We start from the raw sequence: 72,089 nt of genomic DNA on the forward strand, positions 1-72,089 counted from the left end.
ATTCCTGCCACAGCCTGCCTCTCTCTCTCTCTCTCTCTCTCTCTCTCCCTCTCTCGCTCTCTCTCTCTCTCTCTCTCTCTCTCTCTTTGCACCAAGGCACTGAACCAGAGGAATAATCCATGAGTCAGCTTGTCACCATCACCTGTCATTTTTTTTCCTCTTTTGTATCTTGCACAGGTTTGCCTCTAGATTAACTGTTTGCTTAATTGTTTTCATGTCTCCTCCCTGTCTTTTTAAAACAAATTTCTACATGTGATGTATGTCATTCTCTGACATAGGGAGACCAATAAAATTCCAGACCTTCTGTTTCTTGCTCTTTGTATTTGGGATATTTATTTGCAAGACAAAATGAACATACTGTAAATTTGTCCTCACATGTAACACATCACCAAATAAAGAAAATAACATCCTTCATAGTCTTCTTGTCTTCTCTTTTCTGTATCCGAACAAAGATTTCTTACCATATGGAAGTACATACATATATGCAATTGAGATATCATACGATGCTTTTGGTATTTTACTATGGCAGGTACAGTGTGTGGATTTGGCCTCCTGTATGAATATTTTGAGACTAATTTGTTTGTAAACCTCATGTAAATGATCATTCAGACTGTCTGTTGTATAAATACTCACCAAAGCATGCCTGTAACTGTTGTAACTGTCAATAGGTGTGACTGACATGTAATTTATCACTGTGTCATTGATTGTCACTTGTGTAAATGAAGACTGATTATATGGCCTCAGGGAAAGGCTCTTATTCAGAGACAACATGATGCAGTCAGACACAACAAGACACAAGGTGAAACACCTTGGTTCTGAGGTCCAAAGAATCTGTTAGGTAACACCCTGAGGAACCATTACGGGAATATTGGTTGTCATGTTTGAAAGTTTTCAGAAGGGGGCACCGTTGAGGTATTTTTCCCTCTCTTTCTTTTGCTTACTCTGAGTCATTACTGGGCTGCAATGCTTCTCTTAATCGTACACATCCCAATATATTAAATCCTTAAGGATATATGAAGGACTGCTGGTTCCAGTGTCATTGTGTCATTGAGCAAGGCACCTAACCTCAGGTTGTTCCAGGGGTGCTGTGAAATGGTAACCATGTCTGTGTTTTTCCTCTTGTTTCTGACATCTCTTGTCTCTCAGACGACAGGGTTTGCATTTCTCCCCGGCTTTCTCTCCTCTGATTAAAGTATCTAATGTCTGTCTGCTCTGCTGTGAGATATGTGGGTTGAACCTCATCACAGATGTCGCTAGCACTCTCCATGATTATTAAGGACTGTTACATTAACATCAACACTTGAAATGGCTATTAATGCTCCACTGTGGCCGACGAAGCCTTTGATGAAAGCTCATGGTGGTCTTATAAACCGGTGTGCTCATAGACCCAACCATCAAAATTCATAGAACTCCTAATGCTGATTAGTTAACAAGTTGAGGTGCGAGGCTACAGAAAACGTGCAGTTTTCCAGGACTAGAGACACTGATAGAGAAGAATGAGTAGAATTCACATGAGGCTCTACATGGTAACACAGGAGATGTGCCCCATTAAAAGCTTGATTATTGAATTATGCAGTAATTATATTCATCTGAAAGACTGCGACCTAGTTGCGTTGCCTTGAAAAAGCGTTGAACAGTGCTTGATTCTTGATTTGAATAGACAGATGCTTAGATGGGGCTTTTGTGGTCAGGTCCCTTGTTTACAGACCCAGATAATTTTATGTATGAAATGAGGTCATTTCAATAATAGATGTGGACATTTTTTAAGTCTGAGTTTTGTTGGGTTTGTTGGGTTTATGGGTTTCGTGGTGACATTGATGGAAGACTGTCTAAAGTATGTGGTGCGGTATTGAAAAGTCTGAGGTCTTTAGCAGCTGTTCCAGATGTTTGTCTGGCTAGATACCAGAATTCTATGGTATGTGAGAATGATGCTGTAACTCTCCCATGTCCACTAAGATGTCTCTCAACTCCGTCTCCTCTCATTTTATAATGACACTTGTTTGTCTAAAAACACACTGCTCTGCTAGCAGCTCTGCCCTTAGAAACTATACCACGGTCAGTTATTTTCGGTCATTTTCTGAACTAAAGCACTGTGAAATATATGGTCAAACTAAAGGAAGGTCAGTTGGTAGAGGCTGGGATATTGTATATCGGTCCCTGGTTGGGTTAAAGGGTTGAACAGCTGGAGTGGCCTATTATAGCTTAATCCCTCTGTCTGCTGATGCATACTGGAAGGCTCAAAGGCATCCTTCCACCTGTTGTCAGGGATTACGTCATATCTCTCAAGATTTTACACACGCGCAAACACAGGCTTTCATTCTCTCAACTACCATGTAGCATTCATACTACTGCTCAGGATGGTCTTTTCCCAAACTCCTCTGTCTGTTCCCAACCTCTGCCGTGCTTTTCTTTTTTTTTTACATTCCCCTATTTCCTTCATAGTTTTTCTCTTCACAAAAACAAGTAATATTTGCTCATTATTGGTCAGCGTATGTATTTGTTTACGATACAGTCTAGCGAATGCCTGGAGCTGTTATATGCACTGAATGCTTAAATGGATCTGGCCCTGAGTAATGATTCATCTCTGGGTGTAAAAATAATTCAAACCGCCAAGCGGTTGCATTTCCTGCTGCATTGACACTGTGTTGTGCTGTCAGTCCATCTGCCAGATGCTTCCTCTGCAGCCTACTGTACTCTGTCAAACATGGATGAATAAGTGCCAGTTCATATGAATAACCTGGGGGTTTCTAAAGCTGATTTTCCTGTTCCCCTTAAATTACACTGCTGTGTAAAGTAAAGACACATAGGATCTGGACGTGAGGACTGACTAAGTGAAGCTGTCTTCAGTGTGGTTGTGAATAAATGCTGGATTGGAGATACCCAGTCAGTTAAAGTCAGGAAATACCCAGGCATCCCAGGGTATGGACCCAGGTGTGGAGAGATGCAGAGCCAATGGGGGATCATCAACAATGCTCTCATTAAAGCCTACAGCTGAAAACAAATGCCCTGAGTTCAATTCAGTTAGCATTCTAAATGCCAGCCTTCATTCTGGCCATCTGCAGTCCATGCAAGACGACATGTGAGTATACATTCCGGTTTGACCCTCCAGGAGAAAGGTCTATGGTGCATTATAAGACATGTCGGTGACTGGCGTCCTGTTAATAAACTGTCACTGACAAGCAGCAAGAAACAGATAGTGTGTTTATGCCCATCTGTATTGTGATTTGTTTGGATGCATACTTTGCTGTAGTGTTCTCCATCAAAGACATAAGGCTCATATGCCATATTCACTTCAGGCCGCTGGTGTCACACCTATAGCCAAAGACTCTTTTGCACTGTTTCTATTTTCTGCTGATAGCATCCTAACCATATTGGCAGTCTGTCAAGTCTCAAATGGTTTGAACAGTCTACATTTCTAAGCTGTGCAATGGTTTCCTAACACCGCAAACATATGATCATTTCTGAGAGGGCATTGTGGCAGAACCTCTGGTTGTGGTCAAAAAGGAAGTTTCACAAAGGGGTTTCGACCAGTTACTCTGTCAATCCTCTGATCATTTTCCTGCTGACAGCAGCAGAGGGAGGGTGTACATGTGAATGGATGAGACTGAAAAGCCCTGCAGACAATTGTCTCCTCCACTCTCCAGCAGTGAAGCTCGGCTCATTGTGTAAAGTGCGCAAACACACACACACACACACACACACAGAAACCCTCCCTCTGTCTCTTGTTACTGAAGGATGAAAGACGGAAGGGACACAAACCTGTGATGTAGCTTCACTTGCTTTGAAACACATCTACATTTGAATGACCTTGTTATATTATGAGTTGCACAGTGCTCAAACATAGCTGTGCAATGTGGATTGCCAGTCTTTAAGAAACATTTAAAAACTGCATACTTTTTTTTTGGCGGTAGATGGTCTAAGGTTTTCTGTAAAATACCCCCATAAAACAGAATAGCCAATGAGATCAGTTTAAGAACAGACGGACGTGATGACCAGTGGGGCTGCTATACTGTAAGCCTAAGCTAGGGGTCATGTAGAGCCGTGTTTCAGTCAACACTGTGCTGAAGGGGATGTACTATGGGTTTCCCTCTTCTTCTTTTTCCATGTCTGTATTAGGTGCATCCTGCTTATTTTTTTTTTTTTTTTGCCTGTCACAGTTGCTAAGCAACCCGTTTCTGTATGTATCTTGGGATACCAAGGATTTCTTGCTTGTGTGTGTGAAAGTGGGTTGCAGTCTTGTCCCTAACATAGATGACAAGAAAGCATCTTTGCTGCTAGTGACAGTGAGACATGCAGGGCTCTCACCTCGGGGGAACACCCCAGTCTCTGAGTGTCTACATGCTTTTCAAAAAAGAAGGAAGAGGAGGGAAGGCACAGCCGAGAAGAAAAAACTGGCTGGGGGTCATTGTAAAGGATAAAAGAGAAGGAGGGATAAGGAGAGGCATCTCTATTATTATATAACCTCTCTTTCCCTCCTCCCTCCCCTCTCCCCTGTCCTGACACATCTCTCCCACTACCCCACCCATCAGCAGCAGCAGCAGCAGCAGCGGCGGCAGCCTGAACTAGCATCTCTGCGTACAGAATCAGAACAGATGTTTCCATCTTATCTCGCTCGTGTTTTTGCATCGGGGATATACTGTAGATGCACGAGAGCTTGTTGTCGTTCATGTGTTGAGATGATGACAGGCACATGACATGAGTAACTGAGTTACCTAACAATGCCTCCTCTTCACATCTTCACATGCTGTTTACTTTTCAATATGGGGGGTGTCTTTCCATCCCCAGTGAGCTACCACTACCACCACTGTGTTGGAAAAAAAAAGCAAAAAGAATGCCTTTAACGAAACATAAAAGAGGTAATGCGCAGTGTTGGCAGTGGCCACAGAGCGCTGGCTCAGCACAGTCTTTATCCCCTGTGGAATCGCCAGTACATAAAAGAATTGCTGCAACCAGGCTCTCATTCAGCACAGGGATTAAAGGGGCATTACCATCCCTCTCCCCTCTTGTCTAACAGAAATACACACAGGACAGTGCTAGCTAACCTCCAGGCTGTCGTCACATCGAAAACTGCTCTGGTGTGTCTTCTGATAACTGGAAACTCCCGTCTCTATTCACAGCCCTTTTTTGCATGCTCAGATAAAGTGCACCGTTTAAGGTCTAACAAACCACGGTTTCTCATTTTTGTCAGAACCGTTAATATTTGTTTAGAAGCTGAATGGAAGCAACACTTGATACTTAACAGTTTCTAACCAAGCTCATGATGGAGCAGTTGTGGTGTTCTGTTAATAGAATTGCCAAGCAACTGAAGGGTTGTTGCTTCAAACCACAATCATAGCAACTCACTGCTGATGTACCACTGAGCAAGGTGCTTAACCCCAAGCCTGCTCTAAAGGTGTGTGATCTCTGACATAGATAGTGATGGCTGTAAATTGCTTTGGACAAGTGTTGGCTAATGATTTTTGTGGTGTCTGGTCTTTGTCAGATAAACTAGACTGATGCAATCATACTTTGGTGGGGAAATTTAGGTTTAGTTTGAGTCTTGACCTAGGCTTTAGTAATGTTATCAAGCAAAAACTTTGACTCTACTTTAATTTTTAAATTTTGGATATTACTATAGGAGCTAAATTACAAAGAGAGAAAATGAAGTGTGAAGACACCTTACCTTAATTTAGGGGAAAAAGACTTGACGGGGACTAGCAGTTTTCTTAAAATGTATTTTTTTTCTCTAGTGTTTTCATAAGGCCCATTATGCCCAGCTATGTTGTTTGGAGTGGACAGGTACAGCGAGTGAGGGCTCATTTCTGTTCATTTCCTCTTTGGACAGAGTCTTCTTGGCCCCTAAAGAACTGAAACATTACACAGGATGGTGTATTCTTTGTGTAGGAGGGAAACTTACTGTTCCTCTCTGTCACATTTCATCTGTCTCTCCTCTGTATTCCCCAGTTTGAGTGGGTGCCATGTAGGAGAGACAGAGAAAGGAGAAAGTGACAAAAAGGGAGAAAGAGTTAGAGAGCCAAGACATGCCTGGCACGGTTTGTGTTGTAGGAGCCAGACACCATCTGTGGGTTGCAGTAATGCACAAAAGCAGTTAGTACTGGTGAGAAGCTGTGAATCTGGAGGTGTCACTTCACTAGCTTCTGTATGATAAGCAATTAGGATGTGGTCTCTACATGTTTCATGTTGGGTTTCAGTATCACTTTATGCTGTGAGAACTGAGGAGGTGATAGCACAGCTTTTTGTCAATAGCTAATCCAACATTTTCATGTTCCTCTATATTAATTTGTCATTCTTTCACCAGGCTGCTTTTTGATGATTTCTCTATGCAGTGAACTTAGTAAAGTCAATAAACGTACTGAAAACACATTACTGGTTCTGTTAAGTAGTAATATGATCCTACATAAATGGTTTCTTTGTGCACGCAGTATTTTTTCAGCAGCGTTGTCTTTTGGGTGTTTTTGTAAGATTAATGTGTTTTGCCCTATACCACAGGTAACATGATACTGTTCAACTACCAGGGACCAACATATTTCATAACTTTGCGTCCACTGTCATTACTGCGCTCAGTGACAGGCTCTCAGGTATATGGCCCCCATGCTGAGTGAAACAAATATGGTCACATTGCTTCCTTTTATCTCACATTCATTTTTCGTTTCCAATCATTTGTCTGGAAGGAAAACTGTAACCACCTCTCTCTCTATCCCTCTTTTTTGCCGTTGCATCATTTTTACTTTTTACAAATGCAAAACAAGAGAAAAGTTGTTGAGTCATGCTGGGCACTGGCATAAGCACATTTCTGCCCCTTCTAATCTCCCTCCAACATGTCTCAGGCAAGCACTTATTAATTATTCATGTGTGTCCATTCACTGTCAGCCTTGAGCGTATGTTAAACAAACTGAATGTATTTTTTTTTATTATGAATAAGCTGTACGCCTACTGAAGTGGTCCCTACTCAGAAAAACAGCACTGTAACAGTGAATACTGAGACAATGAGACAAGGAGGGGATGAGAGAAGCACACTGTGTGTGTGGGCAGGGAAGTAAACTCTTTGGATTGTGATGATCAGTGCACTGGAATAGGACTCCTCACCATCTGAATCCTGCAAGCATCTGCACTACTCCAGTATCCTCTGACTAAAGAGCAGGTAGAGGAGCTGTTTAGTGCAGACTGGGACGCAGAGGGAGAAATAAGAGATCAAAGCAGGAAAGATAAAAGGTGTACCAAAAGACACAGAAAAATAGACAAGTTAACATAAAGTCAATTTTGGTTCAATACTGACAGAACTATCCTGAAAATAAAAGGTTTCGCCTCGTAATTACTGACAATGAATCTAAGGCTCAAACATAATCCAGTGTCTCAAATCAGGCAACGTCTCCCTACCGATTATTTATCAGGAGCCATTTTGTTGTTCCCACCATCCTGCAGTTGCTAAGATAAGCGTTATTGGTATCTCAGTATCAGATGAAAATGATGAGTCATTTGTTAACATTTGGCACCATCTCTGCCCAGTAGTCTGAGACTGACTCGGCAAGTATCTGTCAGTAGGTTTAACTTAGAGGAGGTGACATCACTGACAGACAGTAAGGTTCAGATGCAAACAAACTGCAATGGCCCCTACTGCGCAATCAAAACGTAATTCAAGTGAATTACCAATCTGTAAAAAATATAAATATTCTGATTTCTAGGTAAGATGATATTGTCTGAGGGAAAATGGTGGCTTTGTGCAGTGGCAATGTACCACGTACTTCATTATCAGTTCTTCATCAGTTCGACTGTGTCTGACTCTGAGACTTGTGATTCCCACTTCAGAGGAGCCAATGTGTTCAGAAAAGAATTTGAAATTACGACAATGGCTGTGTCAGATCACCCTGGACCTAAATCAGCTGATGAGGCAATTTCTTTAGCCCTGGATTAGCCAGGCCTCACTGCCTCCTCACTGTGTCAGGAGGGGTTCGGGTCACTGTTGCTGTAGCCAGAACAATGGGAATCCAGAGAGATGGTCAGATCATTAAGGCACCATGAACCTCATGATATGTTAAGGCTATACTAAGTTAAAGTGTGTGTATGCTATGATGAGGCCATGGGAGGAGAATCCCTAAAACCTCATGAGGAAGGATGTCTCTGTGGTCACTTAAACACAGCGATGACACTGACCCAGGGGGTTTTATTTTACTGTCAGTTAGGTCTCGTGAGAAACCAAGACAAAAGAAGGTGCTATGGGCTAAATTAACTGTTCCAGTAGCTGGACCTAGTCATGGATGAAAGGCATTTCACCGTAACATCTTAAAGCTTCAAATTCATTCACACCTGTGTGTTAGTGAATGGATGCTTACATACATGTTTAATAGGTCATGCTAACTTGTTTATTAGCTCATGCGAGGTCAACTAATCAATCATTATTGTATAATTAACTTCAGATGTACTGAACTGGCCCCATAAACACTGGATCTGCACAGTCTATCTATACTACATAAATAATGCATGACGAAAGGAGTGAAGCATAAAAGCAGTTTTCTTTAATGCTGATAAAATGCCCCTGAATGGTTACGCCAGACTGAATGCCTCTTTCATGTCGGTGCAAGCAGCTATTTTCAGCCTTGCCTTCACAGGTGAAATCAAACACAGGGTTTCTCATTACTGTTTTTCAGAGAGACACTCAGTGCGTCTAGCTATCAAAACCACTAAGCAATCAAAGTACGACGCCAAAGTGTTATCTATGGGAGAAGCAAATCCTAGCTTCATATTTTTTGTGCTGTATGAGTCATGACTCACCTTTAAAAAAAAAAAAAAGATTTTTGATTGATTGAAAGCTGTATTAATGTAATAATGGAAATGATGGGCCTGGTTATATATCAGCATTGAAAAAGGGCATAGAATAAGTCTTAGTTTAGTTGGTTTCATCTGTGGCTCTGGCACATGGCCATGAGAGGGGCCAGCCCAGCCACTGATATTACACCTGATGGGCACACAGCCATGTGTGTAGCGTTTACTGTGTTACATCCGTTTGTTATGACAGTCTCTGCAAAAGGAAGAAATTGGGTATTAGGAAGAGAGGGCTTTGATATCGCATTCACAATCATTGTGATCACAGATCAAATTTGATGTGACACTTTCTCGAAGCCTAAGTGAGTATGAAAGAGAATGTCTCTCATATTGGTGAAACAGACCATTTAGCAATATTTAAGGAGAATACATTCCTGACCATCACTGAAAAGAGCCTCTTGGAGTATAAAGACATGTTCTGTGTCAACTTGTTTTAGTTAGGCTGCGTTTTCACCACAGAGAAGTTTCAATATCTGGAAACCTTACCTGCTCATGCACAAGAGCGAGGGAAAAAGAGAGATGACAGCTAGGCAAGAGAGAGAGAGAGAGAGAGAGAGAGAGAGAGAGAGAGAGAGAGAGAAGATGACAGAGAGTTCAAGCATTTATGAATAAGTGAACATGTCAGAAGGAGGGTTGGGTCTGTTAAAGGGGGTTTATATAATGTGCTGTATACACAATATAATGCTTTTTATACGTTATCAGAATGACACATATGTCATACACCCCCAGCCAAAAGGCAGTGACGTTAAGTAGTAAAACTAGTCTGGGATGGTATCACTGTTGTCTTGATAAACCGAGGGTGGTTTCAGGTTGCAGTGTGGTGGAGACACGTTCACAGCTCCCTCAGAGACATGTATATCTATCTCTGGGAGTAAACACTGACGAGAGGAGAAGAGGGTGAATGCAAAAAAGAGCAATCGTCTCGTGACTTTAGCATCTGCTTTCCAAAGCTGACAAACTAACCTGCCAGCTTGTTAGTCTCTCTCTCTCTCTCTCTCTCTCTCTCTTTCTCCCTCTCCTGAGTAGGCCAGACAGGTTGCCATGGGGATTTTGCAGTGCCTGTCCGCCTGCCAGCCAGTCCTCCAGATGTTTCTGAGATTATCCTATATTGTTTTTGTGTGTGTGTGTGTTTTGTTTTATTTATTTTTTTGTAGGGGATGGATTAGGGGTTTGGAGTCCCAGCTTCTTCTCCAAATATGATTCCTTACCTGCACTACATTTTTTCCACATCAATTTTTAACCATTCTGTTCCTAGAAATGCTTTTACCAGTAATTTCCTAAAAGATTTTACTGGGCATCCTTTGCAAGCAATTAAGGGAGGAAATTAAAAGTTTCTCCTGTGCCTTGTGCTCCTCTGCAGACTATTCTTCTCTCTCCTTGTCTCTCTCCTTACCTGCTCATACACACTCAGAACACCAAGATGTCATGACCTGTCGATGCTGTCACAGCAGTCCTTCACCCAAAGAGAGACATGAGCACTGTATCAGATGAATTACCATACCCTACCTGTCAGCCTTTGCTGAAATTACTCTTATTAAACACAGGAGCCAAAGCATCTTTAATATAATGTACAAGAATTCTCTCTCTCTCTCTCCCCCTCTCTCCCCCTCTCTCTCTCTCTCTCTCTCTCTCTCTCTCTCTCTCTGCACTCTTAAGGTGATCATGTAACACCAAATTGGACCATAACAATTGCCTTTGTTTTTGAACTTGTCCCTTAATATTACACTTAAAGAATTCCTGCAGTGTTTTTTTTTTTTAATCGGACAAGTCACATCTGTGCCTGTTGTGGCTATCTCACAGCAGAGCTAGAGGGCTTTCTTGGCTATTTTATTATAACTTGGCTCCTGTCATGGTATAACCCAGTGCTGACCTCATCTTCGTTAGAGCCGCTTAGCGGTATTGTGCAAAAGCTGAAAGTGCCCTAAAGCTGAAGTTGCTGAAATTGTGGAAAAATCCACGAGGCATTGCTTGAGATGTACTCTGTTTAAAACAAAAATAATTCTGTGCGGGTGATCACACAACAGCTGCTAAGAAAAAATGCAGCGAATCCGGTTCTTCCCCCGAAGTTGGATCATTGCTTCAGATGTGATTCCTTATGCCACGCAGTAAATTCTCAAAATCTGGTACATGGCACTAAATCCTAGCTCCACTGAATAATCCTACAGTAATTTATACATTCTCTAGTGACACTCTCTCTCTGTTTTCTAAGCCTTTTGGATAATTCTGGTTGTATTTTTGAATCCTGTGATTTGCTTGTCTATTGAGCATTGTTTGTATTTAATAAACAGCAGTAAGCCAGTAAGCCTTAGGTAAAGCTGTCCTTAGAAGTCTGAGTTTGAACTGAACAGTGGATTCCTGTTCCTACTGAGGGGTTAAACGAAAAACCATTTGTGTGAGAGCAAGACATTAATATTTAAATGGTGTGGACATCTATATGTCATCTCCTCTTACAGTCAGCAGGAAGCAGGCTAGTCAGGGCTGAAGGTTCAGCAGTAGATGATAGTGGCAAGAGAACAATGAGGGGAGGGTGGGTCTGGAGCCGGGCACACTCTCTACTGGCTCCACAGTACATCTCATCAGCTAAGGGTTGAAAAATGTATCTAAGTGCATCTCTTTGTTCCTGCGGTGACTGGCACTGAGTGTCTGTGGTCAAATACTCTCAGTCACAATGCTTCATATTATGGCATGAGTTCACGTACAACTGAAAATGCGCTCTCCTGATCGAAAGGTCAAACAAGGAGGTTTTACTTTCCCTCCTCGGTACACTAAGATTTATTTTGACCCATAGAGATTGATTTGATAAATGTCTCTCTGCCCATGTCAGAAATGTCCTCCCATGTAGAATCAGTGACTTTTTTTTAGACTTCTGTTGTATTTTCAGTTCTTTTGTATTATGTGTTTCTAATATTTTGCTGAGAACGGTGAAGCGCTGTCTGCACTTTGAATACAGGTGATTAAATCATTCTTCATTACTCGTGCACTGACATGACTCTCATGTGCTATTCATCAGCTAAGGGTCACATTTATGGGCAAATATGAAACCTCCATCTTAAATTCATGTAAAGTCTCTGACTCGCATCCTTATAGAGACTTGAACTCTGACCTTGTTTACACATGAGTACCTAATTGAAGGTCACATCACATCACTTTCAAATTAGCCAGAGATGACCTATACAGGAATTCAATGTCTGATAAGCTCTAAGTATATTCTATGCAGGCAAATCCAAACACAAACCCATAGTTAATTCAGAGATCTAAGCATAACATTACAATTTTGTAGAGCTTGTCAGTAAAGAATAAATCACTACTGACACAATTCTGACCTCAAGCCTTCAGGAACTTTCTGTTACATGAAGTGAACTAATATTGGTTTCACTTGAGAACCAGACCTGAGAAATTCAAATTAAGGGACGTATTTTAACTTGTGTCTTATTTTTGTTATTCTGCTGCACAACTTAGTAAACAGCACACTGGAGCTGTGCACACACTGTATCTGTGTTTGGCTTCTTTTAGCCTGCAGTTAGGGAAAGCTACAAATTATATAGTTAGTAGAAGAAATGATGTAGCAGATTTAGCTGAGAATGGAAGTTATGATAAATTTGTGGTTCATCAATTAATTAACACAGAATGCAGAAATCCTATGCAGAGGAACTCTGTTGTTTCATGAGGGTGTTCCTGAAGAATACAATCTGAAGCCTTTAGCCAAAAATTTCAGAGATGATGCATTTCAGCGGAGTCCTGAGTCTATCTCCTCCCTTCTTTTATGGCTCACCACTCTTCACTGATTCTGTGCTATTGTTTTGTGAGCAGGCAACAATAGGTAAATCCTTTGGGAGAGGACAAAGGTCATGGTAAAGCGAGAGGTCAGGTCAGAGGTCACTACTCTTTGCTGAATCATCTTTAGTCACAGGAAAACTGAGAGTAAACCAAGTTGATATGAAATTGGAAAATAACTGTTTATCTTTATTTTATTTTTTGTGCATGTGTGTGTGTGGGCATGCTTATTTTGTAGTGTGCTGATGTTGTATTAATGGGACTTTTGCTTTTTTAGGTGATTGATATTCTCTATATTTTATTTCTCTGTGGTGTGAAGTGTGGTTTGTTAAATTATGCAAAATCATCGAGGAGCTTTCATTTTCAAGATGAATGGGTTTGCTCTAACAGTGATTGTTTATGACGGTATAATGGTATAATGATGGTATGTCCTCTGGAGCATATTTGGGTTGGTGTCACCGCACTGACAACAAAGCAGCACTATTTACCCTCTTCAAATCTGATAGCCAGTGTGAATTACTTTGTATCAGTTAAGGATACAGTGTTGTCTGAACCAGTAGGTACATCTAAATATTTTAAAATTAATGAAGCATTCATGTGCATGGAGCGAAAGCACAAACGCGCTCCTCAGCGACCACTCCCTTGGTCCCTTTAACAGGGCAAATAATGATGCGCCCACAGTCCAACTAGTTCTCAGAGAAACTAACTTCAACTCGGACTGAATGAATAACTAACAATGAATCACTTCAACTCTCTCTCTAAATTCCCACACTCAACAGTAGAGGCAGGCTGATTTTGAGTCCGAGTCTGGTCTATTGTGAGTCAAATGTAATTCAGAATGATTCATAAGGCATCCATGGAGAGTGATGCTTCTGAATTTGCCTGAAGAGCAAATAAAAATTCAGATACATGGAAAGGCATAGAATGCCTGCATGAGCCCATCTGCCTGGCATTAGTATCTCGTTTATTCTAATGCTACAAGGTGCTTAAACATGTCACTGTGGCTTTGAATGTTGCTCTAGAGCAAAAACATGTAACATAGCTGTCAGCTGTGTTACGTTAAAATGAAAATTTTAAAGAGGAGATGTTTATTTTTCTGTAGGTTTCTTTGATTAATTCTGTATAAGTATGAAATTATTAAATTATCATTTATTAATTAGTATTATTTTCCACTTATTTACTGAAAATTAAGTTTTTATTTACTAAACTTTGAAGCCAGAATGCTCCGTCATCAAGGTGTGGAACCCTGCCTGGTAGTTGGCCAAAGCAACAGTACTGTAAAATATTAGCTCATTTAGAAGAGAAATAGTAGGGACTTCACAAAACTGACAGAATGTGAGATCATTTTACTGATATGCTGCCCACTAAAAACATGAACTTTCTGAGGCTACCTTCCACCATCACACAACAGACGGAGTCACTATATTTATCTCAGACGATGATAGGTCTGTTTCTATTTATGTAAACTACAAACACTGTGTGTTGAAAGATGCTGTTTACTAAGCTTTGTACTGAATATAAAAAAGCAGTCACTGAAGTCACATTGTCATATTCCAAAATATTATTTATGTGAGTAAAAAAACTGGGAAAATACTAAATATAAAATATCTAAATTATTTTCTCTTCTGATAAGCTCCCTAGAGTAATACTTCTGTCCTCAAGGCTGTTTCCTCAGTTATTAAACATATAAACTATTTATAGAAGGAGAGCATTGTTTGCTCAATATCTACTGGACATTAGGACAGATAAAGTTATCATTAACCCTTTTTGTTTGTTTATTTACTGTTCAAGTGCCAAAAAAAATCCCATCAGTCATGTAGTGAGTGCACAGTGGACTCTGAGACTACGTTATACTGTCAGCAGTATAATTATAGCTGTATATGAGGCCACAAGGCACAACCCAACATCACTGCATATCAGCATAAAAACCAGGCTAACGATAAAAGCAAATACAATGATGGGAGATAAATCCACAGTACTGAAACTGCACCACAATCACTTCATCCAAATATGAGGGTAAACTGGATATTACTAAATAAATTAAAGGCACATTCACTTCCTGAAAAATACTGAATCTACAATGAATTTTAACTAAAAGACTAAACTTATTGAGCTCTCTTTGCTTCGCAACGTACAGAAACACCGGGGACAGATAAATAAAATTAATAGCCAAAACTTCATGCTTGAGGAAACAAAACTTTCACTTAAATCAGGAAAGAAATCTTTAGTATATCCACTATCTGGACATTTCTCTGAACCAGTTTGAGTATAGGTCTTGTGAGGTCACCTGCGCTAGAATACCTCCACTGGATGATGCATGATTCATAATACTCACATACTTCATACCTAAACAAGTTTAAAGTCCACATTACGCGTACCATTATATTTAGTACCGTCTTATCACAACAGCAAGTGAGCTCTAAATGACGTATTTTTCATTATACCCCACGGGCTCTTCAGTTATACAGGTTAACACAGATAATCCGACTTCAAAATGTAAACTGTCCAGCCTTTCTCAAACTCGTTACACCCTGCTGGTATTTGGTAAAATACAAGTAATAATAATAATCTTATTTCTCAAAATGTGAGTGAACACTCCCTCCCAAATAATTTAGGGACCCCTCCTATAGGCTCTGCGTTGTCGTGGTGACTGCTGGGTTACGTGATGACGCCAGATGTATATGAGCGCAAGCGGCGGGATTTCTCTCTCTTTTACCGCCATCAGAGCGGAGTCTTTTTCTCTGGGACCGCTTCACTGCGCACCACCTAATCAAGACGCCAGCTAAAGGTAGGCGCAGACTTAAAATATAATGCCCCGCTTTAAACATTAGTGAGGGATATCGTTATGGGCATTTTCATTGTGAGGCGTTCTGAATGCTTAAAAACAGCTGGATCGAAGATTATAATTTCTTCTGATCACTATAGGAAAGAATACAGCCTAGCATGCAAGCTAACGTATCAAGTCAGACGGCAGCAGCCATTGAGACTGAAGCTCCACCATGATGTGTTACATACACTAAGATGAAAGATGAAATGGCTGGAACGTTAATTATGTGTCCTACATTTATTTCTAGAGGCGAAGCAGAGTGGTCCTCATCGTTTTATGCGTATAACAGTTTGAAAGGATCTTGGTTTGTGACTACATTAGCCAGTATTTAGACCTGACCTTATTTCTGGAGTATCCTAACATTGGGTGGGTGAAGTATTTGGGTGGGAGAGAGGTGGCAGGGAAGTTTTTTTTTGTTTTTTGGTCATGTCGTCTACAAAGAATGGAAATGGTTTGTAACTTGTGACGATGATGTGTCCATTCTACCCGTCCAACTGGACTGCGCATTTACAATTTAGTTCATATAGGAAATGTGCAGCTGGCGCAGATTGGACTTGTCTTTCCTCACACCGATTGTTACCATGCAAGTTGCTGGGCCGAATGTTCCTGTAGATTTGACTTGCTTTGACAACAGCTGAATCCAAGTTGCTAGCCACATCGTATTGCTTGTATCTGATTAGCTGACTGTGTTAGCTTACCGAGCTGATCAGAGAGTTAATCCATCCCTGACATACCACTAGCTATCTCTGGCTAGCTAAATTTTCTGAACAGTTGCGTATTTAATAGTTAGCCTTGGTTTAGAGATAGATAAACCCTTTATGCAGGTTTGTTTTTAGCCGTTGCACTGCTTTCACTCTTATGCACACTTGCTCGCCCTTTTCACCTATATGGTGTTAGTTAGCTAACTTAGCTGGCCAGTCAATTGAAGCAACACGTGGTGATGGGGCAGCGGATATGGCCAGGCAGAAAAATGTGCGTTGTACATTGTGTCGTGACGTAGACACGAAATCAGCTCCTCAGTGACTACTATTAGACTTGTAAACCGTTCAATCAGAACTTTTACTGATGCGTGTGATGCAGTTCTCACTGGGTTATTGACGTGAAATTATCGGCTGTAGAACCCCAACCATTTTAAAGTCTGGTATGCAATGACCGTGACACACTCACGATAGCATCTGAAATATTCTAGTCTTGAATAGTGACTGGCGTCTACATCAGTCATACAAGGCCCCTCTTTGGTGGAGCCATACAAATCCTCTCAGATGATGCATTAGATTTTTCAGACTGACGCGACGATTTGGCTCCTTGTCAAATGCTCTTACCTGTTAAGTTTGCATTATTTTTTTTTAAATTTGGTTCTGTCTTTGAGTGTCACACCTTTTGTTTTGTCTCGTGAAAATCTTGAAATAGAATGCAAATGGAGTTGTAGGCGTTCTCATGCTTTAGCACACTGAAAGGTGGCTGTGTAGTCTTTGAAAAATGGTGAGTGTGACCATAAATAATTTGTTTTGCAGCAGAGCACTGGTAGGAAGTAGTGAATTTAGTTCCTTTAGTCTGCCCCCATGTGACATGGCAGCTGAACTCACCTGAAGCTTGACAGGTAGGCTACATTATCTACCATGAAGAAGGTCCTTTAGAGGAGTCTCATCTTTAAACATTAAAGTGAATAATTAAGACTACAGTCTGTGAACTTCTTAGGGTCCTAAAGATTCCAATACTCTGTTCCCTTCCTTTCTGGCATGGTTGTGAGAGCAGAAGTGCTCTCTGCTATTGAAATATGTATCTTGGAGCACTGGTTAGTATAGGTAAGACGCAGCAGTTTGGCCTGTGTAGCTCCCAGCTGAAGGAGTGTGAACAGAGGAGTGAAGTATGTGTGAAGATGTTGGAGACTTCTACCTATGAGACAGGCATGCCAGTCAGCTCATATATGTTGAGTTAGATATATTTTACCAATGAATGAATGAATGCAGTTGAACCAGAATGTACCATTCTGAATGTAACTCTTATTTCATTTATTTTCACTTATTTTTATTCTGGACAATATGGATTCAGTTCAGTATTGGACCAGTGACACTCCAAAAGCTGCCATTCAGACCAGGGTTCCAACACACCAGCAGAGCAACGTGAACTGTAACCCAACTTTTACTGACCTTTTACTGTAGAGAGATTTCCCTTTGTGAGATATTGGATTTTATGTACCTAGGTTACTTTTCCCGTCTAAAATCGCAGATGTTGGAACAACCTTTACTGATGTTGTAGACAACAGAAAAAAACATTTAAGTTATAATTCAATTTAATGTGATGCTGAAAAAAATAATCACAGAAAGGTTAGACGGGCAGATGCGCAGAGATAAGCACACAAGTCTATTGGATCCCATGCATTACATAGAGACTTTGTCTTGCTATGGTGCCTTCCTGGAGTAGGAGGATGAACCCGTCTGCCTCCCGACCTTCCACCACGGTAACGTCTGCCCTGCTGAGTCTCTGCAGGGTTATCGGATATGGTCATGGTGTTAAAAGCAGCTGAAACCTCAGACAGGGCTGTGCTACTCGGGCTAGATTCTTCTCGACTTCAGTAGAGGTCTGAGAGATTTGTGTTCAGGTTCACGGTTCTGTATCTTACCGTGCCTTCGTGGTACCGCTTCGGATTTGCTCACTGTCTACATCTGCTGACGTGCTTCTCTCCTCTCTGAGTCACGATACAGTAGTGTCCATACAGTGTCACCATCGCCAAAGCTCATGCACTGAGATCATCAACAACGAAAGTGATTACAGTCCTTTATTTGTCTCTTTTTTTTTTTCCCTGTAGAATCAACAAAGTCCGGCAACATGGCAGATATCGACAAGTGAGTAGATCTTTTCTTCATAAATGCCTTTTAGCTAAATGTTCCCACACAAACTGGATCTGTTTACCACTCTGCAGGATGCATACCTTTTTTTTTTTTTTTTTTAACCTCACTTTAAATATCTGAATATCTGTCCTTAATCGGTTGAATATTTGATCTCACAGGGATGATGTAGCTCCTGCTATATGACTAACTGTGACTGACGTTGACTCTGTGACTGTTGACTCTCTCCCTCAGGCTGGTCAGTGTGCTGCCATATATAGTCATATCACAGTCAACAACAGTATAATGGAAGATTCCAGTGGCAATTATATGGAACAAATAAACAACTTATGGGAATATATGTCTTTGAAAATGAGCATTGCCAGGGGGCAGAGCCAATAATGAAGCCCTCATTTTATACACAACATAATTGTGTATGGAGCGGTAGAACCTTTCCACAGTGAAGAGTATAGTGGCACATACTGTAATGTTTCAGGTGTAAACCACAGTATATTGGCTGCACAAAATACTATGTGTGTTTAAAAAAAAACATTTTAAACATCATATTAAAAAGATAGGATTTTTGAAACGTTAAGTGACAGGCTACTGAGGAAAACGGGGCTTTGTCTTATGAAGTGATTGGAAAGATCAAAATTGTGCCATGATATCTTTTACCTAATTGCTCATTAAATTGTCAAGACACTCTTGTTTTTTGTTATGTCGTGTGCCTCTGGGAACTACTGATGGCAGCACATATTGGCGTAAGTTCACAGCTGTGAAACTGCTTAATAAATTAAGTATACTCAACGCAAAACAGCTATGTCAGTCACTTCAGATACTGCTCAGTTGTGAAACTAAGGCACAGAGAATGCAAGAAAATCTGTCATGTTAGCCCGGCTTGTGTGTTGTCTGACTGTAATGCTGAAAGGGAGTGGATGGACAGAACTGATGGCTCTTTGAATCCTGAAACTCATCAGCTGATTGGGTAGGAGAGGAGGGCGAGGTGAAGTTGAGGGAAAAGAGAAGGGAGAGTGCATGGTTTTGATAAGTGATGTTTCTTTCTTGCTCAAGTCTCTCTCTCATCAGTAGACAGAGGCAGTTGTTAATATCATGTTTTTAATTGTTGGTTTTCGCTGTCAGGGCTGAGAGCTTAGAAATGACGGTCTGATTTTAGGGAATAAAGAATTCTGAATTTCAAGTTTAAATGTGTGTTTTTCAGTTTGCGCAGAAAATGACGTGTTGCCTATTTCTGATCTCAGTCCAAGTCTTGCATGACATTTGTCCACAAGAGAATGCTCACAGAGCTGCTCTTTGTAGGATCTGTTTCTGCCTTTAATCAGTTTTAAAAAAAGAAATCCAGTTGCACTCATGAAAACAATTTCATGTACAGGCCCAGACAAAGCATAGCAATTAATGAATAAACTCTGCAGATTGCTTTAATTTGCAACTTCCAGTTAATTGCATGAGCAAGCTAAAACACCAGCAAAATACAGTCTTCTGTCTCCAAAGTCTGTGGTGGTTTCATTTTATGAGATGAAGGATGGGGCTTAGAGCATCTTGTTCTGTTGTAATTATGATATTTTGCTAGCACTTAAACATTTGAATCCTATTCTTATGACTATATCTCTAGGAATGTGAATAAAAATGTTAATGAAACTGGTAAGGGGATCATATTACTATGAGTAAATATTTTGTGCTTGATAAAGTCCATGGTCATTGTGTAATGTCTGCATGAATGCTCTAAAGCAAATTGGAATATAAACTACAACGGACAAGTAGGATTTTGTAGCCACTCAATTTCAGCAATAGGCTACCTCTGCCTATTGTACACAATTTTGATTTGCAAATATTATCCTTACATTTTGTGGCCCTCTCTGTGTCTCTCTTGCACACGTTCTAAGACACGTGTAGTGCCCATGTTCATTTTTTTTTATATCTGTCGTGGACAGGTGTATGCTCACCTCTGTACATCATAAGCGTTAAATGCTAACCAGTCAGTGTTTAGAAGCTGCTCTATTTATTAAGCAGACCATGCGCTTCATAATGGATTTTGTGGTATCTAGGCAGTTACACTAAGACCTTGGGGCCCTATTGGAGCACTTTGAAGGTAAATGCGTTTTGCCTTATGCACTGGTTAGGAGAAGGTCCACATCCCTAGACCCCTTGTTGTCTTGAATAAACTCTTTCCAAGGAGCCTGATGTGTGAAGAAGCACCAGCTGTGTGATTGAGTGCCCAGGGCTGTTCCTCTCACTCATCTTGGCTGTGGAGCTTTGTGCTGTGGGAGCTGGTGGAGATGCTGAGAATGGGGTTTGAGTTTCTGTGTGTGTGTGTGTGTGTGCTAGGCCTCCTGCCTGTCCTCCAGGTTGTCCCTGTGCTGACTGGCCCAAACGCCTCATCTCTCCATCTCTGACTGTCTGGCTTTGGTGACACTCCTCACCCTGTGTCATCCTTGACCTGCCAGGCACCACAAAACGTGCCAGCCTCCAGCTGTCAGACAGCCAAGTATACTGCCTCTGCCTTGTGTGGGGTTTCCTGCACTGGATAACAGAGAGGGGCTTTTTAAAAAGATGGTCTTAAAATTCTCCTATGTTATTGTGCCCTACTGTCATCTTGTACGTTAAGGTCTCTAATCGTTACACTGTGTGCGTGTGCATTAACGACGTAAGGGGGATTGACGATAGTATGTTCTCTGTTTCCAGCAAAGACCAGGCTGAGCTGGACCCAGCTGATATGGAGGACGTGGAAGAGGTGGAAGAGGAAGAGACTGGAGAGGATGTGAACAGTAAAGGTGGGGCAGCAGGAACACTTCACACCTCCCCTTTATTTCTTTATTTGGCTTGTTTGTTTTTTATCCTCTCCTTATGAAATCTCTGTTTCTTCTTTTCTTACCCTTCTGGGGGTCACCGCTGTATTATTTGTGGTAGAATACATATCGACCAATAGTTGCGCAGAGTGATGTTGCCTGCACCTGCGGTGTTTAAGTACCTTTAATCTGTTTGGGCAGCTTGAATCATTTTGGTAATCAACAGAGACTATGTGTCTTTTTATTTCTGCCCTAAATCAATTCCTCTTAATAGGTAACAAATCCTGCTTGACTTTCTCATCCTCTTGGAGTCCAAACCAGTATTTGAACGTCCTCGAACATTCTCAGTCTTTGTCAGAGATGGGGTATTTGTTCAGACTCTTGTGCACGACTCTCTGACGGTATTAAGCAGTATTTGGACAGTGTATTTCCTTGTCATGGGGTTTTTTTTGGCTCTCGTTTGTAGTCAGAATTAGACGGCTCTTTGCCCTGTGATATTTATAGTCGGTGGGAGAGGCAACTGGTGAGATTAGACTAATGCTGGTGTCACTGTGCAGTGCTTATCTCGTCTCTGCCATCCACGCACCGTCACACTCATCAGTGTGTGGGAGAGTTGTCTTATGCCGTGGGTCCGATTTAATTAGCAGAGATCATTTGTGTGAGTGTATGTGAGAGGCAGCCTCTTTGCATTTTATGGTCAGTTATTAGGTTAGTTATGAGCTGTCGTATGACTTGTTTGCTATTATAAACCAGTGACCTCGGACCTCCACTGGTTTTTGTTTATTATTCGATCTTTCGGGATACTGGTAAGCCTCATGTGAATTATTCAAAGTTCCCTGCGTGAACACTAACTGTGGAGACAGTGACTTGTCCTCTCTGAAGATGGTCTCCTAGCATCTTTCCCAGCGTAGGGGTGAGCCTGGTTTTCGGTCAGAGTGGTGCCACGTGGTAACGGGTGATTCATGTACACTTTGAATTGGGCTGTCAGGCCATATGTTGTTGGTTCACCGGAGACTGAGCAGGGAGAGCGAGCTCTGTCCCGAATTCTCTCTCCCCCACGCTGCGGTGTGTCCTAGATGGACATTTCTGGATGTGATTTGTGATGCCTGACTCAGTTGCTCTGCCCTCAGCCCGTCAGCTCACTGTCCAGATGATGCAGAACCCACAGATCCTGGCTGCACTGCAGGAGAGACTGGACGGCCTGGTTGGCTCACCGTCTGGCTACATGGAGAGGTATGAACACACACACACACACACACACACACGACGCAGGGGAATCCTCTGTATGAGAACTAGTTTCATTAGCACAGAGTTCTATTATGATTGACCTGTCTCGATGGCAGTGTACTTATCCTCCTGTCATTCCTGACTCAACCAGGTGTTTTGTTGGCTTTATCCAGGGTATCATGTCCGAGATTAAAATCCACGAAACACACAATCCTCTTTCTCACAATTCATTGAAGCAAATCCCCATAAAAAATGTGTCTAGCAGCAGTGCCTATTTCTTTGTTGTTAAGCGCCGGTATCAGGAGAGCCTGTTTGAGGTATGGCGAGTGACATTTCATCACCTCTGGGTGTTGTCATGAACATGTGGTGTCCACTGGAATCGCTTAATCTAAGCCATTGCTCTGCCTAGCCCACGCCTCTGATAATACTTAGAGGATTATAGTGCTCTGCTGTGCTGTAAAGGCTTCAGTCAGTCTCGGCTGGTTCTCAGTAGCCTTAGCAACTGATTCCTGACAATTTCATTGGCTTGTCACAATGGTCATGACTAAGTATGTTTGGCAGGTTGATCCAGAATTGGCCTGTAAACTTTAGCAGCTCTCACAGTTTGAAATGTCTGTTAAATAGTTATTCTCACTCATAAAACAGTGAAAACATTTGTGCCCAAAATGTGACACACCACTTGAGCTACAGAGAGGAGTTGGAGATCCAGCGTAGCGTCCGCATCTGTACGCTTTCTTCGTGGTGAGGAGATGTGTCTCTGTGTGACCTGACCTCAGAACGCGGCACAGTGCAGTTGTGCAGGTGTCAGGGGCCACTGGATATGTGTATGACGTATTAACACATGAACTCCACCTGCTGTAGGGCACAAGCCAAAGGAAATCCCTCTTGTATGTGGGCACACACACACACACACACCTGACACCGACCTCAGGGACTCATCTGTCGAGCTTTTGTGTGCCCTTGCTCTCATTTCAGAGGCATTTCCACCCAGATGTTCAGTCATTGGTGTAGTTTGATGACGCCCCCTCAGCCCAGTGTGTAAGGGCCATGTTTGAGGACATACCAAGTCACTCAACTGAGTCTTCTGATGCATTCCGCATTCACAGAACTCTTTTAGTCGGTCAGCAGGCATAGAGCAGACTGGTTTTGGCTTGATTCTGACGGTCAATCAATGTGATGTTTTCTTTGCAGCTTACCAAAGATAGTGAAGAGACGTGTCAATGCCCTCAAGAATCTCCAAGTGAAGTGCGCCCACATTGAGGCCAAGTTCTACGAAGAGGTCCACGAACTGGAACGGAAGTATGCCGCTCTCTATCAGCCTCTGTTTGACAAGGTGAGAAAAGGTGAAGCTGGTGAAGCTTTGGGTATCAGTGCTTATAGTTCTGACAGTAATTCTGAAGATTTGTAGCCACATAGTGCACACATACTGGGAGAAAACAGTTGGGCTAGGTCACTGTAGAAATTGCAGCCAAGCTGTTGTGCTGATGAAATAAAACTTTAGTTTGGCAGCCAGTGTGCCGCTGCAGTATATATTGTCTCACAGTCTGGGGACTTGCCCAGGGCAAGTCCTGCCCAAGCTTCCTGTATTTATTTAATCTGCAGTTCGAAAGCTGTCGCTCAAAAGACAAAAACTCAGTCACAGATACAAACTGAACCTCATTTGTTATGTTTTAATGGGCAGCTGCTGATTTTTGACTTTGGCATGTCTGCCCAGATTTGACATACAGGATACTTAACACTCTTATATGGTTCCTGGCAACTAGCCTAAAGTATCTGAAGGTGCTGGCTGGGTGAACTTATATGACGTCCACTGTTCCATTGTCTTTAGCGAAGTGACATTGTGAAAGCAGCGTACGAACCCACTGATGAAGAATGTGAATGGAAGGCAGATGAGGAGGAAGAGCTGACAGTAAGTAAGCAGGTACAGGTGATTCCATACCTGCATGCATATCCTGTCTGTACCGCTCTCTCTCTTCTCTCCACTCTTTCTCTCCCCTGCTACAGTGTCTGGGTGCTACTCATATGCTGTCTGTACTGCTCTCTCTCTTCTCTTCACTCTTTGTCTTCACTCTTTCTCTCCCCTGCTACCATGGCTGGGTGCTACTCATATGCTGTCTGTACTGCTCTCTCTCTTCTCTTCACTCTTTGTCTTCACTCTTTCTCTCCCCTGCTACAGTGTCTGGGTGCTACTCATATGCTGTCTGTACTGCTCTCTCTCTTCTCTTCACTCTTTCTCTTCACTCTTTCTCTCCCCTGCTACAGTGTCTTGGTGCTACTCATATCCTGTCTGTACTGCTCTCTTCTCTTCACTCTTTCTCTCCCCTGCTACAGTGTCTGGGTGCTACTCAGTAACTTGTTTATATATGATTATTTTGCTGCCCTTTGCCTGTTGGAATGGTGCTAGAGCAGCCATGTCACGCTACACCATTTTCCTTATTTTTGCTCTCAGGAGGAAATGAAGGAAAAAGCTAAAGTGGAGGATGAGAAGAAGGACGAGGAGAAGGAGGACCCCAAAGGAATCCCCGAATTCTGGCTCACCGTTTTCAAAAATGTCGACCTGCTCAGCGACATGTTGCAGGTGGAGTGAAACATAAAGACATGATGAAGGGGCAGAGAGAATAGCTGTTTTGGAAAGTAGGTCATGCAGCAGGGGTATTTACAGGAAAGAAGTGCTCCCAAATGCATTATTGCTGCCACCTGCTGGCCAAGAAATTGAACAGTTTAGATGTTTGTTTCATTTTCACGCCTCGCTTTTGCTCCACTGTGATTTGAATCTGTCTGCTGTTTTTTAGGAACATGATGAACCAATCCTTAAGCACTTACAGGATATCAAAGTCAAGTTCTCAGATGCAGGCCAGCCAATGGTAAGCTCTCTGTCCCCCTTTGCCCCACTTTCCATATCTGTGCTTCTTTCTGCTGCCTGCCTGCGCCTTTACACTGCTTCTCTTTCTCTCCTCAGAGTTTCACATTAGAGTTCCATTTTGAGCCCAACGACTACTTCACAAATCAAGTGTTGACAAAGACCTACAAGATGAGGTCTGAGCCAGATGAGTCAGATCCCTTTTCCTTTGACGGGCCAGAAATCATGTCCTGCACAGGGTAGGCTCATCTCCCTTCTTTCTTTCTTTCTTTTTCTCTCTCTCTCTCTCTCAGTCCCTTTGCATGGTCTTCACTCTGAGAATGTTGTTGTTGAACATCCTGGCTCTGGTCTGCAGGTGTCAGATTGACTGGGTTAAAGGCAAGAACGTCACATTGAAAACAATCAAGAAGAAGCAGAAACACAAAGGCCGTGGCACAGTTCGCACGGTCACCAAAACAGTCCCCAACGATTCCTTCTTCAACTTCTTTTCCCCTCCTGAAGGTGCAGTCAACTTACTCTCGTTTTTCACCTTTGCTTAGCTTGTTTGTATGAAGACATCCGCTCACTAGAGTACGGATTGCCTGAAGTTGACTTTACGGCTAATCTTCTCATTTTCTCTTTTAGTTCCAGAAAATGGAGAACTGGTAAGTAACCATTGTATATGTATTTGCCTTCCACCCTAAACATTGACAGGCAAACTCAGTTCATTATTAAAAAGAAAAAAAAAAACAACTTTCCTCCCTCTATGCTCTTTCTCCACTCCTCGTGCGTGTGTGTGCGTGTGTGCGTGTGTGCGTGTGTGCGTGTGTGCGTGTGTGCGTGTGTGTGTGTGTGTGTGTACGTGTTCTGTCTGAATCACATGGGGATGTTTAATGCCAGTCTTGATTGGTCTCTCTTTGGCACTGTTGCAGGATGAGGACTCGGAGGCGGTGCTGGCAGCTGACTTTGAGATCGGTCATTTCATCCGCGAGCGCATCGTGCCCCGAGCAGTTCTGTACTTTACAGGAGAGGCCATCGAAGATGACGACGATGACGTGAGTTTCAGTTTAGAGCGGCGGTGTAACAGTACGTGCCTTCACACCACACTGTGTGGTGTGGGACAAACGATTCTGTACATGTTGCAACCCAAGTCGCTTTCCACAACTATTCAATGATGTTTCCACATGGGGAAATGGCTGATGAAACACAGTTTGTTATTCCAGTCCCTGAATGCCTGTAACACAGGTGTCTGTGCATGCTCACTGAACAAACTGAAGAAGCACACGTGGGAGTTTTTCAAAATTGACTATAAATAACTGTTTTTCTTGGAGACTGAACCATTGGCGAGCGGCTGTGTTTCTGGTTATGCCTTACTCTGTCGGTATGGCACGTGAGCCGTTCTTGGTGAACTTTACGTTTGAAATTTACATTTTACATTTTTTTTTTCTGCCGTACCAAATTGTGACCCCAAAAAGTGAGGTATGTACTGAATCGTTAGTTCTGTGTACTGTTGCACCCTCTCGGTTGAAAGAGTGTATACTGGTGTAGGTCTGAACAGGGGTTTTAGAAATGCACTAACTGTGTGTCACATCTGAGCCTTGTATGGACCTGAGCTGACTGACCCTAACGGTAAAGGTTTAGGGAAAGACTGCTTTTGAAATAACTGTGCTTTTGACTGAGCTCTGTTTGGTCTTTTCAGTATGACGAAGAGGGAGAAGAGGCTGACGATGAGGTGAATCTCCTGCATTCTTTTGACCTGTTTCTTTCTATCTGTGTTCCACTGATGCATGTATTCTTTAGACCTCTGTTTCTGTGTATCGCTGTTCCGTTGATGTACGTTTTCTTATTTTCACATCTGAACGACTAGAAGTCTTGAACGTGTTTTCTCTGTCTGTGTAGGAGGGAGAGGAGGAGGCAGATGAAGAAAATGACCCAGACTATGATCCTAAGGTAGGTGACCCTTCACACTGTCTTTCCTCAGGGTTTGGATCATGTAAAATCTATTCAGTTTGGAGTTTGAGATTTCAACATACAGAACACATACTGCCCAGTGCATCTCATGGCAAAACCTGCTTTTATTATTTTTACACTTGAGGGTCTTTCTAAATGAAATGCCGAGTTACGACTGGTCATCTTTGAACCAGCATCAAATGTAACCAAGTTAAGAACCAAAGCTGAAAATACAAACATAGATGAAAAGCGCTCTTCCTTTAAAGATGGCACTAAAAACTGGCATTGTCTCAACATTAACATGTTGGCTTTACCTGGCTATGGGTACTGCGAAAATGGATTCATATCAATCCTCTAGTGGCTTTCTTTAGTATAACTCTCATTTCACAATGGAAATGCTACCAGAGCATGCTTTTCTGTTATTTTAATTTCATTCTGTTGCTTTTCATCTTTGCTCTATTTCTTTAACTGCATGTGAATAATACACTGGACACTAAAGTGATAGAGATCAGAAATGACTTTATTAATGGATTTGTTTGACTTGCTGGATTTCACTTTGGTCTTTCGGGCAAACGCTTACGCAGAGCATTCTTGCTCTTAGAAGACTTTAATCTACTGTCTTTAATTTCACGTATTGGATTCATTAATGTTCTCATCTCCGATCATTTGGGCACCTTGTCAGCTCCTTTCTAAATTTCTCCTCACTAGGTGTAAGTGATGTCTGTAGAAATAACCCTCTGTCCTGGTAGGTACAGTTCGTGAAATGTTGGCTTTAATGCATCCTCCTCCTCCTCCTCCTCCTCCTCCTCTTCCTCTCCTCCAGCCTACACCGCTCATTTAATTTTGATTCCCATCTTCATCCACCTAACCCCCAAATCCCCACCATCCATCCCCTCAGACCTGCACTTACAACTAACATAGTGGGTTGTTTTTGTAATGAATTTTTTTTTTTTTTTTTGCTTAAATTTATTCCCCTTTAACCGTAGTGAGCTTTGCATTAGTATTTGTATATCTTCTGTATGTTGAAGCCCAGCAAACATATCTACTGATTTGATCACGTTTCTCCAATATTTTTACTTGTATCTTTACGTATATGTATAATTTTATCTATATATACACATACATAGAAATTGTAAAAATCTTTTGAGAAAACCAGCCCGCTATTGGTTGGGAGAAAAAGTGGACGTGACGTCATATTCGTGATGGGTCCAGTGTCTGTCATTTTACATGTCACCGTTTCATTTGTCTGTGAAATTAACACAGGAGACTTTACACTGTCAACAAATATCAAACTGACACTGAAGAAAGCAATTATTATAATGTATAATATGTAATATTAAGATGAAAAGGAGAAAATGTTGCTATACCTTCACAAGACTTGTTACTTGACAAAGCTCACAAGTATGACACTCTTGTCACCTTGCAGTGGAGAGATTAGCATCCACAGTTAACAGAATTAAATTATGTAAGAATCTGATCCTTGATGTTCTATCATCTGATATTCCCAACAGTGTTCTTGTTTCCAATACTGAAGTAGAATCCCATATATATGTCTAAAAAATTGAACAAGGACTGCCATGATTTTCAAAGTGATTTGTCCTTAAGTTTCCTGTGTGTGAAATGTGAAAAAGTAACTGCACAAAAATCTCTCTCTCTTTCTGAAAATGTTACCTCTGCCAAGAGCCAGTCTCAGTGCAGAATGTAGGAGACAGTTTCACTGTTGATGAAACTTGTTGGCTGTTTTTGCATAATCTGAGGGAGAGATCGCTGGGCAGCGGGTTTGTGGTGTGTGTGTGTGTGTGTGTTTGTGAAGTATAGTATAATCATTAGCTGTCATGACCCTTTCTCTCTCTCCCTCTCTCTCTTTTTTTCCTGTGCTCTGCAGAAGGACGCCAATCCCCCAGCAGAGTGCAAACAGCAGTGATACCTGTACTGGTGACCTTGAGGATCAACTGCACTGTAACAGCTTCTCAAACGAAACCTAGTTACTTACCGCCTTATAATGTTTTGTATTTTTCTTGGTAGAAATAATTGAAAAAAGGGGTTTTAAGATTTTTGTTACAAAAAAACAGACTATATAATGGGAGCCATTGCTCAATATGCATAGTATTTTGCTAGATTTTTTTTTTTTTTTTTTGGGTTCTGTTTTTTTGTTTAATTATTTTTCTCTCTGTATAAATAGTTAGGAAACAGAAAATCCCTCAAAAAGCATGACACTTTTTTCTTCACTGCTAAACTAGTTTGGGTTCTTGTGAGTCTTGTTGTATTGCTCTTAGACAACAGCTGTGGATAGACGGCACTGAGGCGATGATAGAAGAGAAACTAGTGATAAGTTGTTCCAAACTATTCCTTTTCCCCTCGATATACAACCAAAGTTTAGTGGACTCTGACTTACAGAGTAAAGCCACAGGCACTGGCATTACAGCAGGGCTATTAAAAACAACAGCCTTCTCGAGTGCTCTCTGGTCGAAGTGAACATGAACTGCTGCTTTTACCTCTTGTTAAAATTGAGATTGTAATGCAAATGCAGTTAACTTTTTCTTCAGACCAATCAGACAGAATAAAATCTCTCAATTTGAACATTCCAACGTGACAACTGGCTAAACATCCACAACAGTTTGAACTCGTTTTCTGGTTGGTCTGCGTTTTAAACGGAAAGAATGTAAGCATGGAAGTCAGCGCTAGTTTGCCAGTTAACAGTTTGAGTGCAGTTATCCTCCCAAAGGAGAGATGTTCAAAGCACATGCCGCCTTGATTTGGCCTGGTCAACCCCCTTTACATTCCAGATCATTCTGATGAGGGTTAATTGGGCAGATGGCGGTTAGGGGTCATACTCCTTCCTGTCGCCACCCACTTTTGCCTCGTTAGACGCACTGTTGTGTGACGGTCTTTCCTATAGCACTTTGTACTACTGTTAGCATATTCTAGAGGCATCCGTGAAACAGCTGTGCCGTAAGTACTGTTCCTTTCACCCATTTTGACCAAGTGCTAAGTATTCCAGATCTACCCAACCTGACCCAATGGGCACTGCCTGCTCTCAAAGCATTTATGTCCAGTGATTTATTCTGGAATGTGCCAGCAACCATGAGGATTCAGTTTGGTTGACAAATTACATATGAGGAATAGGTGTTTGAAAGGTTGTTCTTTGTCAGAGAAACCCAGTGTGTTCATTTTTTTTTTTTAAATCCCTCTGCGTAGAGCCCTGAGTGAATTACGTTCTAAGGCCAGAATTTAGCAGTTGATGGTTTGCAAGCTGGTCTCTGAACGTTTGGCCTATCACTGTGAAGGGGTGTGCGGGTGTGTGTGTGTTTGTGTGAGAGAGTGAGTGAGTGACAGAGAGCAAAAGAGAACATTATACAGCCAGAGGGAGGTTTCGGAGACACTGGTTGCTCAGATTACCTCTTCCTTGTAGCCCAACCCAGCAGGATTGTACTGAAGCAAGTAAGAGCAATACTGTCCAAGAGATCTTGAAAGAAATGGTTGAAACCCACAGTTCTCCCCCCCCCCCTTTTTTCCACCAGCCAGGTCTTGTAAGCTCTGTGTGTGTGATTGTGTTCGCATGTAATAGAGGCACTCTGACAAACTGCCTTTTCTTTGAGCTCCACACACACAGACTGGGTGGGTGATTGATTAATACTGTGTGATTGTCAAGAATGCGACATGGGACTCTGTAGGTCCCATGGAACAGCTGTTGTCATAGCAAAATGCCATGCTACAAATTACTAATGTACTCAGTAACTGTATGTGTATGTATGTTCATGAAATAAATTGGTTAAACGTGCACGATCATGTCCAGTTGTGTTCTCATTAAAATTTGTGGACAAATGAATTGTACTGAAATTTTTGTGAGCATGCTGTCAATTTTTGACCGACTGCTTAGTTGTATGAATGAGTTCTGAGGCCATGATGGCAAAAAGTAGCTTTTTTTTTGCCTACTGTTTACTCTGGGGACAGTCCAGATGCAAAGACCGTAATGATTGATCACCAGTTCAATCATCCACAGTCTTGCTTAAAAAAAAACAAAAAAACGGAGGGTTATATCTTGAGTTGAGAATACAAATAATACATGCAGAGTCACAATCAGCACATCAGAAGAAGGTGTGCACCAAGTTATAAAAGAATACATACTGAGTAGTGATGTTGCCTAAAACAAACTTTATGATTTGTAGTTTTGAAGCACCACAAGGGGGCAGGAGTCCCTAAACAGCAGGATTTCACTACGTTATAAAATCAATGTGTGATTAAATCAGTGTGTGATTAAAGCATTGCAAGTTTAAGTTTTTAAATGCCTGCTTTGCTATCTGCATACCGGACCCTCAAAATGAAAGAAACAAAGTTATCTAATGGTGTCAACTTATGAATGATACTTTGAAGCTGACCATTATTTTTCTTGAATTTTGAGGTGGTCAGTAATAAATGTGGTAAATATTCAAATTTGAGTGTTCAAAGCAAATTAATTCAGCTTGGGTTTTCCATACAAATCCAAAAGCCTTTTATGTCAAGAACATTGTAAAATAAATAAATGAATATTTTTAAAAAGCCTAACAATAATATCCCTTAGATACATATGATTTTGGTGCTTTTCGTCTGCTGGTTGCCTCCCAGGCAATGGCATTTATTTCTGTGGGTCATCCATTCTAGAGGTCTTTTGACATGCGAGTTCTCTTTCCGCTGCATGTCACTCGGGGGGCGGTCCACAACTGAAGAAAAACCCCAGTGTAATCGGATGCAAGCTACAGTCAATTGAGCGACTGCTGCTGACCCAGCCGCCAAGCAAATAGCGAGGTCCCCTCATACCCATCGCAGAAATCTTCGTTTCAGTCAAATACTTTTTTTCCCCTTCAGAAACAATACTACCAAGCGTCAAGCATTCTCTTCTTAAACTCGGGATTCCGTCAACATGCTGGAGAACGGTGGTAAGGTGCTGAAAGAGGGGCTTCTGGAGAAGCGCAGCGACGGATTGCTGCAACTGTGGAAGAAAAAGCACTGCGTCCTCACGGAAGATGGAGTGCTCCTTCATTCGCCGAAACAGCACGACCACCCACATCATCAGCACCACAGCCACGACACCGGTAAAGTGAAAGAGCTGCATTTCGCCAACATGAAGACCGTGGACTGTGTCGAGAGAAAAGGAAAGTACGTCTATTTCACTGTGGTTATGTCGGAGGGCAAGGAGATTGATTTCAGGTGTCCCCAGGACGAGGGTTGGAACGCCGAAATAACTTTGCAGATGGTGCAGTACAAAAACCGACAAGCAATACTTGCTGTTAAGTCGACACGACAGAAACAGCAGTTGCTCGTGGTTCAGCTCCCGGGACAAAAAATGATCAGAAACTCACAGAACGTTGCGTGAGCTACGATTAGGACATTCGGCGTTTGCGGTAAGCGTGTCCAAAAGGTTGTTTGCAGCATGACAAAATATCCTACAGCCATAAAGGGGATATCCCTTGCGTGGAAATGTATTGGATACACATTCCCCTCCGACCTTTGATATTTGATAAGGTTCAGGATAGCGTTAGTCTCACATAACAGCATTACCATGGCTTAACACAGTGACATGTCTGCTCTTGAGCTTTGATGATGCTGATATCGGTATGACAGATACATATCGTTGCAATGCCCCTTTACATAAAATGGACTCCTTTGAACCAAGCAAAGGATATCCCCCCAAGGCAATGGTAATTATTTGTGGTTTTATATTTAAGGACTTGTGCGCTGTCGTTTGGAAAAGTTCTAAAATAGCAATTGCCGAATATTTATTAGGCCTTATTATTGAAACGCATGACTGAGTTCAGCTACTTGCGATTATAATGGAATAGTTTACTCAATCTCTTTAGAACTGTAGTGTGTGAAGTGCCTTTTAAGATTAGTCAAGATTAGGCTACCACTGCTTCACAAAGTATCCTCATCTAGACAGGCAGTCGGTAGATTTCCTACTGAGGACGTGAATGAAAACAATTCCAAAGCTGATAGTCTCGTTTCATATGCATTTAAGCTAGTTGTTTATCGTTTAGTGTTGCCCACTGGCGATAAGCGTATTAATTCATGTCTTTGAAAGCGTTGCTGTTTTGGTTTACCCACATGGAAGTGCTCCCGCCTTGCACGTCACAGCCCCATGGTCCCTGTGTCAGTGTAATTTATTTTGTCCCCAGGTTAATTGGATGTGGACGATGACTGCGGAGTCCAGGCATTGGCAGATTGTTGAGAGGAGCTCTTTGTCCCTGGAAACAACATTTCACTTAAGACTCTTACCAGAATTACTATCCTTCCATCGCTGTGTTTTCTTTATGTCTCGTCGTGGGCAAGAAACGCAACACCACGAACGACCACAACAGCAGGAAATGCGTTTGGCATGTTACTAAAATCACTGATGTGTTCCTGAGCACTGCTCTGTGGTTTTTTGTTTGTTTTTTTGTTTTTTTTTTAATTTATTACTTGTACATATTTTTATGAGACCATACACATTTCTGAATGTTTAGTCATTGCTGGATGTCTAACTGAAAGTGTTTACTGTACACACTCTCTCTCTCTCTCTCTTTTTGAAACACTCCTGGAAATATGGAATGCCTCAGCCGGTCTGCAGCATTTGTGTTCATGATATCCCTGTATTGCTGGTTCCTTGAGGAAGAAGCAAACTGTTTAATAATTTGTTTGTTCTGGAAGTTTCTTGACTAGGTGCAAAAACAGTTCTTCCTGTTCTACAATTGAACCAAAGAAGTAACTCTTTTTGTTTGCACTCAGCATTTTGTTAAATCACCGGGTCGATATAAGAGAGTAAAACAGAAAATGTACTAGAATTGTTTTGGCCCACTATGGTTCATAGTGAAGCTAGAGAGAATGGGAAAAAAATGTGCAGATGTGCACTGTTTGCATTTGATTCACGAGTACCTCATTGCATTTTCCTCTTGGTATCAGCAAAAGGCCTTCTTGGAAGCCCATCAGGGATCAAGGAGTATACAGTAATGAGAAGCTGATCTGACTTGTCTCCTTTGAGAAGAGCTGTGATGATTTGTGATGCTTTTGTTCCACAAACAGGTTGCATTTGTGTTTGGCATCATTCTTTTTTATCACAGAGAAACAATAGTATTTTTTTTTTTTAATGGAATTGTTGTATTCCATTTTTCCAGCAAACTGATGTTAGGACTATTTTCATACCTTTTAAATATACATTCCATTTCAAACAAACTCTGACTCCAGTGATTTATTAGTACATATCTCAGTCTAGATTTAGAAGGAATATGAAGCGAGCACAAAAAAAAGACTGCCTGTGTTTTTATCTCACAGTGTGTTGCAAGTTTTATGTGCTCACACTTCTCACTATTACCCTGTAAATGCTTCATCCAGAGCTATAAGTACAAGCTGTATTTTAGAATTGCATTTCATGGTCAACCCTGTCATTGAGACAAACTACCAGCTTAGAAAACACACACACTGTCGCCACTACTCAGTGCGACTGGCTAACTCAGTTACTCACAGACACCAAATACACAGATGAAGTTACCACATCACAGCATGTAAATGTCATGAAAGGCTGGCATAGGTGACAGTTCATATCCATGGTAACTTCATAACCTCAAGCATAGTAGTTAGTGCACGGTAAAAGTGCTGCTCCAAAGCCACTAGACTGCTTGTTGTCACGGGACCCTGGATTGTCCCGTTGCTTTGTTTCATCATCTTTATTGTATGTTTAGGCACTAAGAGTTCACAATGATGAAGCCATGTTGACAGATGAGTGGGTGTATCGATGGACCACCCTGGCTGCTTTGCATGGCACATGGCCAGGATTCCATCATTCTCACATAGGGCAGTGGACAAGAAGCCAGTTATATGTGGGAGCCAGACTCAAATTCTGCCTGTGTTTCTCCCCAAGACCCATTCACGCAGGCCTTTTTCGTGACTCTACTTCCGCAGTTTCAGTGATGTCCTCAGCTTTAGGAGTGTCATGTCACAAAACAACTTAGTCTCAGTGGTAATATTTACTCTATTCACAACAGTTTATGTCAGGAAGCATTATTTACAATACAACATAGCTATATTTTATGTATTTTGTAGCAAGTATGTTGCAGTGTGGTTAAAGCAAAACTGATACATAACATCATTTGTTATCTAACTCTTAACTAAAGCTGACCTTTTCAACTGCCTGCGTAAATGCTGAAAGCCTGATATAACACACTAAGCTGGGGATAGATAGTTGCATTTCTTACCCCTGCTTTGATGAAAGTGGATAGGAAAGAAGAGCAACATGTTTGCACCATTAAAATGCTCCCTCGGACATTATTCTGTCTCCAAGAATTTTTGGCAAAAAAAAAAAAAAAAAAACATTCTCGTGATAGTACACTCTCCATGTTCACCTGATCTTTTCTGTTCCCAAAAATCAAAATGAGGCTGAAAGAGAGACATTCCAACTGTCCAAAAAAAAAAAAAGTGAAACCACAACTTAGTCTCATAGCAACTGGAGACTTCCAGTGTTGCTTCCAAAAATGGCAGGACATTGAGACAAATGCATATCATCTGGGGGAGATTATTCTGAAGGGGGATGTCACATAATAACATTGTATTTTCATTATTCTTTTAAATAAAAGATGTTCTTTATCAGACCTCATATGTCTTACATGGAGCTGAGTTCCGGAGCTTGGATCATAGCATTCACTGAACTGTAGGTGCAGTTTACCAAGCATGGAAAAGCAACAGTTAATGAGTCTGACTGATATCCAGGCTTGGCTTCAGCCCTTCTCTGAGACCCTGTGTAGGTGTAGTGCAGAATAAACCACAACAGATCACTGATCCATTACAAGGTTCCTTTTCCTTGCAGAAGAGGAGTAAATCAGGAAGAGAGTTAGATAACTTGGAGGCTTTATTTTGGTTACTTATCTTTCTCCTTTGTTTGGTTTGAAACAAGAGAAGCAGTCCCCCGAGAAAGCTTAATGTTTGGTGGATTAGAGGGGCCATTGACAGTGCCTGGAAAAGCAAATGAGTTAATCTGAACTCCCTGATACTGAGGAGAAACAAAGTTTCATGATGTTACTGATGAAAGTGCTGACACAGGCCCCTTCTGAGGAGACATTTACTGCCCTTTGTGGTGGATGACCTGTTTTTGAAATCTGTGCTCCAGGTCAGCTTGAAAACTATAATTAGCCTGCATGGATGAACCAGCCAGAACAGTGAACAATCAACTGTAAAAAAAAGCTCAGTCAAATAGCTTCAGAAGACACAGAAACTTACTTTGGTATGTTTCTACTGATCCTCTAAACATAACGCGTTGTATCTTCATCTGCACTTCTCAAAACAGTCGTATCTTTCAAAAAGACGAACACCTGAAACCTTGATCTTTTCCCGTGGTGATAGTATGGTAAGACTCGTGTAGCACAGAACAGAGAGCCCTTTCTGCAGTTGAATTGGCCCTTTTCTTTGGCCTGTGAGCTGTGTTCCCTGCACCTGTTCTCAGCCCACCCAGCAGCAGCAACAGCCTCAATTAGCTCAGCTGTTGCTTCTCTTCAAGCATTGGGGCAGGAAGTCAGATAGGAGCTGCCAGTGTGTCACCTTGTGCCGAGGAAACCGCCAGGATAAGAAACATAGAGCTCTGCCAAGAAGTTGCCCTTGGAAGCACAAGCAACAGTTACAGCCTCCTCTATCAAGTAAACTTGGATTTGAAAGGAGAAACGTGCATCTTACTTTTGCAAAAAAAGAAAAAAAGTGTTCTCAGTATTTTAAATGAACAAAATGTGTCAGAAATGTTTTGTTAGGAGGGTTGCAAACATATTGTGGAGCAGCTATTTTCGATAGCCACATGATGCAAATATCAGAACATGAAAATCTATTCTGCACTCCATGGATGCACAGGAGGTTTGGAATCTCAGACAAAAGTATTCAGCAGACTTAATGCATTAAACTGTATTGTCAGCAGAGTAAAGTGCTGGGTCAGTAGAATCTTGCCTCTGAGGTGATTGTGTTTGGTTCCTTGCATGCGCACACGCCTACACAGCCAGGTGTTCATCTGATTCCGGTTACTGCCCTGCCAGGTGGAGTCAGAAACCTGAAAAGGTCACTGATTGGTTAAGCTAGCATGGGGGAGACAATCTCCTGAGCTGTCAGGCATTTTCCATGTTACTCAGCTAAAGCCATGCATAAAGTAAATGCAAATCAACCAAGACTCTTCAGCACTGCACTGGCGTATTTTTTTTGTTTTAGAAAATACAGATCAGTTTATATGAGTCTAAGTGTCTTAGAAGAATTGGCTGGTGTGAACGGTAGACTGATTTGACAGTCAAATGCCTACTGTGTCATTGAACTGCTTTGCATTTGTGCCAAACGAAGTTCAAACCCAACTTCACACCCAATAAACTTGATACCCAATAAACTATGCTATATAGTAACTATACTAACTACTTCTTTTGTTTTCTGTTTTTTTATTTATTTATTTATTTTTTTTAAGGCAGGGAAAGTACAATCAAGTAAAATTCTCCCTCTCTGAACTTAGTGCTTTATTCTTACTGTACTGTCATACTGGATGTTACATTTTCATACACAAGTGCAACATCCTTCTTTGTGGAAGGTCACTCAGCAATCAAAACACACTAAACTTACCTATTCAAATAACCCTCTGACATTCAGACAGTGAGTGAATTCATGTACTAAAATGATATCTCCACTGAACTGAAAGTAATGACTAACTTGTCTGAATGTGCATGAAAAATTGTGCATGATGTGGAAAATGTTCTTTCGAAGCATGAGCAGACATAGTTTGAATCATTGAAAAGATGGGCCCCTTCATTTTTTTAGAGGAGAGTGTAGTTCGCTGTTGTAAATTGATGGGAAATGGAGTTGTATATTTGTAAAAAGCACACGCAAGGGTCTAAAGCCTAAAATGGTACTGATCCAGTCAGACTTCTCTGTCCTCGACAGATCCTGCATGAGACAACGTGTGGATACAGAGGACAGAAGTTACTGGAATTGCCCCTGTGGAGATAATTGACAGACTTTGTGCTGACAGGGCACAGGCCAGGAGCAGTCAGGCTTGACTTGTCCTGGATGCCACCAGATAAATTATTCTCTCATGCATAGTGTTACCCTTTCAACCTCAACACTCCTCTCTTTTTCTCCTTTCATCTTCTTGTTCTCCTCCCTCTTTCATGTGCACACCTCAGATTCCTCTAGCTTTGCTGTGTCATTTAGAGTTTGAGTCATGTGTCAGGGATTTGACTGAACACTGTTAGAAGGACAGTGCCTAAGGCACAGAATGATTGTCCTATATGCTTGTCACTATGAACATAAAATATGGTTGTGTTGACCAAGGAGAGTGCAGCACACTCTTTCCAATGTCATTGTCGTCAGTGTCGATGTCAGTGGCCCCAGGCCCTCAGGCAGTGTTTATTGTTTGGTTTTTGTCTTTCTTTCCATAGAGACAGCTGACTTTCATTTCTTGCCAAGGAGAAATGTGATTTACCATAATGGGTTAGTGTTTAAATTAATGTTCGAATTCGAAAAATAAAACGACCTATCAAATAGGAATGGACCTGATTGTATTCTTTTTTTCCATGGGAGAAAACATGACTTCAGCTATATTCAGTCTCTCTTCAGTGATGTGTTATACCACCTACAATTTGGTGATATTTTTGTGAGTGATTCAAGTAAAGAACCTTAACTTAGTTATGAGAAAGACAATGATGAAACCATTTCTGGGAAAAAAGCGCAGCGAGTCATGTGCTTTTTTTTCATGGGTCACTTGACTAGAGTTCATCTGGGAGCAGTGGTGCCTTGTCTCAGGCAAATCCGCTAATAGTCATAGAATGATTACTCTTGCAGTGTCTAGTAAAGGAAGATAAGATAAGGTGGCAGTAGTACATGTACTTACACTTATCTTTCTGTTGGTTTTGTATGAAAAAAAGTTCTTGGGCTTTTCTTCCATTTGTTCAGCGATTGCATCCTTATTGGGTTTGCTGGGGATATTTCTTACTGAGTTAGACATTGCCTCATTACAAACACTGAGTCTGCACTGGGTTTGCTGTTTTGCGGGAGAGTGACGCACTGAGCTTCTTCGTTTTGCTCCCCATGTGTCCTCATAAGCCTTTCCATGCTCCAGCTCACAACGTATTTATCATTGGTCCCCGTGTCTTCAGCCATGTTCATTTCAGCATGGTTTTTTCTATGCACAGTGTGTCTTAACTACAGAAGGCTCTACACGGGAGGAACTGCCCCATTCAAAGATCAAAAGTGAGGAAAGCGGATTTGTGCCCGTGTAGCCACAGTGACCCACTGGAACCTGGGAGATTACGGTGTTGCTTTGTGTTTAAAGCAGGAAGCACAGCCTGGCTCAGCTCTTCAGCCTTTTAACCTTATCGTGAGGGCCAGCTGCAGCAACCACCTCTCGCTCCCACCCAAGCCCTCAACAGAGGCACTTCCTTACGCCCAGTAGGAATTTCTCTCACTGAGTCTGTTTGGCTGACACAGAGTGACCAGAAAGTGCCATCTCCACAAATCTCTATCAATTACCACCTGCTCTCTCCTCTAACCCAGTCCTCAAGCCCCTGACCACAGGACAATGATCTCATTCACGTTGCAAATGACAAAATATTTGTGTCACCTCCAACCACTGATAGTTGCTCATGTGACACTGAGCTCCGGCCAAACGAAGAGAGAGAGGAAAAGAAGAAGGAGTGAGGGGCAGGGAAGGACAGAGGTACTTCCGACAGCTGATGTCTACTCATGACTAAAAGTGGAGATGCTTTAAGGACTTGGCGCTAACAGAGAGAGAGAGTGTGGGTGAAAGGACTCAGAGGGGGTGGGGGTTGAATGAAGGGAAAAAAGAACTTGAGAATGGGGAAAAGAGGCCAGCTCTGAGAGAAAAGGATGAATGAAACAAAAGAGAGGCTAAAGTAAATGTCTCTCTCTCTCTTACTTTCACGTCACAGAGAGTTTGAGCGTTTCAACTCTATTAATACTCTCTGTCTCTGTGGCCCTGCCTAACAGACAAAACAGACTGCGCGTATGCCCAGACACTTTCTCAAACATTTCCCCCCCGACACACACATGCTTTCAGCACCTGCCGCCAGTCTGGCTGAGCTGAGCGAAGATTTGTGAGTAGATCTTTTGCCACAGTCCCAGGTGCCGGTTAATCATACAAAGAGCTAAATTTTTCCACCCATCACTCATCTGTTTGTCCTGCTCTATTCTCTCTCCTGCAACTTTCATGGTTTCTCTCTCCTCATTCTCTCTTTCTAGTTTTATTTTCTATTATTATTCCTGTTTTCTTATTTTCCCTCCCCTTAAATTTTACTTCCAAACTTTCTCACTGCATTGAGTTAAAGCAGTCATACTGGAATATTGGCTGAATGATGAATGGCTAGCTCTTTGATTAAACAGCCAACTAATCAAATCTGTTGCACCAGTGCAGCCAAACAAATTACTCAAATTAACATCTCAACATGCCAGCATCTCCCAAGCGATATTTGATAAAACATGACTGTGCCAAAAGAGAGAACGAATGGATCTGTTCTGGTCTGTCAGTCTGTGTGAAACTCTCAAGAAATTGAAACCGCCCCTCCTGAAACACACACGCACACACACACACACACACACACACACACACACACACACACACTCCACCTGTCATTTCTGGCAGGTCTCACATTACTGTGAGCCCGTCTATTGTAGCTTCCGTTTGTCTTCACACTCCTCTTTTTATTCTGTCCGTTATCTCTCATAGTTCCATGGATTCGTGTTTCTATGGAAACAAAGAGAGGGAAGACAGAGTTGGATGTGACAGAGTGCTGTCAGGCAGTGCCTGGGTGGTGTGGGTTATCTGCTGGTTGGAGGATCCAGGGGGCTAGGGAGACTGTAGTTGGAGAAATAAAAGTCAGCACTCAGGGCTGAATCCAGCCTTAGTGTAATTCAGAAGAGTTCAGAGACAGCCTTTATGGATATCAAAAAACTTCAGTATGTTTATATTTGTGTACCTTACTTAAATATATATGAGTGTGTGTGTGTGTGTGTGTGTGTGTCTGTCTGTCTGTGTCTGTGAATGTGTACTAAATGTGCATTACTTTTGTCCCATTTATATTTGTAATTATGTGACAATGTGGTGACTGAGTATCTGACTGGATTGTGTGGAGGGCTAAAGTCAGCTAAAGAACAATCTTAATCCTCTCTTGTATTAAACTGACATGTGACTGAACAGCTCAACCATTGTGGCTGGTCTGCCCTATACAGTTGTTTGTAGATTTGCAAGTCAAAGAAAAGTGTGCTGAGTGGTTATTGTGGAGTGAGTGCGGCTTGCTCTGTTTTAAGAACCCTTGTCAGCTCAGAACATCACCCTTGCCTGGTCAAGTATGGTAGTATGGTCTCTGAGCTAATTCAGTTGCTCGATGCTCAGCTTGTAACTCCACAGCTTTTGTGTGTCTTTTAGATACAGTGACTTATTGTGTGATGAGGGGTATTTTGATTGGTTAGTAAATTAAGAAATAAGTGTTTATTAATGACCACTTGTTACTACACAAAGTAAACTAACAGCACACAATTAAATCAAAATGAAAAATTATGGCTGCTTGAATAAATTCTTGGCTAATTAGAAAACAAAGATGTAAATAAAGAAAATAGAAACTTTAATCCTTTTTACTCCAGAATGGGAATATGCCTTATTTGTGTGTGTGTGTGTGTGTGTGTGTGTGTGTGTACCACACCATGTATTTGTATCTCTCTGGCGACTGAAAGTCCCCAGTAAGATAGCATAATCTGACAAGAGTGCCTGGTGGGAACCCAAATGCTGGTCCCCACTAGGAGAACAACGTTTTTCTAAACTATATTGTTGTTATTGATAAAACAAAATGTCAAAACATTTCTTTGGTTAAGGTTAGGGTTAGGGTTAGGGATAGGTTAGTATTCTTTAGTTACAGGATAGTGAGAGCCAATGGGAAGTCCCTACTAGAATATGAATAAAGGCTTGTGTTTGTGTGTGTGTGTGTGTGTGTGTGTGTATGAAAAGGTTGAATACAAATGTGAGCCTCAGGTTGGTCTATTTTAAAAACAGTTTTGACAGACAAGCAACATTTCTTTGTTATGATGTCAGTCTGTGAGAAACTGCATGATGTCCCTCACAGCAAGAGGGACGGAGGCCTGCAGTAATCTCTCTCTTTATCAGAGAGATAAACCATAAGTGATCCATTAATATTGGAATCCTCAGAGCTCTGGGAAAACCATCCCAGTGACACTGCAGACTCCATCAGTGGTGCCTCAGGCTTTTATGTGCTATGCTTTGAGTTGGGAGAGTGTTTACTCAAGAACCAAAGACAGACACAGTGAGTTATCATACCAGGGAGATGGTAAGTAAACACATCCAGACTCCGTCCCGCTTATTTGTGAGACGGTAGCAGCTGGCTGTGTTTGGTAGAGCTGTGTGTCTGGTGTAGGGTTGTGACTTTCAGGTCCTTTGTGACTCAGGCCTTTGTCAACACCTCAGTCATCACGCTGCCCACGCCACAGTTTGTTATGGAGAATTAACACATGGTGTCCATGCACTGTATGTTGATGATGGCTGGCAGGTCTGTTACAATGTCCTGATACCGAGGTCAGCTGCTAATAGCTGTTTATATTTGGACTGTATACTGGTTGGTTATCAAGTACTTGCTCTTCATCAAAAGGCCGCACCTGATTTTCAAACCTTTTCATAACAAGCTACTTTGTCATAGACTTTGATCAAACTTGCGCAGACAGGCATCAAAAGAATTTTGAAAAATTCTCTATAAACATAGCAGATGAGAGCAAGGACAGACTTTAAGACTTATTCTACAGAACGGTGATTGTTGTCAGCAGAGGAGGGAGCCGACTGAACTTGTTTTTAATCAGAAGAATGAACTGGACAGGACACTGGACATCATGAAAGTATTATCTGCCAAAGTTGGAGTGACAACTTATTGCATAGTTTCCTCTCCGACCAGTGTTGGGTCCTGCCACACATGTTGACATTTACTGTTAGCCAGACCTGTAAAACATCAGTGCAGCACATGCTCGGGCATTGCAGAGAAAGATCAGATACTTTCAGAGACATCAGAGGTACTGTGATCTTGTGTCCCACATTTTCAGGGTATTGGTCTGCAAACACATCACAGCTCTGTTATCATGACAGAGCCCTGGTTTCAACGAGTTACCACTTCCTCCACTGAATTGGAAAAACATCTGCAGCTGTAAAGCTCAAGACTGTGGTTTCTACTCCACACTTTTTTTTTTTACTTTTTCAAGTTAGAATGGCACAGAAATTTGTCATACATCTGATGCCAAAATAACCACTGGTTAATGTTTTGGATTCATGAAAGCAAACAGGAAGTGAGTCACAGGAAATAAAGTTACCACAGCAGCTTAATAATATCATGTCAGATGATAATAGTAAAACTCTAACTCTCAAAGGAACAAGAGTGACATTTATATAATGATTATAAAAAGACGTGGTGTACACATAAACATGCACACACATGTAGGTACATGAATCATTGATATGATGCATTTGTTATGACTATTTTTTTGTGGCTGAATCCATTGTTTTCCTCCAAAAACACCCAGAAATATGTTTAAGACATTAAATAGAGTATCTCAGTTATGTTGGGAGGCGGGGTGGGGTGGCGCATAGAGTATCATTGAGCTTAACTGAATTAAATTTTTTTAGTTTTGTTACTTAAATGACAGAAAAATCAGACACTCGTGACCATTCAAACACACAGTCAAAGAACATTAAACCTTAGAAGAATTTTCAAGTTATTTTTCTGTCCTTCTGGAGAGAAACTCTTTGCCGTCAGAAAATGCCTAGTAAAAATAACATATTAAGTGCAATTAATTAAAGGTATTAAAATAATTAATCGTGCAAAATGAATTGTGGACCAAACAATTATTATTATTCTCATTTTTAACTTTCACATTTTTATGAGTAATACATGGAAAGTATATTATGTGATATGAATGTATGGACACTGGACAGAGTATGTTCTTGCAGACTAAAAATTGCATCCAAAATCCTTTTTGGTCTATAGGTATTTTTTCTCATTTTTCTGAAAAGATGATTTGTTACCGACCACACACACTGCGTACACTGCAACCAGCCATTTTTGTTCCTTTTAGTTTTCTTGAATGTTCAGTTTTTAGCATGACAGCGTTGTCTGATCAGAGTCTTAGCTAGTTGGTGCATGCTGGGCAAAGTCTGGCAAAGAGAAAATAGATATCTCTTTGTGTCCACAACACATCAGCATTTTAAATGATCAGTGAGGCATTCAAGGTGACAGCCTCTGTGTCCTCTTCAAGGATTTATCCTGAAGCTTCTGTTGTTCCAGTCATTTTCATTCAAATCCCCCCTGATCTGCAGCCATGGTTTGCTTTCCAGTTTGAAAATCTTATACACACAAGAGTTTGTTAGATAAAGGACTCTATTGAAATAACAATACTGTGTAATCAATTTAGCTGCTTCTGCAAATGAAATGTGGCCCACTTAGCTGAGTGAGGTCATTGTTTTAGCTAATGAATGAACTAGTCTATTCAAAGATCACAAAAGACGTAGGTCTAAGAAGTGATTAAAAAGGGTGTGCGATTTTGATATGCAGGTCATGCTTTTGTATGTCATTGTAAATATTCCAAGTTGAAATCTGTCAATGAGTATGAAATTTCAAGCTACCTAGTCTTCCCAATGTATTTTATTGTCAAAGCACAATATTATGACATATCCATAATGCACACCCTTCTGCTTTAGGTAATGGCCACTGAATAAATATTCCACCACCCTGATTCTTGCACTTTTGATTATGTAGTCATCTGTAATGCAGCCCTTCCTGCATGCTGAGGAAGAGAGCTTAGGTACTAAGGAGGTCACCCCTGTCTCACAGACAGAATGGCTAGAGTCGACAGGGCTGTGGACAGTGGGTATGGTTGGAGATGGAACAGACTGAGTGGAGGTGACAGGTGACTGCAAAAGGACAGGCCTGTAAAACAGAACAGATAGCACAGTTCTGAGCACTGAAGGTGACTATGCTTCTAGGGGGTGTAGTAATTAGCAGTTGCCTGCTGTTAGCCACCCCGACAGGCAGTAAGTTTAGGAGCTCAGCATGTTTTTCTATCCTGCAGTAATGCCATCCAAACAACTCAGCACAAACTGTGTGGATGTGTCACCTATGGCTCTTTCAGCATGGGCATGTTGACAATGCTCCTTCAAGGATACATTTATTTATAACTCAGGACTGCTGGTTGGTGTTATTAGGCATACTTTCAGAACAATGACCCAGGAAGTTTATACTATGTTACAGAACCAGTCTAATAAAATTCAGTTAATACTCCGACACTGTACCTTGCGTGTATTCACAGGTTTGCGACTCTTCTCCGCGTAACCAAAACCATGACTTGTGGTGGTGCAACATCATTATGCAGAATTAATTTCAGTTTGATGGAAAATACTGCTGTGCCATTCTGTCTTGCAACATGATTGCTTAGAAATTCAAATGATTAGGTTTATGTTAGCCTGCCTATATGAAGCAAATATGCCTGAGGGTGCCTTCAGCAAATTTAGATTTTTTTTGTCCAAATCTTTGCAGGCTGTCAGTGTTCTGGAGAGGTTAGTGCTCTGTAGACCTGTGAAGTGATTTAGAGAACACTGGTCCCGTGGTTCATGGCTGATGGTCTTTCTCAGTAATTGCAGATGGTTCCATAAAACCTTTTTTTTGTTTGTTTGTTTTATGATAATGTGACACTATGCTCTCTATCGCTCACAACAAATAAATTAATAAGGATAACAGCTTCAGCTATTCTTTTCTTTTTCTCTGTTTAAAAAAAATATCTCAACCACCCAAGATCAATAAAATCATCCCTCATCTACAAGCTACTCTTGATATGGTATATGCAAACCATATTAGATAAATACAATTACAAAAATACAGCACTAGTGAAACTTAACCACTGAATCATAATCATACATACACATACCATATATACATCAAAACATTTTCATACATCAGTCCAATTTTCAAGAAAATTCTTTACACGAAATCCAGAACATCGCTGTTCAATATTTCATTTAATTTCATATTACAGAATGACTCTGTTCTGCTGTATATTGATCTGTATATCTTTGTTTGTTTGTATTTCTCTTTGATTGTTTGTCTCTCTTTCTGTCCTGACTGGTATATTGACAATAAGTTTGACATTTTCTACTGTGTTGCTGTATTTGCTCTGAGAATGCAGGAATGGCAATCCTAAGTCAAGTCAGTCTAGTCAATAATGGCTTTGCTGCAAGATGCCTTGCTCGATCCATCTCCTAAGTCCCTTTTGGATCGTTATCACGCATCATTCATTTTAGCCAAAGACTGAAGCCAGATTGAGCTGTCCACTCTCTATCCTACTGTCCTTGTTTATGAGCCTCCCTCCACCTCATGGTACATGTTCATCTCAGTTATGTACAAGAAGCTGAGTGTGCAATGATTTTATTCATATGCCACTTCGATCCTTTTGGTTTATTCCTCTCTCTCTCTCTCTCTCTCTCTCTCTCCCTCCCTCTCCCTCTCTCTCTCTCACTCTGTCGATCTTTGATGGAAGGGCTGACTTGATTGGGCTTACTGTTGGCACATTTGAGCTGGACTCAGGTGTCTGAAGGCAGGATGTCACCAAATCAGGGGTAAATCCAGTGGAGACTGAATCCTAATGACCAGATCCCTCACTGTGGGAGGGGTTTAGCCAAACATATGTGCTTTAGGTGAATAGGGAGAGTGTTATGGATACTGATGGTTATAACATGAAGAGCTACACGTAGCATGACTGGCATACTAAACAGTCAACGGCTGTGACATCCTCTCTAGCAAACTGACTGACACTGTGCGCTGCAGTTGTGAAGGGTACAGAAATATAGGAGTGACAGGGTCCATGTTAAAATTTTTCTCACGGTCTCCAAAGTCTGATCATCAGCTTGGATTTCTATGCTTGTCAGGATTACCTGAATAAGCTGCAATTATTTCATCAACAGGCAACTAAAACTCTGTGGCTGAGGTAATATTAGTGACAAAGGGCAAACTCTGGAGTAATATGTTTCCTGTAAACCATGACAATGTTTGATAATTGTAAATTGTAAATGGGATAGCACTGAGTTTGTAAGCACTGAGAGGTTACACGATAGCTTATCGTAATCTTGTTTTGTTATAGATTTTTGAAAATCTAAACTGGTGTATATGCAACGACATGTTATTTGTCATATCTTGATATTGGGATGTTTTTTTCACCTTTAACCATCCAGTAATCAATTCAAAGACATGAATTTACCCCTACAGAAACCTTGCATCTGTAAACACAAATTCTCCGAATTCTATATTTTGAATCTCATATCCACAGAGAGTTACACACATCCAATCTGTCTTATGTGTTCATAACCTCACTGCTGTTTCCAATTAAGCTTTGTTAGCTTGCGGCTAATGAATTAACATTGCTCACACCAAACAGCCTCTTCATTTGCAATTAGTCAGGGGTCTGTAGGAGTTCCAGAACTGCTACATTAAATGCTGCTGCTAAATTGAGGATTGCAAATCAGTTGTTTATTCTGTCTCCAGATTAACAGTTTAATTGCTCTCCTTGAAATAAGGGTGAATGCTCTTTCTAATATTTTTATCTGTTAAACAATGTTTAGATACTTCAACTGTTCATTTTTTCTTCTGTGATGACCAAGTTTTGTGGTAGATCCATGGTTATTGACAGCAATGTCAAATCCACTGAGTCACCTGTGTGTTCACAGTCTGAGTTTGAGATTATTGGGCAAACACCAAGGAATACGTCCACATTTTCCTTCCCTTTCACTTAAATCTCAGTGATTTGATATGGCTTCCGAAGCAGCGAGGGAAATCATTTTGAACAGCTGGCCTCTGTTTCCACTGCTCCCAGACCTGCAGAGTGCTGCTTCTCTCACTCTTTCTTTGTGTAAATCCACAAGCTCACAGCTGCCAGTCCAGAACATTCAGTGCCAACAAGGGCCTCTTTGTGCTGGTCTCTATGCATCTGTACTGTTGTGATACCAGGCATAACACCCTTCAGAGGGACTGGAAGTGGATGCTTTTGTTTATTGTAGGTCAGAATGTCAGTTTTATTGTCCAAGCTGAGGGTCTTGTTTCATTTCTTCTCAAAGTCATGGAGCAATAAAACCGGAAGTGTAAGTATTTGGAATGAAAAGTAATCCATCATCTCCACTGCACAACAGAGTCCGGTGCTTTTAGAGCACAGAGGTTATACTGTAAGCCTTAAACACTCTACGGGTGTCACAAAGCTGATGTACAGGACGTACATGACATCATGACAGAAATTATTGTTCATTTCTCAAACATAGAATTGTTCAGGGCCTTCATCAATTGCCCGAAGTTCTCTTACACAGGAAGCAAAAAGTTCGCTCTGTTGCTTTTGACGTCAGAAGGAGAGGACTATGAACTCAGGGACTGGAAAAGTTCACACTTGTGGAAACATGTGGCCTCAATAAACCCTTGTTTCACATAGCCTGAGGATATCAAGGCTTATCGGTACAGCCCATAAGCAAGATTTATCAAGATCTTGATGGCACATTGATACTGAATAAGAGACTTCAGCAATGGTGCAGGCTTACACTACCACAATGTCTCAGTACATCAGCTGACATGACAGTGTTCCATAATGAAAATAAGCATCACAATGCTGTCTCCAAAGTGCACAGTCCATTTATGACAAAATCAAGTCACAAGCGTGGCCAATATAGCCTTGAGACACAGCCGTCTATTTTTTAGACTGGAAGCCTTTGTCACATGGGTGTTCTAAGATAATAGATGATAATTATCAATGGTGCATCATGGCGGAAGACCAGTTCACCCCCAAGCAACTCAACATAATTACACAGAGACACAGAAACAATTTGTTAACACAGAAAACAGTGAAATGCCAAAATATGTCTCAGTCTATCCAGAGAACTTGGCTCACAATAGCTCATGCAGTTGCTAAGTTGCCTTCACTGAATATTTCCTTTCTTTGTAAATTTTCCCCTTAGCTTCCTAAATTTGAGAGGCCAGGTATCCATAGGCCTAAACCCTTCTCTGAGTGTGCAACCCCCATGTCAGTATGAGAGAAGAAAGTGCCTACTTTGTGTGATCAGTGTAAAGCCAAGTTTTTCATCTTTTCACACTATGTACTACACGGACTTTTAAAGTTAACATCTGCTTGTTCATTTTTGTTCTGATTATTGACATATATACACCAAGCAAAAGTGAACTGCATAGCTCAAAGAGAGAGGGAATGTCAAAGACTTGCCCTCTCATCCATCCCATTAAAGTATGAGTCCCAGTCTTTGGATCCTGGTCTATTAAGCAATTGTCAGACAAAAGTTTAAACCTGTGTAAACATGAACATACTATTGTAAAGGTCTAGTAGACTAGCAAGAATCACTTTTGTCACCCAGTGATGGTCATAGTGAGAGAGAGGGATGTGTTACTAATAGCTGGTATTGATAAGGTTTTCTTGTTCAAACTGCTCTGACACCCACACAGCAGCAGGTCTGGCTGAGTTTCATCCTGCCCTTGGCTTGATTATGCTGCGTGGAGAAGTGAAAACCTTACATAACTGCACAAGAGCCTCTCTGAACAAACATGCATTTCACACCCTCTCTAGCATTTTGGAAAAAGGACAGTAATTATCCTGTTGTATCTGATACAGGTCGATATGAGTTTTTACAAATGTTTCTAGCTACTAAAGCCTATGTGGCCTCTTGTATCTGCATTCTATCAGAGAGGACTGGATTTGTTGTTTGATTCATGAGCGTTAAGGAGAGTTTGAACCATTTTCCCTCCCATGTTTCCTTCTCAAATTCCTGAGGGAAACTGATCTCTCCCCATTTTCCAGTGAGAAAAGCTGTTCTCTTCATGGTGATGACATCCCTTTCAATTTACAATTCCAGAGGGACAGAAAAGCATGGTTTACTTGGGTATGTATTCAGTTGGGTCAGTCTCTCATCTCTCATCTCTCATCTCTCTCTCTCTCTCTCCTCCCCAGAGTGACAGCAATTCCATTAAAACTCAGGAGTTTGCCCTTCCTGGCATCAGCCATTTTCCATGTACATATTTCCTGCAATGGGGCATGAAATTGTGAGACTGCTAATGACTTTTTTCTCTGCTTAATGTCTTCCTAGAAATATTGTTCAGACACTGTGACATTGATAAAGAACTGATTGAAAAAGGCAAACTCAGTTGACTACACAGGCTGCAATTTTTCAATTTTCAGAGGCTGTATCCACAAATTTTTTGCAGTAAGGTAGAAAGACAAAGAGAACTGTAAAATCCCATACCTCAACTAGATGGTGGTCTACATCTGTTTAATTAATGATTTGGTGCATGGTGTAAAATATCCAGATTGAGCTCATATTAATATTTTGAGCAATTAACCATCAAAGTGTACCTTTTGAGATGATTCTCTTCTGTAATATAATAAAGTGTGTTCACTAAATATTAATCATGAAAAACACCATCATAAGCGAGAACAAAGGTTACTTGTGGAATTCAAAGGCCCATAAAATTTCATGATCACATTAGCCTGGGTCTGTGTGGTATCTGGTGTGTGTGTGTGTGTGTGTGTGTGTGTGTGTGTGTGTGTGTATTTATATATATTCTTGTGTGTGTGTGTATGAGTGTGTGTGTGTGTGTCAGTGAGTGAAAGCCTCTTTGTGTCAGATTTGTTGCATTACTGAGGCTGTCTATAACAGCCTTGCCTGGGGCAGACTGAGATTCATTAAAAGGGGAGGCTATTTCTGTTCTGCATAATAATGAGTATCACACCCATCATCATAGAGCATAGAGATCTGTACATCTTCACAATGTCCTATGTCAAAGACAACACTGTCTTACAACCTCTACTACAGATCAGCACACCAAGATTTCTAGCAATTCAAGGATTCCCCCTGGAATAGCTATTTGTCTAGACACTGTTGTTCTTAAAGGTCCAGATTCAAAGAACAAAGTGAAGAATGCTATTGTTTACAAGAGCTCCTATGCATAATCATAAAGACATCATATTACATTGTGATATTGCCTTTTCGTAACTGCAATAGGAATCCAATGCTTATGAGTTCATGAGGGAGCTGCCTGTTACAGTCAGTGGGGAACTTGCTCATCGAATTGTTTATCCTCAACAGCAAGACTCAACTAGCCATTATTCTGATGAAGCTGAAGTGTAAATGTGAAAATTTGGAGCAGGTCTTCTTACAGACCACAATAACCTGCCCAAATTCTACTGACATTTAAATATCAGTGGACATTGTTAAAAAAAAATGAATATTTTATTCAAACACTCTCTCTTCCAGTCTGTCATTAAATTCTGCCAAAAGTCCTATAATCCACTTGGCATGAAATCCTCATCATTAAACCTATTTTTATCTCCCTAAATAACGCTTTCTTTTACCCTAGGAGGTTTCCCAGCATTCTGTAACATGTTATACACACAAATGTTTTAATATACTTGTCAGCTACTCATGAAGAGTGTAACCTGAAACATACCACCACTACGTTGTTATTGAATCAGGTGCCATCTGCCACACCCAGCGTTTTATGCAGAGCAAATTTGACATCCACAGGTGTTTTTAGGATTGGAGGCAGAATGACAGCTGTAGTATGAGATGAAGCCAGCAAAATGGACTTTGTTATCTTTTATAACACTGATGTAGTCCTTCTGTCTTCTTCAGTGTAGCTGAAGAAATGACCCATATTTCTTTCAATGGGGGGATTTTTCAAGGCAAAATCAAGTTTGCTTGCACAATGGTCCCTCCTCACGGATGCTACAAACATACATGCACAGAGGTCATGTAGCCTATAGAGTTATTGAGTTCTATGGAAGCAATTACACAGCAATAAGGATTTTCTCTCAGTAAACATGATGTTCACACAGAATTGTCTTTTTACTTCCCCCTGAGTGTAAAGTAAGCTGCCATTGATGATGAATGGGCCTCTGTGGATTGTTAACGAGTGTTCACACTGAGGAAGTTGTTTAAGTGATGTACCAGGTGGCCACAAAGTCCTCATGCATGCCAATTAAACTTTGATAGAAATTGCCTGTATTCTCCCATCCATTCTCTGCACAAATTTTGATCTTTTCCAATGTTCTTCTGGACATCTTCTGGACATTTTTGCAAGTTGACAGTTGGATGTCACTGAAGCAGTCTCTCATAGCTGCGCCATATCACATCCATGTTCAGTACATTACATTCACACATCTACGTCTGTGTCCCATACATTACATTCACACATCCACATCCATGTCCCATACATTACATTCACACATCCACATCCATGTCCCATACATTACATTCACACATCTGCGTCTGTGTCCCATACACTACATTCACACATCCACATCCATGTCCCATACATTCCATTCACACATCTACGTCTGTGTCCCATACATTCCATTCACACATCCACATCCATGTCCCATACATTACATTCACACATCTACGTCTGTGTCCTATACATTCCATTCACACATCCACATCCATGTCCCATACATTACATTCACACATCTACGTCTGTGTCCCATTCATTCCATTCACACATCCACATCCATGTCCAATACATTACATCCATATCTATGCCAAATCCACTGCATTTCTAATTTAGAAATTCTAAAACTCATGTATAGGGACTCTGTGGCCACCCTGCACATGCACGATGCCTATAATATGATGATCTGTGGTCAGTTGTATTTCTTCCTGGTTAATGGATCGTAAAATAAGGTTTACATTTTATATTGTATTTGTATGTTTGGATGGCATTGAAGAGCTTCCTGAAATATCCTCAAGCTTGTTTCCCCGAAGACAGTCACGTTTCCCTTCATGGAGACTGAATAGGGAAGTGGTGGATTGTGGATATGGTTGGCTTGGTAACCACATTTGAGAGATAAGGAGCTCCTTCATGTATTTATTCTATTTAAAACGCCAAGGAACCACATCCCAGCAGGACACTCCCCTGAGGATGAAATAAAATGTAGGGGGGAAATTGAATATTCTCTTTACTTAAAATTAGAAAGCCATTTTATGACTTTATATACATTGTACAGATGATATCGTGTCTTGGTTTAAAACGTAAACACCCCACTCCTCTTTCCTCTACTCTCCATACATGCACACGCACTCATTCACCCAAAGAGATGAGAAACAGTAACTCTCTTTTGAATAAGAAGACCCTGAACAAAAGCTTTCCTTTGTTTCTCTGAGACTCAGACATCATGACCAGTTACTTTTCATGAATTAGTTTGTATGTCTGCTGCCTCAGAGAGTACATGACTGTACTTGTGTGTCTATCTGACCTGCAACATTGGCCAAACACTCTATTCTTTTCACCTTTCTGACATGTAACAATACCACCAAGCATATTCTTCAAACGGCCATGGACATGTTTCCCTCTGCCATTTGCGTCTGCATTCGTAAGCTAACAGAACTGTAAGGCCACGTGAGGCTCCAGTAAAAAATGGAAAGCTCATGCATGGTGGAGCTAGTAACAGGTTATTTATGGTGAGTGAGGAAATGGGCCTTTTACCATCGATGTTGTATCATATGGCAGGGGGATATGAAGTCTCTGGTGTAATGCAGAGTGTGACATTCCTCTTGCATATGACTCAGATATTGTTACTGTCATGCAGGATGAAGATGTAGGTGCTTAAAAGTAACAGTGAGATGCTGGTTTCGTACTCCTTGGGTCTCAGCATGAGGTAAGCGTCTAAAATTAACCCTGAACATGGATGTGGTACAAATGCAAACAAGACAGAAAGCAAAAATAGGGATGGAGGAAATAGATGAGAGCATGAGAGGAGCTCTTGTTTGAACCAGTTCAGAATATGCTCAAAACACTGAATGAACTTATTGAGAACTAAAGTTGAACAACAGGTCATTGAAAAGAAGTTAGAAACCCGACTGTAACTGTTCCACTGTACTCTCTATACATCACCCACAAAAAACATTTTACCTGACATGACTCATCATGACATTTTATGATAGCAGACAAAACATATAATGATAGACCCTTTCTCTGTTTCATGGTGAATATAATCTCTACAAAGACTAGTATGCAAAGAATTGCCTTGAATCTGTGAGAATTTTTGAATGTTTGTCAAATGTCATAACATATTATGTAAAATGTATGGCATAAATTTCTTTTACGGACAGCTTTTGTGTGTCCTTTTCAGAGGAGAATTTAAACATTCCCCCTTTGGTCCCCTCTTCTCCTCACACTGACATAAAGGCTCCATTGAGAGGGTATTATACAATTTTAATGAGCCAGACTGATTGACACTGATAGACCAGGTGTTTAGCAGATGGATCTATATGAAATGAAAATGCAGTAGGTCCACAAATGGAGGCACAAACCAATTCTTCCCTGCTGAGGGACATATGCACTGCAGATATGCTCTACCCTCTCCATAAGTAACTCAGTGGAAACGCTAATTAAAAGGCTATTCCTTCGAGGGCTTGGATTGATACAGCATCTCCAGACTTCCTGGCTTTTTTAACAGCCCGGCACCATGCAAAAATATGCAGCTGCTTCTCAAAGAGAATACCAAAGAAGCTTCCTCTGCTGGTTCATAATAAAGTTAACATAATAAAGTTGTCTTGATGATCAAACTCTGGCCACTTCTTAAATGTAATTTGATCATGATAAGTCGAAGCCTGGGTTCTTGAATTGTGGTTTTGAGTATTTGTCCACTAGGCCCCTAAATATGAAAAAAAAGAACATTAGTTTAATATGTTTTTAGAAATGCAATCTTTTATCTGACCTTTGAACAGACAACATCAGTCTCATAAAATATGAAACAAGCCCTTTAATGTCCAACAACTACATACAGTGAAAGAAAATCATGCAACAGATTCTTGAGCAATTTTTCTAGATTCCTGGGCAGAATCTACTAAATGTTCCCTGGCGTTTTAATACACGGAAAACCGTAGGAACAAACAAACAAGGGAGCTCATAAAGGGAAGCTTAACGAAGCCTTCTTTATCACAGCAGTCATCTTGTGTGAGTTGTGGACTTCTGCATGAGTACTCTATTCCATGTGTATTTTGGCAAAGGGTCATACAAATAGATACACACACATTTAGTGTGATTGAAAGCTTAACCATCATCAGCAGAGGCAGAATTGTTTGGACTATTTACCATGCTGAAAAGGCAACTTCAAGCCACACAACACGAGAAGGTAAATTAATTATAATGAGATGAAGACTCCAACGTAATCAAAGAGCAGGACATAAAGTTCAGAAAATGCTCATTTTTTAGGTTCTTGTAGTGACCCTCAGGGGAGTGTCAGACAGGGTCAAGTTTTTTAAGGTAGGAGGGCAGTTACACACAGATCAGCTGCAAGGAGAGCGTTTCAGAATTTCGATAACACTAGTTCATTATTATTTTCTGTGCTCATTTAAGGGCTAAAACAAGGAGCTTGATGAATAGTTGATACGTGGAATCAGGTGTACTAGTGCTAGGCCGAAGCAAACGTGTACAGCAGAGGCCCTGTGGAACAGATTAATACCTACCACTACTACGACAGAGTACTATTACTACTGATCTTAGTTTACTGTTTTGATTTTAGTCAAAATCACATAAGACAATACATTTAAAAGATTTTTGTTCCTTATTTCAATTTTTGAGTTTTTGGCCATAATCGATTGTTGATGTCATCCTCATCTAAACATCCTCAAATAGTAACCTGTTTGCTTGAGCATTTTATTTTTCTACACAATCAAGTTAGTTGTCATTATTGGCATTTTCAGTAAATCACTGCTTCAACCCTCTCCCTCTTCCTCCATTTTATGAAGGGAGAAAAGTCCTTGGTTTGAGGAGTCACTCACCTGAGCACACATTAGTGTTCAGCACCAACTGGAAGGCCAACAGTCTCTACCTCAGACTCTGTGGTGTTGTATTCCAGACATCCAAACATGTGGCCATGCTGTGTCATTAATTCCAGACAAATTTAATCTCACCCTGAAACATACAAAATCTGTGTTTTCTTGCATCATTTGACAAGTAATTCTTTGTACTCTGCGAATCTGAAGTTTTCCAGAATCACTCTTGTTCTTGATGGGGACATAATCCAATCCTTTAAGAGATAGATTTTGTCCTGGGTTTGACAGCTTGATCTACTGCACATGTGCTGGACATGCTGCTATTCCTCTTTTGAAACCAGACCAGCACTTCAGTCAGGGTAGTCATCCATCAGGACTGAATTAAGGATTACTGTAACAGTAGTTGTCTTCTGGGATTCTGTTTAATAGATTAAATTAGATGGATCTAATAAACAGATGACTGAATAGATGTAAAATTTGAAATTAATGGATTCTGCTGTGCATCTATGGCAGGAGAGTCAGGGGTTTGGGGGTGGGGGGTTATTGATTGATTGATAGAAAATTTTCTCTGGGTCTGAAATGCCTTTGTAGTGTGCAAGTGGTAGAGAGTTTCATCATTATGTTTAAGCCACAAAGGAATCCTAACAGTCATATTCTAATCATGCCATTTTCTGTTACATGGGAATGAAAGGTTTTTAAATGTTGGAATGACAGTGCTCTGGCGATGCAGGAAGCTAATTGCTGTAATAACAGTAATTTGTCAATCATACACAAACGTAAGATTGACATTCTATAATGTTAAACACTGTAATAACACGAGGCTTGAGTCTTCAAACAATTCTTAGGTAGTTTAAGTTGAGATGCTGCAACAATGCCTTTCTAATATATCAGTCCCATAGAAATTATTTCTGCATAAAATTGTTTAATGTTGGCTAGTGATGGTGCACTGGCAAAACAACAACAACAACAACAACAACAATAAAAAAAAAAACATGCAAACCTATTACTGTTAATTTGTCTGTTTAAAGATCATATACCACGACATCACAACAGCCTCAAAAATAACAGCACGATGTCACAACCTGCACCGCCATTTTGGACTTTTAGTTTGACATGTCTTTGTGCCCCTGTTCTCTGTCTGTCTCCGCCCCTCACCTGTACCTGTTTGTCCAATTATTACCTTGTTAATTTTATCCAATCCTGTTTTGCCCTGTTTAGTTCTCCCTTGTATTTAAGTCCTAGTGTTTGCCTTGTCTTTGTCTATCGTTGTTTGTGTTAGTTTGCACAACAGTCACGCTGCACCTTTTTGTTATTGGTTTTGTTATTTGTTTGCACTGTATTATGGTCTTCATTTTAAGTAAAGCCTTCCGTTTTATCACCGTCAACCACCGTGTCTTTGCACTTGGGTCCTGCACCACACCACCAGCGTGACACACGACCAACAGTGTACATAACTGATGCAGGTACAGAAATACATAAATACAGATATAAATAGATGTCAACAATAATTTGAAAATGGCTCTAACCAGAAACAAAACTTTAAAATGAGACAGGGCTTAATGAAGTAAAATACCTTTCAAAAAGTTCAAATAAAATTGCCTCTGCTGCTCCAGAGAAAAGGGAGCCTATAAAGCCTCATGATTAGCATTCTCTTGTCAGTCTGACTACTGTTCCTCGAGGCATTTTGTGTAACACTACACACATTCAGCATAAACGCCGCTGTATTATCTTTGGATTTTCTTTAAACTTTTCCATGGCTAAAGAGAGAAACATAAGGAGCGATACCTGAAGCCATTTGAGGAGGAGACAGCCCTGAAGTTTTGCTGAGCCTTTTTAATTTGCTTTAAAACCTGAAGTGATTACATTTAATTTGCAATAATGCTCAAAGGAAATGAGGATGTCTTATGCTGCTTTTTTTGTGTATAGCGCGCTGTAATCCATTGTGTGTGGACTGGAACGATAGGCTTCCGCTATCTGGTTCTTACCCACTCTTCGGCAACGTTTGAAGCTCTGTGTTTGTCATGGATCACTGAGCATCCAGACGTTCAGGGATGAAATATGTGATTCAGGGAGCGATGCTGCAATCCATGCAGTTGCCATGGAAATCTCAACATTCAAATGTTGCAAGAGAAGTCTTTGTTTTATTAAATGGGCATAGGAAAAAAAGAACCACAAACAAGCCTCTTTGGCACAAGGAACACTTTTGTTGTAATTTAAGCTATTTTTTTTAAAGAATGTTCCAAAGTGATTCTGTGTCTTGTGAAGGTAAATGGTTAGCTAAACCAAGGTTAGGAGATGAAGGTCTTGAAGGCTGAAGCTTGGCAGTAATACTGCATGTCTAAAGCACTGCAAACACCCTGGTTTTGTCTTAAAATTGGTCATCCTCTCTCTCTCTCTCTCTCTCTCTCTCTCTGTCAATATGACTTTTGCTGTCCTCTGATGAAGGAGTGTGTGTGTTTGTATGTGTGTGTGTTCGTGCATGTGTTTGTCCATGCGTCTGTGTGTGTGTGTGTGTCTGTGTCTGTGTCTATGTCCATGTGCTAAGTAATGATTGAACTCCTGAAAACACAGCAAAAACTTCTCAAGTTGGGCTTTTGCCCCTCAGATATACTAAGCCAGCTACTGTGCTCTAGACCTATATCAACATTCATGATTCCCCCCCCCCCCCACCATGTACATACACATTCAGGAATGCTCACAGCTCATTAATATGTAATGGAGTAGCATTTCTGCCTTTTACACAATCAAGAAACAGCAAAGCTAAGGATCATCATACGATTATCAAAGTATGTTTATATAGTTTGCCTTTTCCTTTACCAGAGGGGAGATCTTAGAAAAAGTAAATAAATAAGCTTGGCCTACAGCCATCCCCCAGCACCCATGAATAATACATGCAAGTCATGTAGAGGTTTCAAAGACACGTCGCCCAGTCTGTTAGACCAATCACAAACCCATTAGTCATTCCTGCCTTCTTCCATTGGCCATGCTTAGAGGACTGCAGCAGGCGACATATTGACGATTGCTTTTGTCACTGAGATAGGGTGCAGTAAAGGAGGGCAGTAAAAAAACAAAAACACTTTGTTTCATAAAAACAACTGTAAGCCAGGACGTATTCTGACAGTAATACTTTAGTTATTCTGAAACTATTTAAAGCTTGGGGGTAATGAACTTACTTATATATTAATGCAACAACCATTAACTTGGCAACATGTGAAAACAGTATTAAGTTAGAGCAGATCTTCTCTGTATATTGACAGCTCACAAAAAAAAAATCTGTCTGTCGCAGCACAACTAGTAACCAAATGCTCACCCAGCTCAAAAGTAATCAAACAGATAGTTGTGCCAGTGTGTTAGCGCAGACAAGACTGATAAAAAATTAATGTCGGAGCAGTGATTAGGTGGACAAGAAATAGAGTAAGAATGAGAGTTGTTTGGCTGCATTTGAACAAGTAGATGTCCTTGTGAAATGTGATGTTTGTGTGAGCATGTGACGCATTGCCTTCTTGACAGAAGGTCCTCTTGATTCTTAATGCACCTGGCCTGCAGTGGAACATGATTAGCATCCAAAGTCTTGAAGATCAGCATCCCCCTCTCTTCTTTAAAGACAAAAAAAAAATAGCAAATTGTGTTGTTTGTGATCCAGGTTGGCATTTTGACTGCTCAGGCGCAACATAATACATTGTGCTCAGGCAGATGATGTAGGTTCCCAGTACCGCCATGGTTGCTAAAAAGTGTCTTAATCTTCTGGGCTGTTCCGCTTATTCCAATGAATAATGTAAATAGGAAGGAGCAATAGCAATATTCATCGGCTGGCCAGTGAATGGTATCTGTTTGTGACAGAGGAGAGTAGTTTGATATATGAAAGTCTTTTGGTGTGTATTACTATATACTGTGTTTTCCTCTTCCGACCAGTTTACAGTGGACTGGTCCACACTCAGAATAAATGAAAACAACTAAAAATGTTGCATATACTGGACTTTTCATCCCTATCAAATGCTGGAGGAGAGACTGAGAGAACATTTTGGATTGTTGCAATACTCAATATTATTTTTATTGCCTTTAGGGTGGTAACATTTGGCACTGATTATGTGTGCAAAACATCCTCTGTCAAATTTCCCATAACGTTTTCCATTGACGTTATAATGTACCCCATGGCTTCTGGATCAGGTGTTTTGTGTTTGTTTGTCCACTGCTTGAAAATGCATGGGCCTGATTTCCAGTGTGACATATTTCTTCCTGCACGCAGAGATGAGATCTAATGAAATCATGTGATCACTGCTGTCTATTGAAAAATTACTAATGTTGTTAACTCAAAATTTCAAACTAAAGTAAATTCAGAAGAATGGATGGAAGTAAAGCACAGCAGACAACAAAATTGGGGATTATTAGTTATCTCCTGATCAAAACACTACTAACATTATGCCTCTGTTCTGCCAAAATAATTTATCAGTATTTTACCGAAATGGAATCACAAGTCATTATAACTTGAGATGGTCTTTCTTGCGTCATCACACAAAGCTAACCCCGGCAGCTGAGCTGATACTGTTTCCTCTGCTTTAAACTACCATACTGAATTCAAACCCTCAGGTGCAGAGCTTGGGCTGAGATGATGCCAAGGTAACCAAGTTTGACTGGCAGGATATGGTTGCCTTGTTTTGTCTTACTCTCACTTCCAGCATATTCCCAGGGGAGCTTTGCAGTGCTGAGGTGCCAAAGACTTCTGTGCCAGTTGTGAGATCAGGACTGATGCTTCAAAATACAGAATTTGACTGGGCTTTCAGAGATAGCGTTTAACTGCCACTTCCCACCATGGCTTGGAAAAGCATTCTAGTACAAACATACAAGCTCATTCTAATTACTTGCATTAATATGGATATGACTTCCTGTACTGATACTGATACAATTAAAAAAACTGTAAACACACATCAATACATACATAAGAATGTTTAAGACATCTAGACCAGCTATGTTTTAAATATTTATATTAGTTATATCATAACAATGTTAGGTCACAGAAATAGCCCTTTGACCCAGTTTTATTATGTCTTCTTTCAATGCTTAAATTTCCTGTAAGTGAATACATTACAGTAAAAACTCTGCATGGCACTCAGGTGGGGTCCCTGTCCTGTTGCTTTGAATCATTCAGCCTATTCAGGACTGGGTCACAAAGAAGAAGGAAACACATATATTATGAACAGTGGAACAGTTCTTTTCTTTCTCTCTTTCTTTCTTTCTTTCTTTCTTTCTTTCTTTCTTTTTCTTTTTTACTAAGGTTTAGTAAACCATCCTCTCTCTCTCTCTTGTCCATACTCTCTCTCCCTCTGACCACAGTAGTGAGCTGTGCTCTGTTGAGACTTGCTCTGAGATAGCTGACAGGATGATAGGGTGGAGCTCAGTCAGAGTGCATTAATGCTCTATAATGGCCTACTGAAAGAGCCCGATGACTGTTTAGAGAAGCACTCTCTTTCCCACCAGTATAAAGTCTCAGCCACAGGCAGGTGTCAGATGACCAGGTGCAGGAGTGGGCGGTGAGGCGTAAAGGAGACTACCTTTACCTTTCACTGTTGTCCCTGCCCCAGGGGACAGACTCACACTGAGTCAGAGATGGAGACATAGAGAGTCTGGGTGATGGAGTTTAAAGTAATTTGTTGTCTTTAACTCTATACTGTTTTAAATGAATGAGGATGCAAATGGGTAGAGCACAGTTCTTATCTGTAATACTTGGTTACACTTGGATCTACATTTACAAAGAATGTTTTGGTCTGGTGTTTTCAGGAAATGTTGCATACTCTTTTATTTTTATTTAAGAAAAGAAAAAGAAGAAGATTTTATTTGAAGCTGCTTAGATGATGATAGTGAAACGTATATTTATATATATAAAAACCCTTAATTATATTTAGTGTGATTAAACATCATAGAGACTTCTACATCAGATACTTGTATACCATGGAGAGCAAAAAATGAGAGAAGTTTCACCTGATATTCCTCATCTTTATGTTAATGGATTTTGCCAACTAATATTGAGCCACCATGTTCAAAATGATGCTGCTTATGCACTACAGTTACTTACAGTGTAGTGTCAGGGTGAGAAACTTCAGATGCACAATTTTAACTATAAAATTAAGAGACAGTCCATTTGTAAATGGTTTTTGAAGACACTTGGTGTTAGGAAATGTCTTAAATATCTTGCACTTTGATGAAGGCAGGGCAGACAGTGTTTTCTTTCTTTACACACATTTTACAGCTGACCAAAATAAACAAGATCTTTGGAAACTCTGGTCCATCCAGTGCCCCAGTTTTCCTTTGATACGTAATGTTTTGACTTAAAGGAAGATTGCCTAGGGTATAACAGCCAGCTTGTTGTCAACCGCCACATTTAACTACAGACATAAAAACAGTGCTAGGTAAACACAACCAGAGCCAGGAATTAAAGTCGCCCACTCACATCCTCATCATGATCCCAGTCACATGGCCCCAGGGCAGGATATACCAGAAAGAGCCAAGCAAACAAGACAAAGTTCGATCTGCATGAATCAGCAGCCAGTACCTCCAGAAGCAAAGGACTGACTTGGGTATAGAGTCCAGCTGTTGTCATTGACTGATGTACTCATGTATTCAAATCTGTATGATAGGTAGAGATCCATCACTAAATTTTCAAGATGGTAAATGTCTTACATAAAAGAGTGTGTAAGACATTGCCCTAGTTGAGGGGTAAAAGATTCCCCAATAGTAGTGTGAGGCGTCATCACAACCCTGTTAATTCCCATTGGTTGGTTTAACCTCATACGATAATAAAGCTTTAAAATCAAAGCTCCAAGATAGGCAGATACCCAGTCTCAACCTGTACTGCACCTACTATATTACCATAGTGTTAGAATGCATATATTTAAATACCACTGGCAGTATCAGTTTTTGTAGATGCTAAAAACCACTTTTGGATATGTGATATGAAGATTTTCCCCAGTTAAATTTACTTTGAAAGGGGGTTGTGAGGTCGATAATTGTTGCATCAAATTCTGTGAGTTAGAACATTATGGTTATTCAACTTAGATTTTTGATAATTTAGGCTACATTGTTTTATGATATATAAAACAGCATTGTGCAATTCATCATAATTCTATCTTTTCAGTGTCTCAAAACAAGATTAATGACAGCACTTGCAAAACTTAGGGGAAATTTATCTGACAGCTATATGAACGAGAATGAAGATTTGTATGTATATTGCTTACAGAGCAGACGAGTGCTCAGCCTCCAGTCACTTGAAAGCATTTTATCTTTGTCCTTGTATTCCCTGTCTTTGTTTGATTAATATTCTCAGGAGAACATGACTCAATGTCTTTTCTGAACCTGTGCTGAAAACAGTAGCACAGTGCTGTGCAGTGACACAATCGCTCTTCATTATCAACTCTTTTATAGTTAATTCAAAACAACATTCCAAGGGCCCAATTCTAATTACACAAGTTGCAAATGTCTAGCTGACACTGACATATTGTACCATATTGTGGTGAGGCTGTGGTCTTTAAAATATGAAACTGAGGTTCTTAAAATATCAAACTAAAAGGATACTGGATGAAATGTAGGACTGAATGTGTTTGCTATATTTAGCAATTTCAAAGATTAGATTATACGTTATAGTATTAGTGCAGATCCAGCATGGAGTGTTGTTTTGTGTTGAGGAGGGATTGCTTCTTAGAGGACAGTATGACTCATCAGGAATTAACCAGCTGGGGGCTGGCTTGGGTCCACGATCTTTAACTGCCTTCATGACAACATTGAGCCACTTAATGACTTAATTGAGGCTGAACCAGCCATTAGGTGAATACCTAATTGCAATGTGGGGAGCATGATGTGGTTTATGGTCTACTGTGCATTACTTTAAGTGTTTCTGCTACCCTGGAAATGTTTTTAATGCTGTCAGATATCTATAGTTTGTTTTAATTTTTTTCTGAACTTGCCATAATGCAGACATTGGCAAAGGTCTAACTGAAACATGTCTTTGATTCATGAGTATACAGGCTGATAAGCCAAATCCTCTCTCGTTCTCTGTTTGAATTCAGTAAATATTAAAAATATACACATCACACAGACTATGGCAGGGAGGCTCAGAGCAAACAAATAACTATGACCTTTCTAGTTGAGATTTACGATGTGAGAGAGGGACATTTAACATAAAAAGCACTATTATTCCAGTTTTGTCTTTTGTGAAACGTAGTATTAAAGCCTTTAAAATATAAAAGAGCAGAGATAGTGTGAGCTTGATGCCTTCCAGTGTACTGCTGTCCATAAGTCGTCTGTATGGGCAGACAGTGATTACCTCTGTTCACTTTTAACTGAGATCCTGATCACTGTGATACTGTAGAACATCTGAAATTAGACGTACAGGAGGGAATGCTGATACCAAACAGCTTGGTTTTGCTCTTATTGCTCCATCTGCCAAAGCTAGTTCAAACAATGTTGCGTGCATTGGGGGACACTGCTGAAATCCTCCAAACTGTCTCACCTCAAAAACAAACACCACCATGGCAAGAAATTTTGCAAATGAACAATTATGTGATTAATCACAGAATCAATGGTGAGTCATGGACATAAATAAACATGTATACTTAGTCCCTCGAATGAATGACATTTGACTAATTTTATTCTTGAGAATTGCACGTTTTCAATTAGTTCGATATGGCTTGGTGTTTGTCTACAGATTTCAGGTTGCATATAGCCATTTCATAGTCACTCCCGGATCAGCTAAACAAACATATGGTCAGTTGAGACCGAGTGTGACCTGTCTGATGACTGAAACTGGCTTTCTACTGTTTGGATACACTCTTGGTTACTATGGTGTTTTTTCTGCTCCACGGTGCAATGGCCTTCCTTGACTTAAATCGCACAGGAGGCTACTACTATTTGTTGACATTTTTAATGCTCTGGCATAATTCAGTGAGGGACAATCTCTTTGCAAGATTTTGCTAAATTCCTTGTGACCCTGAGTACTCTTACCAACATCATTATTCCACATAAAGAAAAGATCAGCCTTGTAAACAAGCTTAATTTCAGTGACCTTGAAGCTTAGGCTTCCAGGTGAGGGTTTCTTTCTGTATGAGCTTTAGCCTGGAAAGTCAGTAACACCCTTACTCCTCCTATCTCATGCGGCTGGTTTGAGAGCTTTGACCATCCCTCTTTCCTGCAGCACTGCTATTAATATTCCCAACAGCATGTTACCTAGCCACTATCCTGCTCTGCACGCGCAGCAATAGTGCACAGAGCTGTTAGCCCTGCTCTGTGTTTTAATTAGCTGCTAATAGCAACTGATTGAGGAAAGCTAATCGCAGGAGAGCAGACAACAGAGACGTCCTTGTCACTACCGTCCCATCAACACCCACTCAAGTCGTCCTTACTGGCACCCTGGATTCAGGGTGAGTGAGTATGTGCAGAGCAACTTCTTTGAAACTAGACAAATTAGAAAGCGCCTACTGGACCTCTGCGCAATCCCTGCCGGCTAGCTGACGCACAGAGTAAGTTCTAGCAACAGTGTTTTCATGGCTGGCGAAGATCAATACTCCTTAATAGATAACCATTTGCTGATCCTACTACTTCCTCAAATACAGATCTGTCTACCATCTCTATAACACATTGTTTTTTCTGAAGGGCCTAGTCTCTGTCTCACAGCATTTACAGACAGCTGGACGGCGTAATATAATAGTTGGCAAACATTTCAGTGGAATGTTGCATGTTTGAGCACTGCAAACAAAGAGAGCCTACTATACAGATGGGTGTCTATTCAGTGGCACAGGATATGGTTGACTTCCTTTGGTTTGAAACATCAAAACCTACCTCTAGATTCAAGCAAGAGGGGTGTCTCTGTTTGTATTCAGATTGTATTATATACACATATCAACTACCATCCATAACGAGTAACAATTGCCCTTTTCATTACCCAGAGCAGTACTCTTGAGAGTGGAGAGGACTTTGGTCATAAAATATCCAACAGGTCCTGTGTAGGTCTGACCTTGATAAACAAGCTACTTTTTATGAAGCTACTTGTTACAACAATCATCTCCATTTTGTTTAGGTGATTGCAACGTTACCCATGCAATTAATCATAATACTACAATTCAGAAATTTACTTGGACTCGTTTCAGCGATCATCCTATTCCAATAACCCAACGTCTTAACTGAGTTTTGGTTATACTGGATTAAGTCACTCAAATAGGTTTTCAGTATCTCACTGTGATTTAAATACCCTGTATGAATGAAAGTTTAGAGGAACACCTGTACTAATTATTCTTATCATAGACCTCAATGAGTCATCGCCCTGCAGAAAGTCTGAGAAAGACACATTTCATGCTGTATCTCATTTCCATTCAAACCAGGTACAGACATTTCTCTCATTAACTGATTTAAAATGTGGTTTTCATTTTAAAGTGGTTCTAAGAGCTCTAGAGAGCTGGGGCCTTTGCTAGCACATGGCTCACTGCATGCATGTTTCTATTACATGGCAATCCTTAGGAGACTTGGAGTTGTGCAAGTCAGCACAACCGGATCCTCAGACTCAAGAAAATAGCAATTGAATTGTGCTTGTGCAACATTGTTTCCACGTTGCATAGCAATATAAGCTGATGATGTGCATTTTCTGACTGACTCTAAAATGAGCCTCTACATGCATGAAGGGGCTGTAAAACCAAGGCTCATTCCCCAGTGAGAGGATGTCATTTAGGGAGGAGGCTCATAAGAAGACTGCAGAAGCAATGACCAATGGATATCCTGTACAGTTCAAAGAATAAATATGCCCAAAGTGCCACCCCAAATGTGCTGACATCCCCCAATATTCACAAGTCTTGGTGAAAATTGCTAGATTGGAACCAAGAAAGAAAATCGATGATGTAGTGTACTGTTAGGTGGGGGTTTGTGTACCAGTAAGGACATTTCAGGCAATCCTTTGGATTGGTGCCCTCAGTATTGTATTGTTCAAGAGTCTTGTGCTCTATAATGTAAACAAAAGCTTTTGGATCTGAAGGGTGTTTTTTGTTATCGGATATCATTTTGTGCTCAAGGGTGTTGAATGCACCCTCACTGATATGCAAAAGGCAGGTTTGGTAAAGCAGCTTGAAAATAAATATGATTGAAAAATGTAAGATATTTGAGGCTGATATGCACATTGTTTCCTCATTCACTATGCAGAATGACCTCTTTTGATTTTTGTCTGTGGTGTCACTGACAGAAGTGGGACTTTTTTATCTGTCAGTCAAGAAAAATATCAACAAGAAACAAAGCTCTACATACCATGATACTATTATACTCTTTCTGTCTCTGTCTCTCTCTCTGTTTCTTTTATCTCTCCTGAAGGTTGAATCTCACTCATTTGTCATTATATGCTGTGTATCCTCTGTTGACCAATCGTATGTGTTCAGGCAGAGTAATTACAGTTTTATTTCGATGCCAATATTGTGTTCTCTCCCCCCCCCCCCCCAGCCCCCACGTCTCCACTCTAGAGCTCTCTGGTTCACTGAGGCATCCACAGACCATAGCTGTCATTTGATTTTTAATTGAGGCTTCTGGTGCCATAATCGGATCTCACAGGAATGCACCCATGGACACCCTTCTCTCAACATTCACACACACCACTATGGTAGATGATTCAGCATTTGCACGCGGTTGCTCACTGATTCCAGCCCTTAACCATCAAAAAGGATATAAGAGAAACTTTCTTTTCTGTTATTTTCTGAGGGGAAATGTGTTTGAAAGTTTGGAGAGTTAAGTGTCCATTAGTTTTGGGTCACACTGCGAGTAATGATCTGAGGAAAACTGGTACTTTTTTTGGCATGTAGAGAGGTGTTGTACCTTTTGCAGTCCATTATAATGTGGTGCAAACTGAGCCGTGGCTTTACAAACTATTGTCTATGTGTGGATATTTAGAGAAATCATTGATAAATATCTTCATTTATGGATTGTTAGCAACATATTAATATTGTCAGATGTTTACTCAATGGAGCCTCAGAGCATTTGCGCAGTGAGACTATTTGACTTGTCTTTTAGAAATAGAGGCCATAATATACTGCTCACAATTGTGTAGCCTATTCTAACTAATAATACTTTCAGTGATTTATCAAATAATCAGTCACCAGTTACTGATTTAGTTTTGCACGTGATGAAACCTGAGCTGATGTTGTTGTAATATTACAAGCTGAATTAGCAGTGAGCATGGCAAATGAAAAGGACGACACATCATAGTAGTTGCCACTGTTATTGAAGAGCAACTATGGCTGTAATTAAATCACATATAATACTTAATAATACAACATTCCATGCCCTATAAAAATGTAAAGCTTCGAATGAAAATGAAGTCTAACAAAAGCTCATAGCTGAAAGTCAGTAAGTAAAGAAGCTCATAAGCACTTAAAATGCTATTTCCTATCATGCTCCTTTTATTACTTCCCTAGTTTCCAAGTGAAAAAAGGAAATTTTTAATGTGCCCTGAGGGAAGGAATACATAAGTGGCATATCAGTAAACATAAAGGCATTTTTGACTCTCCGTCAGTATTCTACCGATATTATTTTCAGCAAAAATAGTCATAAAGCTTCATGGTCTGTTATATATAGCAGACATCAGACATTTAGAAGACATGACACAACTGTTAACTGTACTATTAAATGATATATTTCACCTTAGTATTGATTTTGGCACTGCTGTTGTTAGAATGACTGGTTTACTATGTAACAAGTAGTCTATGATTTGTGTTCTTGGAAGAGGCATATGGGCTATAAAATGAATAAGGATTAATGTCTAAGTTTTACTTAAAAAGCCAAGAGCACCACAACACAATGAACAGTCTTAGGTGTAGCCTGTAACAGCCAAACCATCCTCATAGGTAATGGTGAAACACAATTTTTTATTTATCATTTGTTTTTACAAAATTTATCTTTCCAAACATATTGTATGAATTCAACCCATTCGAGGTATTTACCCCAGCAGGTCAGTTCAAGTGTCTTTTTTTGTAATTACAACAAATCATCATCTCATACTGTAAGCAGGAAGAGGACTGCATCAAAAACAAAGCAATAAGGGCACAGTTTGAACAGCAATTACATTCTAGATCCATGTAACTGTCTTTAGAATTCCCTGTAGGGTCACTTTGTCTTCCCATTCCATGGCTCTACTATGTAAATGCTTAAATCTTTTATGGATTATTCTTCTTTTAGACTTTGCTGTTTTGTAGGCCAGCAGACACTCTCCATTATGCTCAACATGTTTTGGACATAGCATTGCGAGAGGCCCCTTTAAGTAATTACCAAACATGATGCCCCTGAGGTTCTGAAATATAGTGTCTAACAGGCTGAAAGTGGCACCTGCAGGTGGAATTGCCTGTGATACCATGCTCAGATTGTGTTTGCATTGGCTCAGTAGATGCCTAGCTTGTCCCAGAAATCACAAATGTCATTACGGGAGCCAGCCTGGACATGCAAGTGCACTGTAAAGTTCATCATCAGCCAGCCGCTGGTGGCTGCGTAGCGGGGCCATGCTGGGGGTCTCTGCTGACGGCAGAAGCCGCTCTGCTCAAACCTTGATCCGGGGTCTCCAGAGTGGGCAAATGCTCCCCAGTAGCAGAGCATGCGGTTGGAGAGGAGGCGCTCGGGTGGAGCCAATGTAAAGTTGGCCACGGCTGCTGTGTCAAACAGGAAGGGCAGTTCTGCACCGTGGCAGGCGTGTTGGTAGCAGAAGGTCAGCCCGGACCAGACACGATGGTCACTCGCCACGTGGTCAAACACGTACGTCCACACAGAGCTGCCAGCCAGTACGCCGGCACGTGCTGATTTGCGTGACGGGCACAAGAAGATGTAGTCTGTTACTATCTGGGGGTGAAAACACAGTTTGTGTCGGCATCTGTGGTTGTTTGAAGATACGTGTTCTGTTGACCAATCAAATGCAGATCGACACACTTTTTTTTTTTTTCAATTACTATTCAGTGAAGAATAGTAAAGAGGGAGCTTGCTATTCAGCTAATTGAAAAATATCTCAATTTTCATACCTCTCAGTTACTTCTTAGTTATCTATAATTGTGTGCTGTGTAAAATGTGCAGGCAATGACAAAATAAGTCATATCTTATTATCTCAGTAATATCTCAGTCATATAGCAGGCTTGCTGAATTATGTCCTTTATTCCCAGTTTCCCTTAATTAGACACATGGTGTTGATAACAACAAAATAATAACTATAATAAAACTGCATCATAACATCGTGTGTTTAGCATCTGGTACAAAACAAAATTTACTTTTGAAAACTGGCATTTTGACCACCTGGGGCTGAAGTGTCCTTAGACAAGAAGTCAGCTATCATCACACTCCCTTTTTTTGGATGACGCATCCGAGGGACATCGTGATGTGCTTGCTGGATGTTGTGAAATGCAGATGGATTCATAATGAAGGTGTGTGTGGTATGTGTGAGTGTTCTGGTAGAATGATGAGTGCTAGTGCAGAGACAGTGAAACAATCAGGGGAGCTGAAGCATCTCTACTCTACGGTTACCTGGAAACTGTATGCTCGACAGACATGGGCAGCGAAAAACATTAGGTCTGCTGCCTACGCTATGAGTAACATCAAAAAGGACCTAGGCATGCAGCTGTATACAAATTACATGAGACATGCATGTGAGCGTGTCACATCTCCTGATTCTTCTGTCCCTTTTGACCTGTGAGATTTCCCTTCAATTTATGCAGCAGTCATGTGACATTCAGCTCAATAGCTGCCATTTGTGGAGCCTTCTGACATCTCCTGGGAGGCAAGGCAGGAATGAGACTGGGGAGACTGCATTTGATCTTCTGCCACTGGATGAATTCTACAGATCGAATAGTATTGAACACATAAATCCCCTCTCGTGACTCTTTGTCACAGTGACTTCTGTCGTTAAGTAAATGTCATGATGGAGTGTGGTGTTGATTTTTCCAAGTATAAGGTCATTTGACGTGTGCCTTGACTAAACAAGTGACTCACTCACACTCTCTCTCTCTCTCTTTTTTTTTTCCCTACTCTGTTATATTTCCAATCAATGCATTTGACTGTGTAAGACTTACAATAAGACTTGCCAATCTGCTTCTTCTTGTTCTTTCAAAATACTAATTGCCATTAGTCTCATGTCCTGCAGGTGGGCTGTAAATGGCTGTGGATTCTGATTACCCCCACACTCTTGCCTTAAACATCTATTTTTACCTTGAGTTTCTATCGCTATGTCTTAAAGCAAAACATTATGGGGATGATATATGAATATTATGGCACATGACAGTGTCATTTGCACATGTAAAATCAATACTGAGAACAACGCTGAATGAGTAAATAATTTAGTGAATCTGTGGTAAACCATGGCCTGTGAATGAAACACTGGGTAATTCTGGATCAATCTCTAAGAGCCCACTGTTAGTAGTTACACAATAAATATGTCTAGTGTTCCATCTTCTGGCAGCCAGAAGAATAGCAGGAACATTCACATAATCTCTCACAGTAGCCCTCACTGTAAATCACCAGAATTATGTGCGGATAGAAATAACCCTTATATTTGAAACAAAATATGCTGTATTCTCATTTTATAAACACAAAACCTTCATTTTTATGTTTAATACACTCATGTTTGTAATTGGCCATTCCGTTAAGCTATTGTGACTCTGTGTTACATGTTATGGACTAAAACATGTGATTCAGCGGATGCTATTTCAGATTATCTGAGGGCTATTCTTGGACTGTGACCAGCCGTAGCTGGATGTGTGAGGCAGACAGAGGTGACAGCTGTGTCCTCGTCATGCTCTGTGGGAGCTCTGCTTATGGTTGTCTGTGTTGCTCCCTAGTGGCTGCCAGGATGGATGGATGGATGCAGAAAGAAGATGTAGATGGTGGTGGTGGGGGTTGGAAGACGTGACTATCCATAGTAAGTATTGATTTGAGGCTCAGTGCTCCCTGCAAAGATCTTCACCCCAGCCGTTAGATATAGTTTTTTGACCAGGAGCTCACACAGACACACACGGATTTGTGCATGTATATGCATGCACATGTGCACACATGGTCTGAGTTCATTCCTGATAATACAGAGGCTTGCCATAACACCATATATTTTATATCTATCTATCTATCTATCTATCTATCTACACATACACACACATACACACACACACACACACACATACAAAGGCCGAGTATTGCGGCTAACCTGTGCTAA

At 40.8% G+C, this 72,089-nt stretch overlaps 3 protein-coding genes across 6 annotated transcripts in view; 2 read left to right on the forward strand and 1 right to left on the reverse strand.

The window, feature by feature from the left end:
* Positions 1–15,320: 15,320 nt before the first annotated feature.
* Positions 15,321–30,855, forward strand: nap1l1 (nucleosome assembly protein 1-like 1). 4 transcript variants are annotated; one of them, XM_030766861.1, is made up of 15 exons: positions 15,321–15,382; positions 18,231–18,267; positions 20,950–21,038; positions 22,184–22,286; positions 23,472–23,613; positions 24,109–24,201; positions 24,730–24,858; positions 25,073–25,144; positions 25,240–25,379; positions 25,496–25,641; positions 25,765–25,784; positions 26,052–26,174; positions 26,819–26,851; positions 27,019–27,069; positions 28,955–30,855. In XM_030766861.1, the coding sequence occupies exons 2-15, from the start codon at positions 18,251–18,253 to the stop codon at positions 28,991–28,993; spliced, it is 1,197 nt and encodes a 398-aa protein (XP_030622721.1). In that variant the 5' UTR covers positions 15,321–15,382; positions 18,231–18,250; the 3' UTR covers positions 28,994–30,855. The 4 variants fall into 4 exon arrangements, with proteins under 4 accessions (XP_030622721.1, XP_030622728.1, XP_030622736.1 ...); XM_030766868.1 differs by having other exon boundaries at positions 24,109–24,189; XM_030766876.1 differs by having other exon boundaries at positions 24,109–24,189; positions 27,022–27,069.
* Positions 30,856–31,969: 1,114 nt separating this feature from the next.
* phlda1 (pleckstrin homology-like domain, family A, member 1) lies at positions 31,970–32,422 on the forward strand. The gene has a single exon (XM_030777964.1). It carries the CDS (start codon positions 31,970–31,972, stop codon positions 32,420–32,422), a length of 453 nt encoding a protein of 150 aa, XP_030633824.1.
* Positions 32,423–69,286: 36,864 nt separating this feature from the next.
* Positions 69,287–72,089, reverse strand: part of LOC115815066 (cAMP-regulated D2 protein) — a 6,366-nt gene continuing 3,563 nt past the window's right edge. The window contains exons 7-8 of the mRNA XM_030778068.1: positions 72,081–72,089; positions 69,287–69,739 (exon numbers count right to left, since the gene is read on the reverse strand). The exon at positions 72,081–72,089 is cut by the window's right edge and continues 164 nt beyond it. Of these exons, the coding sequence (XP_030633928.1) occupies positions 69,287–69,739; positions 72,081–72,089 (462 nt within the window). The remainder of the gene's footprint in view (positions 69,740–72,080) is intronic.

The sequence above is a fragment of the Chanos chanos genome, chromosome 1 (assembly GCF_902362185.1).
Source record: "Chanos chanos chromosome 1, fChaCha1.1, whole genome shotgun sequence".
NCBI classification, from domain to species: Eukaryota; Metazoa; Chordata; class Actinopteri; order Gonorynchiformes; family Chanidae; genus Chanos; species Chanos chanos.

Bases quoted from the DNA above. Each gene is read 5' to 3' on its own strand.
- nap1l1 (XM_030766861.1), top strand. The intron at 22,287-23,471 runs GTATGAACACAC...TTTTCTTTGCAG, and splicing joins CCGTCTGGCTACATGGAGAG to CTTACCAAAGATAGTGAAGA. The intron at 24,202-24,729 runs GTACAGGTGATT...TTTTGCTCTCAG, and splicing joins AGCTGACAGTAAGTAAGCAG to GAGGAAATGAAGGAAAAAGC.
- phlda1 (XM_030777964.1), top strand. From the start codon at position 31,970: ATGCTGGAGAACGGTGGTAAGGTGCTGAAAGAGGGGCTTCTGGAGAAG.